The sequence below is a fragment of the Triticum dicoccoides genome, chromosome 1A (genome assembly GCF_002162155.2).
Source record: "Triticum dicoccoides isolate Atlit2015 ecotype Zavitan chromosome 1A, WEW_v2.0, whole genome shotgun sequence".
Lineage (NCBI taxonomy): Eukaryota > Viridiplantae > Streptophyta > Magnoliopsida > Poales > Poaceae > Triticum > Triticum dicoccoides.
In genome coordinates, this window is record NC_041380.1 from 302,731,963 (window position 1) to 302,804,051 (window position 72,089).

General features: G+C 43.9%; 2 protein-coding genes across 2 annotated transcripts; one reads left to right on the top strand and one right to left on the bottom strand.

Moving 5' to 3' along the window:
- Positions 1-28,442: 28,442 nt before the first annotated feature.
- Positions 28,443-29,845, top strand: LOC119283980. Its single transcript, XM_037563327.1, has 2 exons — positions 28,443-28,559; positions 28,665-29,845. Exons 1-2 carry the CDS (start codon positions 28,485-28,487, stop codon positions 29,634-29,636), a joined length of 1,047 nt encoding a protein of 348 aa, XP_037419224.1. The 5' UTR covers positions 28,443-28,484; the 3' UTR covers positions 29,637-29,845.
- Positions 29,846-37,346: 7,501 nt separating this feature from the next.
- Positions 37,347-40,812, bottom strand: LOC119284086 (zinc finger matrin-type protein 3-like). Its single transcript, XM_037563381.1, has 3 exons — positions 40,630-40,812; positions 40,331-40,501; positions 37,347-38,265 (listed from the first exon to the last, which is right to left on the bottom strand). Exons 1-3 carry the CDS (start codon positions 40,684-40,686, stop codon positions 37,555-37,557), a joined length of 939 nt encoding a protein of 312 aa, XP_037419278.1. The 5' UTR covers positions 40,687-40,812; the 3' UTR covers positions 37,347-37,554.
- Between the last annotated feature and the right edge of the window lie 31,277 nt (positions 40,813-72,089).

Genomic DNA, 72,089 nt, shown 5'->3' on the forward strand with positions numbered 1-72,089 from the left:
TGCGCCATTACTAGTTAGAACTAGTAATGGCGCATTGTCGACCTGATGCGCCATTAGTATGTATGGAAAAATGGAAAAAAAATTAATACTAGTGGCGCACCCTGTTTCTGGTGCGCCATTAGTGTCTTCCACACTAATGGCGCATCACCAACAGGTGCGCCATTAGTATATAGTAGTGGCGCACTACTTCCCTGGTGCGCCATTAGTATCAATCCTATCTATAGCCCTTTTCCTAGTAGTGAAGTCTTCATTGATTAAAGATATACTTTACTTCGTGTGTTGCACATCTATGTCATCAACATGCTTAAGTGTTAGGATGTGTGCCTGATCACAGGACATTTGATGATTCCAAGATATTTAGCTCACACCGTAACTTGCAAAACCTCTTCTCATCCAAGGGTTTGGTGAAGATATCTGCCAATTGCTCTTCAGTGTTGACGTATATGATATCAATATCTTCCTTCATAACATGATCTATGAGAAAGTGATGACGAATTTCAATGTGCTTTGTCTTCGAGTGCTGAACTGGGTTTGTTGGCAATCTTGATGGCGCTTTCATTGTCGCAGTAGAGTGGCACTTGCTTCAGATGAATGCCATAGTCTTTGAGTGTTTGCTTCATCCATAGAAGCTAAGCGCAGCAAGATCCAGCAGCAATGTATTCAGATTTAGCAGTGGAGAGAGATACACAGTTCTGTTTCTTTGAAGACCAACATACAAGTGATCGTCCCAGAAAATGACATGTGCCTGATGTAGACTTGCGATCCACCTTGTCACCAGCATAATCAGCATCCGAGAATCCAACTAGATCAAACTCTGAGCCCTTTGGATACCATAATCCTAGTGTTGGGGTGTGAGCCAAATATCTGAGAATTCGCTTCATAGCTAAGTGATGCGATTCCTTTGGTGCCGCTTGGAACCGGGCACACATGCAAACACTAAGCATGATATGTGGCCTAGATGCACATAAATAAAGCAAGGAACCAATCATGGAGCGGTATACCTTTTGATCGAACTCTTTACCATTGTCGTCGGGACCCAGATGATGTTTGGCTGGCATTGGCATCGTGAATCCTTTGCAATCTTGCATCCCAAATTTCTTCAGGCAATTTTTGAGGTATTTCTCTTGAGATATAAAGATGTCGTTGCGTTGCTGACATATTTGAAGACCAGGGAAGAACTTCAGCTCACCCATCATGGACATCTGATATTGCTCTTGCATCATATATCCAAACTCTTCACTATATTTCTGATTGGTGCAGCCGAAGATAATGTCATCCACATATATTTGGCACACAAACAGTTCACCATCATATGTCTTCGTGAAGAGAGTGGGGTCGAGGGAACCAGGTTTGAAGCCTTTTCTCTTCAGGAAGTCTTTGAGTGTGTCATACCAAGCCCGAGGGGCTTGTTTGAGGCCATACAGTGCCTTGTTGAGCTTGTACACCATGTCAGGATGTTTTGGATCTTCAAAGCCAGGCGGTTGTGCAACATACACTTCTTCTTCAATCTTGCCATTGAGAAAAGCGCTCTTCACATCCATTTGATATAGAAGAATGTTATGATGATTTGCATAGGCCAGTAGTATGCGTATGGCTTCAAGCCTAGCCATAGGAGAAAATGTTTCATCGAAGTCAATCCCTTCAACTTGAGTGTATCCTTGAGCAACGAGACGAGCTTTGTTTCTGACAACTTGACCATGCTCATCTTGCTTGTTGCGATATATCCATTTAGTGCGTATTATATTGTGCTTACGAGGATCGGGACGCTTAACCAGTTCCCATACATTATTCAGCTCAAACTGTTGAAGCTCTTCTTGCATAGCTTGAATCCATTCAGGTTCCATGAAGGCTTCATCAACTTTCTTGGGTTCAGATATTGAGACGAATGCGAAGTGCCCACAGAAATTTGCTAGCTGTGTTGCCCTTGAACGAGTGAGTGGACCTGGTGCATTGATGCTATCAATTATTCTCTCGATCTGTACTTCATTTGCAACACGGGGATGTACAGGATGAAGATTTTGCTCTTGCTGATCATTGTCATTGTTAGAAGGATTGTCTTCAGGATGAGCATTGTCTTCAGGTTGATCAGGTGCGGAGATGATAAGTTCCTCTTCAGGCAGAGCTTCAGATGGTATGATTTCTCCAGTTCCCATAAGTTTGATTGATTCACATGATGGAACTTCATGTAGCACATTTGGCAGGTGCTCTCTTTGCGAGCCATTAGTCTCATCGAACCGCACATCCACAGTTTCAACCACTTTATAGTGAAAGAGGTTGAAGACTCTGTAGGAGTGCGAATCCTTTCTATATTCAAGCATAAAACCTTCATGTGCTTTCGGTGCAAATTTTGAAGTGTGATGTGGATCCTTGATCCAGCACCTGGCACCAAATACTCTGAAGTAACTGACATTTGGCTTCTTGCCAGTAAGAAGATCATAGGATGTCTTGTTGAGAAGCTTGTGAAGATAAACACGGTTGATGATATGGCATGTAGTATCAATGGCTTCAGGCCAGAATTTTCTTGGAGTCTTGTATTCATCAAGCATCGTCCGGGCCATCTCAATAAGTGTTCTGTTCTTGCGTTCCACGACGCCATTCTGCTGCAGCGTGTACGGAGCTGAGAATTCATGTGTGATGCCCAAAGTATCAAGATACGTATCTAGGCCAGTGTTCTTGAATTCAGTGTCATTGCCACTTCTGATGTGCTTTATCTTGACGCCATAGTTGTTCATGGCTCGATTGGCGAAGCGTCTGAAGACATCCTGCACTTCAGTCTTGTAGAGGACTATATGCACCCATGTGTATCTTGAATAATCATCAACAATGACAAAGCCATAGAGACAAGCAGTAGTAGTAAGAGTTGAGTAATGAGTGGGACCGAAAAGGTCCATGTGGAGCAGTTCGAAGGGTTGAGTCGTTGTCATGATTGTCTTCGAGGGATGCTTGGCCCTTGTCATCTTTCCTGCTTCACAGGCACCGCATAAGTGACCCTTCTTGAATTTGACGCCCTCGATGCCTATGGCATGCTTCTTTCTTGCAAGAGTGTGCAAGTTCCTCATGCCAGCATGCCCTAGCCTCTGATGCCAGAGCCAGCATTCTGAAGCTTTTGCTAGAAGACATACGGCAAGTTGTGGTCCTGCTGAGAAATCTACCACGTACAAATCATCTTTCCGATACCCTTCAAAAACTAAAGACTTGTCAGATTCCATTAGAACAAGGCAATGATATTTTCCAAACATCACAATCATGTTTAAATCGCAAAGCATTGAGACAGACATTAAGTTGAAACCAAGGGATTCAACAAGCATGACTTTATCCATGTGTTGATCCCTTGAGATTGCAACTCTACCTAGACCCAATACCTTGCTTTTACCAGTGTCAGCAAATGTGATGTGACTTTTGTCAGATGGACGTAAGGTTGAGTCCATAAGAAGACTTCGCTTGCCAGTCATGTGATTAGTACACCCACTATCAATAATCCATTCTGAAGCAGCTGGTGTCGTACCCTACAGTGCAGTTAGGGGGATAGGCTTCACGAAGAGAATTGTGAAGCATAAACATTTGATGAGCAAGTGGATTATGAAAGCTTAGATCAAGGTTAGGACTGATCGGGCAAGTAGCAAGCGACTCAGGAACAAAATACATAATAAGACCATTTGGGCATTTGATCTTGCGCCCTACAAGATGTTTAAGGTCCCCAGCAATAGCTTCAGACGATTTTGGTTTTCGGCTGGAGACCTTTCCCTGCAAAAGAGAGTTAAGCTTTCTTAGCCACCCACATCTTCAAGGGTGTCTTCGAAGCAATGAGTCTAAGTGCAGCATCTGAGAACTTTGGCTTTGGAGCCCTAGCAAAAAGTTTTGCGGGTGGACAATAGTACTCATAAGAATAAGCAGAGTAGTTCTTGGTCTTATGAACATGGCGGTTTGATGAAACGCGCTCATATTCATAGGCCTGAGTATGGCTTCCCTGCAAAACATTTGCATTAGTGCGACTCAGGTGAGTCCTTTGTCTGTATGAAGCCTTTGGACCATATGAAGCCTGTGGTCTGGGGTTTGTCTTCTTCACTTGTGGTGTCATGATGACATTCACAGGAAGATTCTCCAAACACCTTTTTGGCACCCAGACTTTATTCATAGGCGGCCCATTCCTGCAGTTAGTACCAACATACTTGGCAAACACTTCACCATTCTGATTCTTAAACAGTTTATAGTTTGCATCAAAGGATTCATCAATAACAATGGGATTAGCACAAGTGAAGCCAGATAGGGTGGATGGATCCACTGAAGGTTCCTTTGCAGCAACCCATGTGGTTTTGGGGTACTGCTCAGGTTTTCAGTAAGAGCCATCAGCATTCATTTTCCTTTCGAACCCAACACCCTCTTTCCTAGGGTTTCGGTTCAGGATCTGCCTTTTGAGAACATCACATAGTGTCTGATGCCCTTTGAGACTTTTGAACATCCTTGTTTCAAGCAATGTCTTCAACCTAGCATTCTCATCAGCAATAGCAGTGGCATCCTCAGCAGAGGGGTTAGTTACCACATCAGCAGTTGAAGATATTGAAACAGAAGAAGCAGTAGAACATTCAGCAACAGAAGTAGCGTTATCACGCTCAATGCATTTAAGACATGGTGGTTCAAATCCTTCCTAAGCGGAACTGATATGTTTGGCGCGAAGTGACTCATTTTCCTTTTGAAGATCTTCATGAGCCGCTCTCAATTTCTCAAGATCTTGCTTCCTTTGAAGATAATCATAGGAAAGCTTTTCATGAGTTGTTGAGAGCGTTTCATGACGACTTTCAAGTTCCTCATACTTAACATGAAGATTTTTTATGTCTTCAATTAAGGACTGAGACCGAGTCATTTCAGCGTCTAACAGGTCATCGTTTTTGTCTAATAGTTTTTGAATATGATCCATAGCTTTCTGTTGTTCAGTTGCAATTTTAGCAAGTGTTTTGTAGCTGGGTTTGGAACCACAATCAGAGTCATCTCCACTTGATGTTTGATAGTGAGTGGCGCGTGAGTTTACCTTGGCACCGTGTGCCATGAAGCAGTAGGTGGGAGTGGAGTTGTCCTTGTCATTAGCATCGACGTTGGTGATGAAGTCATTGTCTTCAGTGTTGAAGATGGACTTGGCAACGTAGGCTGTAGCCAGACTTGCAACGCCAGAATCGGACTCCTCAAACTCCACCTCTGCCTCCTTAGAAGCAGACTCCTCCTCTGAATCCATTTCCTTGACGACAAACGTGCGGGCTTTGCCAGATGAGCTCTTCTTGTGTGATGAAGACTTTGAGGAAGACTTGGAAGAAGACTTTGAGTATTTCTTCTTCTTCTCATCGTCAGAATCATACTCCTTGCTCTTCTTCTTCTTGTTGTTCTCATTGTCCCACTGCGGACACTCAGAGATGTAGTGACCAGATTTCTTGCACTTGTGGCATGTTCTCTTCTTGTAGTCATGAGCAGAAGCTTCATCATTTCTTAAGCTGGATCATGATGACTTTCTGAAGTCTTTCTTCTTGGTGAATCTCTGGAACTTCTTCACAAGCATAGCAAGCTCCCTTCCAATGTCTTCAGGATCATCAGAACTGCAGTCAGATTCTTCATTAGATGAGGAAACAGCTTTGGCCTTCAAGGCGCGAGTTCTCCCATAGTTGGGACCGTAGATGTCTCTTTTCTTAGAAAGCTGAAACTCATGTGTGTTGAGCCTTTCAAGTATGTCAGACGGATCGAGTGTCTTGAAGTCAGGACGTTCTTGAATCATCAGGGCTAGGGTGTCAAACGAGGTGTCAAGTGATCTCAGGAGTGTCTTGACGATTTCATGCTTGGTGATCTCAGTAGCGCCGAGAGCTCGAAGCTCATTTGTGATGTTAGTGAGGCGGTCAAACGTTAGCTGGACATTCTCATTGTCGTTTCTCTTGAAGCGGTTGAAGAGGTTGCGAAGGACACTAATTCTTTGATCTCTCTGGGTTGAGACGCCTTCATTGACCTTGGAGAGCCAGTCCCAGTATTGCTTGGATGTTTCCAGAGCACTCACACGGCCATACTGTCCTTTGGTCAGATGACCACAGATGATGTTCTTGGCAGTGGAATCCAGTTGAACGAACTTCTTGACATCAGCAGCGGTGACACCTTCACCGGCCTTGGGAACGCCATTCTTGACGACATACCAGAGGTCGACATCAATGGCTACAAGATGCATGCACATCTTATTCTTCCAGTAGGGATATTCAGTTCCATCGAAGACGGGGCACGCGGCGGAGACTTTAATTATCCATGCAGTCGACATAGCTAAAACTCCAGGTGGTTAAACCGAATCACACAGAACAAGGGAGTACCTTGCTCTGATACCAATTGAAAGTGCTAGTGATCGACTAGAGGGGGGTGAATAGGCGATTTTTATGAAAGTCTTCAAAACATGCAAGTTTCGAAGACAAACGATAGAAATAAACATATTACCATGCAGCGGAAGGTAGACTACACTAAGCAAGCCATAGTCAAGTATTCAATGAAGTGAAAGCACAATGACTAATAGCAGCTAGGCAGTATAGATCAGGTAGGAAGATAGTGTGAAGCCAATCAGAACAATCAGTTACACAGTGAAGACAAAAGATAATGCAATCATACAATGACTTCATGAGGGCCAACAGTAAGTAAAGGAATGGGAAGGACGAAACCAGTGACTCGTTGAAGACAATGATTTGTTGGACCAGTTCCAGTTGCTGTGACAACTGTACGTCTGGTTAGGGAGGCTGAGATTCAACTCAGAAGACCGCGCCTTCACCTTATTCCCCTTGAGATAAGGACACCCAGTCCTCGCCCAATCACTCTGGTAAGTCTTCAAGGTAGACTCCCAAACCTTCACAGACTTCGTTCACCAGCGTTCCACAATGACTCTTGGATGCTCAGAACGCGACGCCTAACCGGCTGGAGGATTCACAGTCCTCAAGTGTAATATGTATTCAGATCACACAGACAGGAAGACTTCAGTGATGCCTAACACTCTTTGGCTCTGGGTGGTTATGGCTTTATCCTCGCAAGGAATTCTCTCTCAAAGGCTTCGAGGTGGGTTGCTCTCAAACGACAAAAGCCGTACACTAACTCTGAGCAGCCAATCGTTTATGGTTGTAGGGGATGGGCTATTTATAGCCACTAGGCAACCCGACCTGATTTGTCCGAAATGACCCTGGGTCACTAAGGAACTGACACGTGTTCCAACGGTCAGATTTCAAACACACGCGGCAACTTTACTTGGGCTACAAGCAAAGCTGACTCATCCAGCTCTGGGTAAGATTTGCTCTCATTGTCTTTGCTCGAAGACATAGGATTTTGGTTGAGTATCACTTCAGTCACTCTGACTTTGTTCACTTGGACCCCACTTAACAGTACGATGGTTCCTATGACTCAACAAAGAAGAAAAGGAGACAACGAAACAACTAAGTCTTCGCGCCCCATAGTCTTCATGCAATGTCTTCTCTTGTCATAGTCTTCAATGTGAATATCTTCACATACCACCATTGTCCTCAATGTCTTCATACATTTTTAGGGGTCATCTCCGGTAGATAAACCGAATCAATGAGGGACTACTACCTGTGTTATCCTGCAATTCTCACAAACACATTAGTCCCTCAACCAGGTTTGTCGTCAATACTCCAAAACCAACTAGGGGTGGCACTAGATGCACTTACAGGATGAACAAGTACAAGGGAAGGACATCCTCCTGAGGAGAGGTGTTGTTGGGCTCGATGAGCTTTTGTGGTTGAGGATGGAATGGATCCGATCCAAGATCAGTTGCCTCCTACTGTGTTGGCTAGTCCTATTTATAGAGGCCCTGGTCCTCTTCCCAAATGTAGGCGGGAAGGGATCCAACAACGGACAAATTTGAAGGGAGACAACTAGTACAAGTTATCCTGACAAAAGGTGGTCTTCGCCTGCCAAAGGCTCTGGTGGTGATGCCGTCCTGGGCTCCACGGTGACCTCCGTCCTGCCATCCTGCTGGTCTTGGTCTTGTTACACCGATATGGAAACCTTTGCCTGATGCCTCGGAACTCCTCGCCTGCGCCTGCTCCTTTAGCACCAAAGAGGAAACGAGGACACTGTGCGCGCTGATGCCCGCCTGGCCTTGGTCATCATGGCTTGCGTCACAGGAACCTCACGAGGTTCCCCTCGCCTTGATCTCTCCACCCCTCGTGAGCGAGCCTAGTGAGGCCTCCCCCGAGGAGGTCTTGTGTCATCCACCTCGTGAGGCTTGGCCCCTCGTGAGGGTCTTGAGTGTTTGCTGGTGAAGATGGGCCGTACAGGCCCGCTGGTGGAGGCACGCCATGGGCCGCGGGCAATCAAGTCCGGGGACCCCTGTTCCCAGGACACCGACACGCTAGCTGGGGGCAACGACCCGATGGGAGGCGACGTGGACCGTGTGCCGCGACGTGACTACCCTAAGGGGTGACGCAAAGGTGGTGGCGGCTACGGGGGTAGCCGACGGGAGGATCTCGGGGCGACGACATGGACTGCGAGCGGCAATGCGACAGCCTGAAGGGTCGTCGGCGGGAGTGGTGCGCGGGTCGAGGCAGTCATCGGGGAGACCTCGGGGCAGCGACACAGCGATCGGAAGGGACGACGTGACGACAACATGTGGCTCGATCGACGGTAGACGCATGCTCGGGAATGGGCTTGGCGAAGATAGGCGCATGATTAGTTGATCATACCGATGGCGGCGTTGTACACGCCATGGAGGGGACAACGCACATATTGGAGTCGATGGTGACATGGTCGGTGATGTCCCGGACGATGACGACGAAGATGAACCAGCGATGGAGACCGCGTGGATGAGCGGCCGGCAGCGACGATGAAGGTGTCCCTTGGGTGGCGCATCTAACCTTGCCACGTGGTTGATGATGAAGTGGCCAGTGTAGTCGACACCGATGTTGGAGTAGAGGCACGGGGGTCGACGGCTGCGGCGGACGATGCTAACCGATCTTAGATTGGAAAACTAAAATGAAAATGTCGATGAAGATGACTGACAGGAGAGAGAGAAAACTAGAAGCAAGGGCTCGGGAAAAAGACTCTCTAGGATAGCCGGTCAACACGACCGGCGGACGAACCCTAGGTACCGGCGGCGCGTCCCCCGTCGGCGGTCAAGGAGGTCGACAGCCCCGGGGGTTGCACGATGCAGAAGCGGCTGGCGACGACTAGGGTTTGATCAGTTAGGCTGATACCATGTTAGAAGGGATAAAGAGGGATTGGTGGAATAGTTGATGTATTGCTTGAGCCTCAAGGGCATATATATATATAGGAGTGCATGGTCATCTTGGAGTACAAACCAAGGAAGAATAAATCCTATGCTATCCTATGTTTCCTAAATAAACATTATATTCAATAGTGGGGAGTAACATATGTGTGGTGTCATGCAACACTTCATTTATTAGGTTGTAGACTAATCTTGTCTTGGTATGTGTGATGTTACTCACAATGTGAGCAAATAGCTATGTTACTCAATTTGTCTCTCCCCTCATTAATTAGCTGTCACAATACCTTTTTTGCTTAGGTATCATCTATGTTACTCCCACTATGGATAGTCTAAAAGATGAGATATAACACTCATATCATGATTAAAATTCAGTGAAAATCACAGGACTTGTCCTTACAATTCACTCTGGTCAATATAATCAAGAATACCCAATTTATGGTCACCTTTTTTGCAAGCACCAGATTTACGGTGACCAAACTCACTTCAATGTACAATGAGGGTCACTCGACACGTTTGCACATTGTATTTCCACTGGCGTGGCATCTACTTTGACTTGTTGACCGCCTCCGAGGTGACAACGTGGCAAATAGAGGTTTTTTTACTAAAGGTCCAACTCAGTTTTTTAAGTCAATAGGGCGAGCACTCCCTGTTGGGGAACGTAGTAATTCAATAATTTTCCTACGATCATGCAAGATCTAACTAGGAGATGCATAGCAACGAGAGGGGGAGTATGTCCATGTACCCTTGAAGACCGAAAGAGGAAGCGTTTAGTAACATGGTTGATGTAGTCAAACGTCTTCACGGTCCAACCGATCCAAATACCGAACGTACGACACCTCCGTGTTTAGCACACGTTCAGCAGGATGATGTCCCTCGAGCTCTTGATCCAGTTGAGGACGAGGTAGAGTTCCGTCAGCACAACGGCATAGTGACGGTGTTGATGATGTGATCCGCGCAGGGCTTCGCCTAAGCACTATGACAATATGACCGAGGTGGTAAACTGTGGAGGGGGCACCGCACACGGCTAAGACAACTGATCTTGTTGTGTTCTAGGGTTCCCCCTACCTCCATATGTAAAGGAGGAGAGGGGGAGGCCGTCCGGCCCCTGTAGGGCGCGCCAAGAGAGAGGAGTCCTACTAGGACTCCAAGTCGTAGTAGGATTCCACTTGGTGGAAGGGGGAACAAGGAAGGGAGAGGGAAAGGGGGGCCGAGCCCCCTCCCCTAGTCCTATTCCGTCTCCCCATGGGGGGCGTGCGCAACCTCCTCGTGGCCTGCCCTATCTCTCCCCTAAGGCCCATGTTGGCCCATTACTTCCCCGAGGGGTTCCGGTAACCCCTCTGGCACTCCATTTTTACCCGGTACCTCCCGGAATAATTCCCGTGTCTGAATAACATCATCCAATATATCATTCTTTATGTCTCGACCATTTCGAGACTCCTCGTCATGTCCATGATCTCCTCTGGGACTCCGAACAAACTTTAGTCATCAAAAACACATAAGTCATAATACAAATCATCATCAAACGTTAAGCGTGCGGACCCTGCGGGTTCGAGAACTATGTAGACATGACCGAGACACATCTCCGTTCAATAACCAATAGTGAAACCTAGATGCTCATATTGGCTCCTACATATTCTACGCAGATCTTTATCGGTCAAACCGCATAACAACATACGTTATTCTCTTTGTCATCGGTATGTTACTTCCCCGAGATTCGATCGTCTGTATCATCATAACTAGTTCAATCTCATTACTGGCAAGTCTCTTTACTCGTTCCATAATGCATCATCCCGTAACTAACTCATTAGTCACGTTGCTTGCAAGGCTCATTGTGATGTGCATTATCGAGAGGGCCCAGAGATACCTCTCTGATACACGGAGTGACAAATCCTAATCTCAATCCATGCCAACTCAACAAACACCATCGGAGACACCTGTAGAGCATCTTTATAATCACCCAGTTACGTCGTGACGTTTGATAGCACACAAGGAGTCCTCCGATATTTGGAAGTTGCATAATCTTATAGTTAGAGGAACATGTATAAGTCATGAAGAAAGCAATAGCAATAAACTAAACGATCATTATGGTAAGCTAACGGATGGGTGTTGTCCATCACATCATTCTTTAATGATGTGATCCCGTTCATCAAATGACAACACATGTCTATGGTCAGGAAACTTAACCATCTTTGATTAACGAGCTAGTCTAGCAGAGGCACACAAGGGACACTCTGTTTGTCTATGTATTCACACATGTACTAAGTTTCTGGTTAATACAATTCTAGCATGAATAATAAACATTTATCATGATATAAGGAAATATAAATAACAATTTTATTATTGCCTCTAGGGCATATTTCCTTCAGTCTCCCACTTGCACTAGAGTCAATAATCTAGATTACATAGTAAAGATTTTAACACCCATGGAGTCTTGGTGCTGATCATGTTTTGCTGGTGAGAGAGGCTTAGTCAACGGGTCTGCAACATTTAGATCCATATGTATCTTGCAAATCTGTCTCCCTCCTTGACTTGATCACGGATGGAATTGAAGGGTCTCTTGATGTGTTTGGTTCTCTTGTGAAATCTGGATTCCTTCGCCAAGGCAATTGCTCCAGTATTGTCACAAAATATTTTTATTGGACCCGATGCACCAGGTATTACACCTAGATCGGATATGAACTCCTTCATCCAGACTCCTTCATTTGCTACTTCCAAAGCAGCTATGTACTCCGCTTCACACGTAGATCCCGCCACAACGCTCCGTTTGGAACTGCACCAACTGACAGCTCCATCATTCAATATAAATACATATCCGGTTTGTGACTTAGAGTCATATGGATCAGTGTCAAAGCTTGCATCGACGTAACCATTTACTACGAGCTCTTCGTCACCTCCATAAACGAGAAACATATCCTTAGTCCTTTTCAGGTACTTCAGGATGTTCTTGACCGCTGTCAAGTGATCCACTCCTAGGTTACTATGGTACCTCCTGCTAAACTTATAGCAAGGCACACATCAGGTTTGGTACACAGCATTGCATACATGATAGAACCTATGGCTGAGGCATAGGGAATGCCTTTCATTTTCTCTATATCTTCTGCAGTGGTCGGGCATTGAGTCTGACTCAACTTCACACCTTGTAACATAGGCAAGAACCCTTTCTTCGACTGATCCATTTTGAACTTCTTCAAAACTTTATCAAGGTATGTGCTTTGTGAAAGTCCAATTAAGCATCTTGATCTATCTCTATAGATCTTGATGCCCAATATATAAGCAGCTTCACTAAGGTCTTTCATTAAAAATTCTTATTCAAGTATCCCTTTATGCTATCCAGAAATTATTTATTATTTCCAATCAACAATATGTCATCCACATATAATATTAGAAATGCTACACAGCTCCCACTCACTTTCTTGTAAATACAGGCTTCTCCAAAAGTCTGTATAAAACCATATGCTTTGATCACACTATCAAAGCGTATATTCCAACTCCGGCTTGCACCAGTTCATAAATGGATCACTGGAGCTTGCACACTTTGTTAGCACCTTTTGGATCGACAAAACCTTCTCGTTGCATCATATACAACTCTTCTTTAAGATATCCATTAAGGAATGCAGTTTTAACATTCATTTGCCAAATTTCATAATCATAAAATGCGGCAATTGCTAACATGATTCGGACGGACTTAAGCATCGCTACGGGTGAGAAGGTCTCATCGTAGTCAACTCCTTGAACTTGTCGAAAACCTTGCGCAACAAGTCGAGCTTTGTAGACAGTAACATTACCGTCAGCGTGAGTCTTCTTCTTGAAGATCCATTTATTTTCTATGGCTTGTGGATCATCGGGCAAGTCAACCAAAGTCCACACTTTGTTCTCATACATGGATCCCATCTCAGATTTCATGGCCTCAAGCCATTTCGCGGAATCTGGGCTCATCATCGCTTCCTCATTAGTTCGTAGGTTCATTGTAACACCCTGGATTTTGCCCTTTTCTTTTTGCTTTGATTTTCTTGGATTTCTTGATTTGATTTGCTTTTCAGTGGCTATGTGGTTCTGAAAGTTGGGAAGATCATGTCTTCCTAGGTTTTGTAGTGGCTTGGCATCCCCAAAACCATCCCTAGATCATGTCATTTCCATCCTAGCCCAAATCCCAATATTCTTTTGTTGGGAATATTCCTTTTCTGATAAAGGAATTATCCTATTTGCCCTAGGTTGTGAAGCAACCCATCTTTCCGTCACTCCCCAAATTCCCAAATAATTATCATAAATTGTTTGGGTCCTACCTTTCTCAAATATGGCAAAACTTTTCATTGCCATGTTAAAAAATAATCCTCCAATAATTATTTTCCTATTCTGCCCAGAATGACACTTTGCAAAGCAAGTGCTATTTATCTTTGCTTGATTGACTCCAAACTTTTTGGACATATTTTCCTGTCCATATAATTTCCCTATGCCAAAATTCAACACAATTTGCTTAGTAAATATTCTTGAGCAATTTTTCAAAGTTCCTGTCTAAGGGAAGACATTGTGAAGGAAGTACTAGTTTGGCATATCCAAATGAGTTGAAAATTTTCAAGGTCCTTCATATGATCAAATCATCACTCTCCACCAAATTTGAGCTCATGTAACTCATTTATTTGAGCCCAGCTCCAAATCTTGGTTTATGGTCAGATTTTCAGTTTGTGAAGCAACTATATTTTATATTGCTTCATTTAAGCTGAAACTTTTTCAGAGCATTCTCCTATCCATATAAACTCCCTCCACTGAGTTGTGGCCGATTTCATCTATCCAATTACCCTGTGCATTTTTTCCAAGTTTCTGGTCAGGATAAAGCATTGTGAAGCAAGTGCTAGTTTGGTTCATCCAAATGGCCTGAAACGTTTTGAGCATCTTCATATAATCAAATAATTGGGCCATAACCATTTTCACATCAGGACAATAATTTATGTGAGTGCCACTTCATCATCTCTAATTCTGACTAGTGGGGTCATTTCTACAGCAACCCCCTTCTAGACTCCTCCATTTGGGCTGATACTTGGTCATCACAGTGTTCTTTGCGTGTGATCAAGCCATGCCAAAGCTTAGCCTCTGCCTCCTCCTGTGTTGGTCTCCCCGTAGCACAAACACCTTGCTGCCAGATTGTTTTGGATCAACCTGCAAATCACTTCTTTGCCCCTGGACCGAGTTGTTACCTCCTTTGAACTCAGGGTAGCATGGTCCATCCAGTAGACATAATGTGGCCGGTCATCTGGCACCGCATATGCCAGTTCATGCGGTGACCACAGGGTGAATCAGCCCAACTCATGCTCTGGCACGTTCTTGCCACTATTCCCGTCGTCTCCCTTGTCGTATCGACCTCCATTAATGTCCTACAACTAGCCTGTGCTTGACTGCATCGGCCTGAGTCGCCGCCCCGCCTTATCTCGCCGTGGTTTAGTCGTAGTCGACGTGCCCGTGCCACACACCGGCTCTGTCCTCCATTGTTTGCAAGTTGGAGCTCGCCCGTGAGCTCGAGAAGCCTCCCCTCGGCCTATAAATAGGACCCCAAGCCACTCCCGCAGCTCATTCATCCCTCCCTCGCCTCATTTGCCCACCGGAGTCCTTGGCCCCCTCCTCTTTTCACCGGAGATCGCCATGGCCGCCTCGGTTCCTCCTTGGTCTCGGCGAGCCTAGTCCCTCTCCACTCCTCCCGAGATGTCCACTGCATTCCCCTCGTCTCCACGGTTCGCCCCAACCCCTTTCCCCTTGCCGGAGAGCCCCATGGTCGCGTCTCCCAAGTCCTCCCGCCGCCTTTGCCGTTCGGCCACCGCATCGTCCGGCCGTCCTGAGCTCTCCCACTCCCACCTAACCACCTTCTCCACTCTCTGGAGAGCCTCCTCGCACCCGCCACCTCGCCTCCCTGTCGTCGGAGTGCTCCTCCTCCAAGAAAATGGCCGCCAGAGCCCGCCTCTGTCCACCTCCGCTCTCGAATCCTCCTCCCCTCCCTGGCGCCCGCTAGCCCTCTAGATGGGTGCGGTGTGACCTCCCGCGTCTGTCGGTGCCCTCACCTCGGCAAACGGTGGCCGGAGCCGGCCGGGCCACCACCGGCATCACCCTGCCTCGCCTCTCCTCCTCTGGCTCGGGGGAGACCGAGCAGAGGAAGAAGACGAGCGCCTGGACCCCCTGCCATGTGGACCCCACTAGTAAGTGACTCCGCGTTGACCCTGCCCCTGGCCACGTGGCAAGTGGAAGTGTATTCCAGAGTATGGTTTCCCTTGTCCGAAAATGGATTTTTCTGATGCTATAGACCGAAATGCGCTTTCCCTTCTCTAAAAGCGTATTTCTCTCTACTACGGCCAAGAGTGCGCTTTCTCTATTCCGAAAGCATATTTTCTGAATTCCGTTTCTGCCTTATCCACTCAGGGACCCGTTGGTGATGAAATATTTGCAGATTAGTCCCTCAACTTCATCACCTCATAACTCTGCAACCGTAACTCCGATCAAGGTGAAACCAACGCTCACGTCTTCGTCTCGTCGAGCTCTTTCTGTTGGTAACATTTTCACTAGGTGGTCCCATAGTGAAAATGACCATTTTGCCCTTGCCTCTAATCCGCCCCCTCCGAGAGAGAACCGTCCGACGTTTCGTTCCGCGAGTTCACCACACTTTTTCCCGAAGTCTACGTCACCCCAGGCAAGCCACAACCACCATTTGCATGATAGCCATGCAGTAGCATTGGTTTTCAACATGAATCTTAAATAATTGTCTATTTGTTTTGCTACTGCTATCATTGTTTTGGTTATGCTATGGATCTATGTTTACTTTCATGCTATGTTCATATGCACCTAGTTATCATGTTCTACTTGCTAGTATTACTTTCATATTGCCATGCTTGGTAGTAGTACATGTTGGGTTGGTCATGTTCTTCGGTGCATGACTCTCGTCAGTTACCGAATACCGTTGAGTTGCATGTTTCTTTGTTGTTAGTTGGTTAAGTGTTTGCTCGGTAATGTTACTGATGTGTTCTTGCATGGTATTTATTCATGGTGCTAGTGGTCATGCGATGCTTATGGTAGAGTTATGCTTGTGTTATTCATGCTCGTCCGTATGTCATGCTCATTCGGATATTTGATATATGATTATTGATATGCTTAAGGATTATGTTGCACATCCATGCTCATGTTGGTATCCTGCATTGTAGATGCATCATGTTATTTTTAATATGGCTCAACTTATTGCATTCAAGTTTAACTGGATAATAATGAACTTGAACATCTGTTGGCTGAGTCATGGTGCCACCAAATCGAGCCGACCAGTGCAACCACACTTGCCTTTTATGGGGAGGTCCTAACTAGGTCTATTGTCATGCCTCTCGCCGGTGCCTCCAACGAGGGAAGGTTATGCGCGGGTGCTACCTTGGCCGGGTAGGATGGCATAAGCCTTGTGTGCCCATGTTTGGTTTTGAGCTCATGTCCCAGTTTGGGACCGTTTATTTTGCCATGATGGTGGCCGTTGATGCCTTTGGTAGGAACGGGGCCACCCATGACTTAGCCCAAAGGGGAGTTGGTCAGAGTGGCCAGGAGAGTGTCATGGCAGTAGATTGGTTTTGTCGGAATGCCGTTGGTCCACACGTATGGGAGTGTGAGGCCATGGGTTCCGTGGTTTGGGTAAAGTGTGCTACCTCTGTAGAGTGTGTGTGTGTGTTAAATCTATCGATAGCCACGCCCGCGGATATGGGCTCAGTTCGTAGTTAGTCACACTATGAGCCAAAAATAATAATAACTTGATTAATAACAACCCCGGTTCAATGATGAGAAAGAGTTTGGTTGTGATCGAGACAGGATCATGAAGGTATCATGGAGACCGATGTTGGTAAGTTGATGCATGAGATGGTTACGAGGTAACCCGAGCAGAGTAAGTTGGTGCATGATAATGTTAACCTGTTGCATGCTAGTATCATCATGTTCTTATGCTCATGCCATGCTAATGTTATTCTAGTCGTATCATGTTCAGTTGTGTATGCCATGTATCATGTTCATGATTGCTTTAACCTGCTAATGTCATGCTATTGTTTGTCTTGACTGCTTTTGGTTATTGTGAGCTTGCAAGTACATTCAATGTACTGACCTGGTGTGTCATGCCAGTTTGTAGGTCGTGCCTGGTTTGCTTGCTTGTTTGGTGTGGTTCCTGTGTTCGCGAGCTAGGATAAACGTTCCAGCCAGAGTCCCTGCGGATTGGAGTCCATCATTGTCGTTCGTTGTTCCACTGCCAGTAGGGGTTCCGTTGCCTCGAGTTGTTATGCTGCTTGCATAGAGAAACTGTGGTTGGCGTAGCGTCGCCGTGCCAGTGTTATTCATTGTAATATCAGAGACCTTGTATTCATATTAGTGTTATAATAGAGAGCTGGTTTGTTCTATGCTAAGTAGTGCCGTATTCCATAAGACTTCACCTTGATCTCTGGGATGGAATATGGGACGTTCGGTTTCTCTGAGCCGGGGTGCCACATTCGTCATGGTCAAGTAACATGACCTCCAGAATAGGATTACCGTACAACTCTGGTGCGGATCGTACTCTGGTTGACCTACGAGGTTCGGTAGTAAGTTGATCAAAAGTTTCATGATCATCAGCATTAGCTTCCTCACTGATTGGTGTAGGAATCACTGGAACTGATTTCTATGGTGAACTACTTTCCAATAAGGGAGAAGGTACAATTACCTCATCAAGTTCTACTTTCCTCCCACTCACTTCTTTCGAGAGAAACTCCTTCTCTAGAAAGGATCCATTATTAGCAACGAATATCTTGCCTTCGGATCTGTGATAGAAGGTGTACCCAACAGTCTCCTTTGGGTATCCTATGAAGACACATTTCTCTGATTTGGGTTCGAGCTTATCAGGTTGAAGCTTTTTCACATAAGCATCGCAACCCCAAACTTTAAGAAATGACAGCTTAGGTTTCTTGCCAAACCACAGTTCATATGGTGTCGTCTCAACAGATGTAGATGGTGCCCTATTTAACGTGAATGCAGCCGTCTCTAAAGCATAATCCCAAAACGATAGCGATAAATCAGTAAGAGACATCATAGATCGCACCATATCTAATAAAGTACGGTTACGACATTCGGACACACCATTACGCTGTGGTGTTCCAGGTGGCGTGAGTTGCGAAACTATTCCACATTGTTTCAAATGAAGACCAAACTCATAACTCAAATATTCACCTCCACGATCAGATCATACAAACTTAATTTTCTTGTTATGATGATTTTCCACTTCACTCTGAAATTCTTTGAACTTTTCAAATGTTTCAGACTTATGTTTCATCAATTAGATATACCCATATCTGCTCAAATCATCTGTGAAGGTTAGAAAATAACGATACCCACCGTGAGCCTCAACACTCATTGGACCGCATACATCTGTATGTATTATTTCCAATAAGTCAGTTGCTCGCTCCATTGTTCCGGAGAACGGAGTCTTAGTTATCTTGCCCATGAGGCAAGGTTCGCAAGCATCAAGTGATTCCAAAAGCCCATCAGCATGGAGTTTCTTCATGCGCTTTACACCAATGACATAAACGGCAATGCCACAAATAAGTTGCACTATCATTATTAACCTTGCATCTTTTGGCTTCAATATTATGAATATGTGTATCACTAGATTCAACAAAAATAGACCACTGATCAAGGGTGCATGACCATAAAAGATATTACTCATATAAATAGAACAACCATTATTCTCTAATTTAAATGATCCAGATATAATGTTCATGCTCAACGCTGGCACCAAATAACAATTATTTAGGTCTAAAACTAATCCCGATGGTAGATGTAGAGGTAGCGTGCAGACGGCGATCACATAGACTTTGGAACCATTTCCCACCCGCATCGTCACCTCCTCCTTAGCCAATCTTTGTTTAATCCATAGCCCCTGTTTCGAGTTGCAAATATGAGCAACAGAAATCAAATACTCAGGTGCTACTACGAGCATTAGTAAGGTACACATCAATAACATGTATATCAAATATACATTTCACTTTGCCATCCTTCTTATCCGCCAAATATTTGGGGCAGTTCCGCTTCTAGTGACCAGTCCCTTTGCAGTAGAAGCACTCAGTCTCAGGCTTAGGTCCAAACTTGGGCTTCTTCACTTGACCAGCAACTTGCTTGCCGTTCTTCTTGAAGTTCCCCTTCTTCCCTTTGCCCTTTTTCTTGAAACTAGTGGTCTTGTTAACCATCAACACTTGATGCTCCTTCTTGATTTCTCCCTCCGCAGCCTTTAGCGTCGCGAAGAGCTCGGGAATTGTCTTACCATCCCTTGCATATTATAGTTCATCACAAAGCTTTTGTAGCTTGGTGGCAGCGATTGAAGAACTTTGTCAATGACACTATCATCAGGAAGATTAACTCCCAGCTGAGTCAAGTGGTTGTGGTACCCAGACATTCTGAGTATATGTTCACTGATAGAACTATCCTCCTCCATTTTGCAACTATAGAACTTATTGGAGACTTCATATCTCTCAATTCGGGCATTTGCTTGAAATATTAACTTCTACTCCTAGAACATCTCATATGCTCCATGACGTTCAAAACGTCTTCAAAGTCCCAATTCTAAGCCATAAAGCATGGCACACTAAACTATCGAGTAGTCATCAGCTTTGCTTTGCCAGACGTTCACAACGTCTAGAGTTGCTCCTGAAGCGGGTCTTGCACCTAGCAGTGCTTCCAGGACATAATTCTTCTGTGCAGCAATGAGGATAATCCTCAGGTTATGGACCCAGTCCGTGTAGTTGCTACCATCATCTTTCAACTTGGCTTTCTCTAGGAACGCTTTAAAATTCAAGGGAACGGTAGCACGGGCCATTGATCTACAACAACATAGACATGCAAATACAATCAGGTACTAAGTTCATGATAAATTAAAGTTCAATTAATCATATTACTTAAGAACTCCCACTTAGACATCCTTCTAGTCATCTAAATGATCACGTGATCCATATCAACTAAACCATGTCCGATCATCACGTGAGATGGAGTAGTTTTCAATGGTGAACATCACTATGTTGATCATATCTACTATATGATTCACGTTCGACCTTTCGTTCTCGGTGTTCTGAGGCCATATCTGCATATGCTAGGCTCATCAAGTTTAACCTGAGCATTCTGCATGTGCAAAACTGGCTTGCACCCATTGTATGTAAACATAGAGCTTATCACACCCGATCATCACGTGGTGTCTCGGCACGACGAACTATAGCAACGGTGCATACTCAAGGAGAACACTTGTACCTTGAAATTTAGTGAGGGATCATCTTATAATGCTACCGCTGTACTAAGCAAAATAAGATGCATAAAGGATAAACATCACATGCAATCAAAATATGTGACATGATATGGCCATCATCATCTTGTGCCTTTGATCTCCATATCCAAAGCACCGTCATGATCTCCATCGTCACCGGCTTGACACCTTGATCTCCATCATAGCATCGTTGTCGTCTCGCCAACTATTGCTTCTACGACTATCGCTACCGCTTAGTGATAAAGTAAAGCAATTACATGGCGATTGCATTTCATACAATAAAGCGACAACCATAAGGCTCCTGCCAGTTGCCGATAACTTCTACAAAACATGATCATCTCATACAACAATTTATATCTCGTCACGTCTTGACCATATCACATCACAGCATGCCCTGTAAAAACAAGTTAGACGTCCTCTACTTTGTTGCTGCAAGTTTTACGTGGCTGCTACAGGCTTCTAGCAAGAACTGTTCTTTCCTACGCATCAAAACCACAACGATTTTTTGTCAAGTGTGTTGTTTTAACCTTCAACAAGGACCGGCCTTAGTCAAACTCGATTCAACTAAAGTTGGAGAAACAGACACCCGCCAGCCACCTGTGTGCGAAGCACGTCAGTAGAACCAGTCTCATGAACGTGGTCATGTAATGTCGGTCTGGGCTGCTTCATCCAACAATACTGCCGAATCAAAGTAAGACGTTGGTGGTAAGCAGTATGACTATTATCGCCCACAACTCTTTGTGTTCTACTCGTGCATATAACATCTATGCATAAACCTGGCTCGGATGCCACTGTTGGGGAATGTAGTAATTCAAAATATTTCCTACGATCATGCAAGATCTAACTAGGAGATGCATAGAAATGAGAGGGGAGAGTATGTCCACGTACCCTCATAGACCGAAAGCGGAAGCGTTTAGTAACGCGGTTGATGTAGTCGAACGTCTTCATGATCCAACTGATCCAAGTACCGAACGTACGGCACCTCCGTGTTCAGCACATGTTCAGCATGATGACGTCCCTCAAGCTCTTGATCCATTTGAGGACGAGGGAGAGTTCCATCAGCACGACTGTGTAGTGATGGTGTTGATGATGTGATCCGCACAAGGCTTCGCCTAAGCACGACGATAATATGACCGAGGTGGTAAACTGTGGAGGGGCACCGCACACGGATAAGACAATTGATCTTGTTGTGTTCTAGGGTGCCACCCTGCCTCCGTATATAAAGGAGGCGAGGGGAGGCCTGCCGGTCCCTGTAGGGCGCGCCAAGAGAGAGGAGTCCTACTAGGACTCCAAGTCCTAGTAGGATTCCACTTGGTGGAAGGGGGAAGAAGGAAGGGAGAGGGAGAGGGAAAGGGGGGTCGCGCCCCCTCCCCTAGTCCTATTCTGACTCCCCATGGGGGGCGTGTGCGACCTCCTCGTGGCCTGCCCTCTCTCTCCCCTAAGGCCCATGTTGGCCCATTACTTCCCCGGGGGTTTTCGATAACCCCTCCGGCACTCCGTTTTTACCCAGTACCTCTCAGAACTCTTCCGGTGTCTGAATAACATCGTCCAGTATATCATTCTTTATGTCTCGACCATTTCGAGACTCCTCATCGTGTACATGATCTCATCTGGGACTCCGAACAAAATTTGGTCATCAAAAACACATAACTCATAAAACAAATCGTCATCGAACGTTAAGCATGCAGACCCTACGGGTTTGAGAACTATGTAGACATGATCGAGACACATCTCTGGTCAATAACCAATAGTGGAACCTGGATGCTCATATTGGCTCCTACATAATCTACAAAGATCTTTATTGGTCAAACCGCATAACAACATACGTTATTCCCTTTGTCATCGGTATGTTACTTTCCCGAGACTCGATCGTCAGTATCATCATACCTAGTTCAATCTCGTTACCGGCAAGTCTCTTTACTCGTTCCATAATGCATCATCCCGTAACTAACTCATTAGTCACATTTCTTGCAAGGCTCATAGTGATGTGCATTACCGAGAGGGCCCAGAGATACCTCTCCGATACACGGAGTGACAAATCCTAATCTCGATCTATGCCAACTCAACAAACACCATCGGAGACACATGTAGAGCATCCTTATAATCACCTAGTTATGTTCTGACGTTTGATAGCACACAAGGTGTTCCTCCCGTATTCGGGAGTTGCATAATCTCATAGTGAGAGGAACATGTATAAGTCATGAAGAAAGCAATAGCAATAAAACTAAACGATCATTATGCTAAGCTAAAGGATGGGTCTTATCCATCACATCATTCTCTAATGATATGATCCCATTCATCAAGTGACAACACATGTCTATGGTCAGGAAACTTAACCATCTTTGATTAACTAGCTAGTCTAGTAGAGGCATACTAGGGACACTCTGTTTGTCTATGTATTCACACATGTACTAAGTTTCCGGTTAATACAATTCTAGCATGAATAATAAACATTTATCATGATATAAGGAAATATAAATAACAACTTTATTACTGCCTCTAGGGAATATTTCCTTCACTCCCTGGCTCCATACATCTGAAGCCCACTAGCTAGGCCAAACTAGTTCATAACCTAGGCTTATTACATTCCAAACTCTTTTTGAAATCTACTCCCTCAGTAAAGAAATATAAGAGCGTTTAGATCCCTCTTATATTTCTTTACAAAGGGGGTACAAGATAATTGCGACATCTAGGTATACATTAGCTTCTTTTTAAAGACTACTGGGGAAACAACACTAAACAAGCTTAAGCCAGCGGCTGCAATGTCAAAGAGATCGGAAATCATATGAAGTCCAAGGTGGAAGTTCAGCTCAAGATGCCTTGCCGCCATACTTGTCCAGGTGTGGATGGGCTTCTCCAATGGCTCCACTCTATGTCATCCCAATGCTAGTTTTGTTGGTTTTCCAAGCAGGTGTTGAAGATGCAGACATAATTGGTTTATTGAACCAGCATATGCTCCTTGAGGATTAAGCATCATTTCTGATGGTCCTTAAAACCAGCAACCAGATTTGATTCAAAGACATCCAAATGCCACCATTAAATATAGGGATTTCTATTTTTGTGCCTGCCATTGCTTAGTTCTCCTTGGTTTTGCCCATGCTCTATGGCAGTCCTTACTTTTCCCTTCCACTATGCGACCCATCCTTGCAAAAGCCCAAGTGAGGGTTTGTCGTCGCGTCAAAGTGTTTGACCGTTACTGGGCGTGGTTACTGATGCGTGGGACACCCATGTCAGCGGATGCCCGCTCATAGATGGTGGGTGCATATACTGACTTGTGGGACACCTCTGTCGGTGGCTGCACAGTCGTAGATGGTGGGCGCATATTCCGACTTGTGGGACCTCTGCCAGCGGCTGCACAATCGTAGATGGTGTGTGCATATTCTAACTTGTGGGACACCTCTGTCAGCGGTTGCGCGGTCGTAGGTGGTTGTCGCGGTTACTGGCGCATGGGACACCTTTGTCAGTGGCTTCACGGTCATAGGTGGTGGGCGCAGTTACTAGCTTGTGGGACACCTTTGTCAGCGGCGACGCCCACCAAAAAAAGAGGTGGCTTATTAAGCCAGGAAGAGTACTCGAACCCGAGACCACACGCTCAAAGAGAGGCACAAGAGCCAATCGATCAAGTATGTGTACGTGACTTTTGAAACTGTCCTCAACGTTTTATGCACTAAACAAAGTGAACGATAAACTAACCGCTCAGTCACTATATATAGTATACAATCTAGGTGTTAATAGTTTTTTTCAAACCATTTGGTGTGGCGGATGCACTTGAGTCAACCAAATTAGTTTAGTCCTGAATATTGGTTTGGTGAATGAACTTGGGACAAGCAAAGTAACAAGCGTGATGTAGATTGGTCCTTAAAATTCCCAAAAATCATTTTATGCTACAATATTGGTGGTGGATGAACTTGGCAAAAATATTGAACTTGCAATAAAACAAGTCTGAAAAAAAAACCTTCACAAAATGGCCTATCCATGATGGACTTGTGTGGATTTCAAGGCATATGCACATGAAAATGGCCACACACACACACACGGCAAACTCCATCATAACATGCCAAAATTTGGCACAACTATTGGTGTTACCATTGTGGACAATGTTTGATACGAATTTGTAATTGTTTTGTAATAAAAATATTTTTTCCATTTTCCAAGCCCTAGAAATGACTTTTCTTTGTGAAGGAAGTGATTCAAATAATTTTGAAATTTGTTCCATTTCATTTTTCATCAAAATAAGGCCACATGGATGGCCACTAACCAGGTTTCAGCAATTTTAGAGTAATATTGCTATATTCCATGCATTTAGTTGAGTTCTAATTAATTATCAAAAAGGACCAAATTCGCACTACAATTGTGATATAGATTGGTCCTGAAAATTTTCAAAAATCATTTTATGCTACAATATTGGTGGTGGATGAACTTGGGACAAGGCAAGTAGGAATTCCAAACCATTTTATATGAATGGTCAACACTTCAAGTTTGATCCAATTTTTAAAAACAAAGAAGATGAAAAAAGGCTAAAAAATTCTAATGCCTTTGCACTGAACCATCCTATGTGTACTAGTTTGTGGGAAAAATACTAAACTTGCAATACAACAAGTCTGGAAAAAATCCCTTCACAAAATGACCAATCTAGAATTGACTTGTGTGGATTGCAAGACATATGCACATGGAAATGGCCACATACATGGCAAACTCCATGATAACATGGCCAAATTTGGCACAACTATTGCTGTTACCATTGTGGACAATGTTTCATAGGAACTTGCAATTATTTTGTAATAAAAATAAAATTTCCATTTTCCAAGCCCTAGAAATGACTTTTCTTTGTGAAGGAAGTGCCTCAAATAATTTTGAACTTTGTTCCATTTCATTATTCATTAAAAGAAGGCCACATTTGATGCCACTGACCAGGTTTCAGCAATTTCAGAGTAATATTGCTATATTCCATGCATTTAGTTGAGTTTTAGTGAATTACTAGAAAATGACCAAATTTGCACTACAAGTGTGATGTAGATTGGTCCTGAAAATTTCCAAAAATCATTTTATGCTACAATATTGGTGGTGGATGAACTTGTGACAAGGCAAGCAGGAATTCCAAACCATTTTGTATGAATGGTCAACATTGCAGGTTTGACCACAATTTAAAAAAACAAAGAAAATGAAAAAGGCTAAAAAAATTCAAATGCCTTTGCACCAAACCATCTTATGTGCACTAGTTTATGGGAAAAATACTAAACTTGCAATGCAATAAGTCTGAAAAAAAACCTTCACAAAATGGCCTATATCTAGAATGGACTTGTGTGGATTTCAAGGCATATGCACATGGAAGTGGCCACATATATGGCAAACTCCATGATAACATGCCCACATTTGGCCCAACTATTGGTGTTACCATTGTGGAGAATGTTTCACCGAAACTTGCAATTATTTTGTAATAAAAATAAAATTTCCATTTTCCAAGCCTTAGAAATGACTTTTCTTTGTGAAGGAAGTGCCTCAAATAATTTTGAAATTTGTTCCATTTCATTATTCATTAAAAGAAGGCCACATTTGATGGCCACTCATCGGGTTTCAGCAATTTCAGAGTAATATTGCTATATTCCATATATTTAGTTCAGTTTTAGTGAATTATCAGAAAAGGACCAAATTTGCACTACAAGTGTTATGTAGATTGGTCCTGAAAAAGTCCAAAAATCATTTTATGCTACAATATTGGTAATGGATGAACTTGGGACAAGGCAGCAGGAATTTTAAACCATTTTGTATGAATGGTCAACACTGCAAGTTTGACCCCGATTTGAAAAAAACAAAGAAAATGAAAAAAGTCTAAAATATTCAAATGCCTTTGCACTAAACCATCTTATGTCCACTACTTTGTGGAAATATTACTAAACTTGCAATACAAAAAATCTAAACAAAACTTCACAAAATGGTCTATCTAGAATGGACTTGTATGGATTTCAAGGCATATGCACATGGAAATGACCATATACATGGCAAACTCCATGATAACACGCCCAAATTTGGCGCAACTATTGGTGTTATCATTGTGGACAATGTTTACCCCCCCTGGGCACTCCCAAGTGGCTTGTGGCCCACTCCTTCACCTTCTGGTCTCCTCCCGACGCTTCTAGTGTCTCTAATCTCTAGAAAAAACCATCAAAAAGTTTCGTGGCATTTAGACTTCGTTTGGTAATAAATTCCTGGAAAACAAAAAACAAGAAAAAAATAGCAACTTTCACTTGGCACTAAGGTAATAGGTTAAATGATATATGATTGCATATAATTACATATAAAATATCCAAGATTGATACTATAATAGCATGGAACAATAAAAAAATTATAGATACTTTGGATCCATTTCTGTTCCAAAAATGATAGATACTGAGTTAATAGGTTATGATTGCATATATATACATATAAAACATCCAAGATTGATACTATAATTTGATAGACGTATCAGATGCCCATTTTCCACCCGGCGAATCAATGCATCCATTTCTGTTCATCTGTATCTCCCCACCAAAGACCTGTCATTGCATCTATGGTATCATTGCATACCTTCTTTGGTAGCTTAAAAATATACATGGCAAAATATTGAATGAATTGCATGATAGCCTTCAACGAAATCTCCTTTGCCCCCATAGATACTATTTTCCTTCCATCCTTCTAGTTGCTTAATATTTCTTTCTAGTAGATGGACAAAGTTGTTACTTCTATCAACACCAACAATAGCTGGGAGACCGAGATATATGTCAGAGACTACCTTTCTATCATAATTATAGTTTGAACATACTTGGGTTTTCACACCAAGATTTACATTAGGACTAAAATAAATAATGCACTTCGTTTCACTCACTATTTGCCTTGAACTTGCACAATAACGACATAGTACCTATCTCGATGAGGTTACATAATTCATATGTTCCATCATAAGTATTAGAAAATCATCGAAAAATGATAAACGGGAAAATGATTGTGCATTTTTGCACACCCCTAACACCATTAGTGCCACAGACCTACTCTCTACAAGTCAGAGCAGTTGATTAAACCTAAGCACATATATGAAATAAATAAGTTGGTGATTGGTCACCCAGCCGGATCCCCATATATGGAAGGAAACCATCCATTTCTTGACCATCTAATTTTCACCATATATTTCATAGATGCTACACATGTCACAAGGAGATCAACAAACTCTGGGTGAAACCCCAACTCTATCTCCATTCTCTCTAAAATAAGCATCATTCCACATGATCGCATGCTATATGCATGTCAAGTTTCATAGCATGGTACCATGACTTGTATTTCTTATTATTTTTAATTGTGCCTAAACTCTCATACGTAAATAGAATGTTATATGTAACCAACTTGCCAAGAAGAAAAGGTCACTGCATGATAATATATCTATCTTTAGGTCACGTCGCATTAACGTTGCGTTTACACTATCACTTTTTTGGATATTCAATTAACCTTGGGTATAAGCACAAGAATTATTGGTTAGATTTATTTTTTACAATTTAAACAAGCAATATATCACTGACCAAGGACATGCCAACACTTGTTAAAGAAAATAGCATGCAAGCCATCATACATGGAGCTTTCATATCTACAATTGACATCAATTATTATTTTGACATCTACAATTGTGTGAAGGGGTTCATTCATATCTTTCATTATTCACTGTGAAGGTAGATGGAGAGGGTTTTTTAGACATAGAGAGAGGTTTTGTTTTTTAGACATAGAAAGTATTTTTTATAAGATAGAAAGAGAAAGTAAATGAATAGGTAAGAAGAGAAGTCGTGTTGGTGCGTGAGTGAAACATGGCCCATCCATCTGGCCCAGTAACGCCTCCCTAACCCTATCCCTAGTAAATAAATAGGAAGCACTCGAAGGCAAGAAAGCTTCGCCACCGTTCGGATCCAATAATCCCCACCCCACCCAAATCCAAGGTAGGAAGGAGGTATGGGGGTTGCCTCTCCTTCGTCGCTGTCTCCGGCCGCCGCCGCCACTGATAGCCCGCACCCGACCTACACCAAGGTAAGCAAGATCCTTCTCTCCCCACCTCCCTCTCCATACACTTCCCCTTTTTCTTTTTGATCTCACTCCCCACTCATGGATGGTTGAATCTAATCTCCAACGCAGATGATTACAGAAGCGCTCACCAAGCTAGGAGGCACCTCTAGTCGTGACGCCATCGCCGGATTCATCCTCGGTCGCTTCACCGACCTCCCTGCTGCCCACGACGCGCTCCTATCTGCCCACCTCCGCCGCCTCGTCTCTGAGGGCGTCGTCTCCGAGGGCATCATCCGCAGCTTTGCATCCATCTACATCTTGCCAACCCAGGCCCGGCCCCGCAAGGACCCCCTCATCGTGTCGGCGACCAAGAATTCATTGGATCTCGATTTGGATCCATCTAAAGGCTTACATGCGAGCAACAATGATGACAACTCCTCAAGTGATGACGATGACGATGACGATGACTACACTTGTGATGACGACGATGATGAATACACTCCTGCGCGTGCAGCATACATGCTGGGAACAAAGCGTGGTCGTGGACGAGTATCAAGCGCGGCCCCGCCTGTGTCCACACTTGATTCCTCGATGACAAAGAGAGGGAGTGGGAGGCCAAGAAAGGAACCAGAAGCAATGTTAAGGAGCATCAAGCGTGGCCCTAGTCGCCCTCACAAGGACGCATCTCCATTCCCCGCGTCGGCGTCAGCGACCAAGCCCAAGAAATTGTTGGATCTCAATTTGGACCCATCTGAGGGATTACAGATTAGAAGTGATGATGATGAGGATGTCTACAGTGGTGATGGTGGTGATGATGACGATGATGTTGACTACACTCCTATGCTAGGAGAAAAGCGTGGTTGTGGACACCCACGAAAGAGGGGGTGTGGCTGGCCTTGTAAGGTTGTGTTGTCTGCCAATGGAGGAGGTGCTTCCTGCCCATTGACCAAGAGAGGGCGTGGAAGACCAAGGAAGAGACAAAATGCTTGTCGGTCAGAAGCTTCTTTTCAGAATGGAGGTGACACAATGCATATGCAAACCCCCGAAGGTGATTTCTTGATGCCAAAGAGAGGGCGTGGGAGGCCGACAAAGGAAACATAATAACTATAACAAGTATCCAGAGAGGGCGTGGGTGGCCGAGAAAGGATGAACAATCACAAGTAGAATCTTCTCCAACTGGGTCCAAAAAATTCAGAAATTATAGGTTATAAAGGCCCAAGTGAATAAGACCCCATTAGTTTGTGTTAGAGATATATTTGGGTTACATGTATTTGGTAGTCTAGGATTTGTAATCCTTCTCCTACCTTATCTCCAGGAGAGGCTTCTTGCCCTCTTAGTCTTGTACTCAATATATACTTGCCCTCGAGGCTCAATAATACATCCATTGATTCCACCAATCCCTCTCTATTCCCTTCTAACATGGTATCAGCCTAACCTATCCAACCCTAGCCGCCACCCGCCGCTTACGCACTGCACGCCACCCTCGGGGTAGTTGGCCTCCATGATTATCGCCGGGGGCCGCGCTGCCCGTACCTAGGGTTCGTCGCCGGTCGTGTTGACTGACTGCCCTAGAGTGTCTTTTTCCCGAGCCCTTGCTCCTGATTTTTTCTCTCTCACGTCGGTCGTCTTAATCGGTGCTTCTTCTTTGGTTTTCTGATCTACGATCAGTTTGCATCGCCCGCCTCGTCCATCGACCCCCCCCTCCCGCGCGCCTCTACTTCGACACCGGCGTGGCCAGTCGGCCTCTCCTCCGACATGGCGGCCAAGCGCGCCGAAGCAGCCTGTCAAGGCCAGCCACCGTCCGTGCTTAAGCCGCCCGTCGCCTTGCATCGTCCGTCATTGCTTTGCTCCGACTGGGACTCCTACATCGCACCGACCCGGCGGCCTCGCGCCATGAGGCGGCTCATCACAGCCGCCCCGCGCGCATCAGCCTGCCCGTCAATCTATGCAGGCCTCGTCTTCGGCTGCGTCGGGCTGGCTGCCTCGAGCTCGAGCGCCGCTGCTCCGTTGGTCGCTCGGGCCTCGCTACCTGGGCACCGGCGCTGCTTTGGCAGCCCGGGTGCTAGTGCTGATTGATACGTCTCAAATGTGTCTATAATTTATGAAGTATTCATGCCATGTTTATTATAGTTTTGTATGATTTTGGTGCACTTTTATATGGCTTTTATATGGTTTTTATGGACTAACATATTGACCTAGTGCCTAGTGCCAGTTGTTTTTTCTGCTTGTTTTTAGTTTTCCAGAAATCCATATCAAATGTAGTCCAAATGCAGCGGAACTTTTTGACAATTTTTTTGGAACAAAAGAGACCCTGGAAGCTTCGTGGGAGGGCCAGAAGAGCTACCCAGTGGCCACTACCCATCAGGGCGTGCCAGGGGCGAAAGTGGTGGGCACCTTGTGGCCCATCTTCGCATGATTCCAATGCCAAAATTTCTTATAAATACAGAAACCCCCAGAAATAACCCTAGAACTTGGACTCCGCCACCGTCAGCCTCTGTACCTCCATGATCCAATCTAGATCCCTTTTCTCGCACTCTACTAAAGGGGGAAATCAACATCAGAGGCCATCTTCATCATCCCGGCGGTCTCCATGATGAGGAGGGAGTAGTCCATCCTTGAGGCTGAGGGTTTGTACTAGAAGCTATGTGTTTGATCTCTCTCTCTCTCTCTCTCTTGTGTTCTTGATTTGGCATGATCTTGATGTATTACGAGCTTTGTTAATATAGTTTGATCATATGGTGTTTCTTCGTCTCTATCTTGTTACGATGAATTGATTTTTTACCTTTGAGGTTTCACTTTTATCGGATTGAATATTATGAATCTGATGTTGTTTGATGCATATCGTATAATCAACTCACGGATACTCATGGTGACATTGTTGTATCTAGGTGACATTAGAGTTGGTTGATGTGTATCATGTGGTGTTATTTTAGTATGAACTCTTGGGATGTTTGTGACACTTATAGGAATAGCTCGATAGGTTGGTCGGAAAGGATAACTTTGAGGTGGTTTCGTACCCTAAAAACAATTTTGTCTTATTTTCTCCACTAGATAAGAATTTTGGACTGATTCTTTATCGCACATTCAGGCATTGCCATATGATCTAACTATGTTAGCATTGTTGGGATATTTCACTAGTGAAAGTATGAACCCTAGGCCTTATTTTCAAGCATTGCAATACTGTTTGTTCTCACTTTTGTTACTTGCTTCCTTGTTGTTTATTTGTTCCTATCACAAAATTTAGTATCTACTATCATTATTACACTTGTATCACCATCTCTTCACCGAACTAGTGCACCTATACAATTTACCATTGTACTTGGCATGTTGGGGAAACAAGAGACTCTTTGTTATTTGGTTACACGGTTGTTTGGGAGAGACCATCTTCATCCTACGCCTCCCACAGATTGATAAACCTTAGGTCATCCACTTGAGGGAAATTTGCTACTGTCCTACAAAACTCTGCGCTTGGAGGCCCAACACGAGTCTACAAGAACAAGTTGTGTAGTAGACATCACTAACGCGCTCGTTCGCACGTCGTCCAATGCCGCCCGTCTTCACCATTTCATCTCGGACTCCACCGCCACCCTGCCTTCACCGAGTGGCGTCCCCGACCTCGCGCGCGATCATCTTGATCACCCCGCTCGCCACCGTGATCCACGCAATCTACGCCGCACGACCAACTTGGCCCGTCGGTTGCGTGCTCCTCCACATGTCCCGTGAAGACCGACCCCGAGTTCAGTGTGCCCCTCTACCGATCGAGCAACGGGCTGCCGCTGCCTACCCCCGTCTGGTCGCAGCCCTGTCGCCCCATGGTTCTCCTCGCGGCTGCATCGACTCGTGTGTCGCCCCTTCGGGCCGTAGTACATGATATGCGGTCCCACCGCCGCCCCGAGGTCGTCCCCGCGGTTGCACTGACCCGCGCTCCATCGTTGTGCCGCCCCTTCAGGTTGTAGCAATGTGCCCTGCAGTCCCCCGTGCTGCCCCGACCCGCCTATTGCCTCTGCATCGCCCGTTCGGCTATGGTGCCGCGGCCCATGGTCCACCGTCGTCCCCGCACATGGACTTCCCGTGGTATGCGTCGTGCCGCCTCCCTTCACGCGGGAACGCCATTGTCCACGTCGGTCTTCGTTACGCTATCGGGTTCCTCACCTACTTCGAGCATCACCACCACTCTTCTTCGGCCGCCTCCGCCGCTACCACCGTAGCCGTCGCCGCCCATCCACCTCCTTCATCTTCATCCAGCACCAGCCCATCGCTATCGTCGCCATCATCTTCCCCGACCACTTCATCTACTCCGACCACCGTTTGTGACATCGGCCCCTCGCCGATTGGTGCCACAACCGCTGTTGAGTCTACTTCTCTGCTAGCCCCTCTGACCCCTTGACATGGCGTACAACTCATGCATGTCCCTTGTCTATGTATGCCCGGTGCCAACAACACCGATGTGTGCCTTCGTCCACGACGTATCCCCAGGCCTGGCAAGCCCGATGCGGCACTTTGTCAATTTCGTCTTCGTCCGTCTACGCATGCCTGGTGCTGGCAACACCAATGTGTGCCTTCATCCACGATGTGTCCCCGGGCTTGGCAAACCCAGCGCGACGCGTCGTCAACAACGTCTTCTTCCCGGCGCACCACTACTTCGACACCACTGCGCCTATGACTAACTCGGCGCCTCCTTGCGCCCGCGGCTCCACGGAGACTTCCTCGACACCAGCTACCCCGGCTCGACATCGACCATGGCATTATTCGCATGGCCACCTCAACCACGGCTACACCACCTATGCTCTCGTCTACCTCGACAAACATCACAAAGGGCTATCATCCGCTTGTGCAACACGTCGGCTTCCTCTACAGTTAGTGCGTCCGCGACGTGACATTGTCCATGACGCTCCTGCTACGACTGCGGGGATTTGTCAGCCCGTCAGCTGCTATTCTCTCCAGTCTTACCGTCCGCGATGCTCCTACTAACTGCGATACTACCGCTACGACTGTGGAGGGATGTTAGAGATATATTTGGGTTACATGTATTTGGTAGTCTAGGATTTGTAATCCGTCTCCTACCTTGTCTCCAGGAGAGGCTTCATGCCCTCTAAGACTTGTACTCAATATATACTCGCCCTCGAGGCTCAATAATATATCCATTGATTCCACCAATCTCTCTCTATTCCCTTCTAACAGTTTGTATTCGCCTTTGAGCCTCAACATTTTGCAATTTACTTGACATTTGATTAAGCTTGGTGGTGAATATTTTCCTTTTGAGTGTTCCCCTTGAGTCCTCCTGCCTTTATTCTTCATATACATAGTGTTTCACCTCGGATCCAGCTCCAATCGTGAAGATCGGGGCACCCCTAGGGCTCCCCTGTACCATTTTCTTTGATGGGAATACGAGATGTCCATATTATATGTCCATGTAGAATTTCATCTAGAAGACCCATGTCTCATCATCACTCTTTAACCTCAAGATGATTTGACGATTCCATTCAATGTAATATATCGAGCGAAAGTGGAAAAGTACTTTGTTTTGTGCTAGGCAAACAAATCCTATCTCATATGATCATTCAGGGAGATTCTCAAAATTCTTTTTATGGTACAAAAACAAGAAACTACTAATAATTAAAGCTTCATCCCATTGTGCCAAAAATGGGTCAATGAGCTCATCGATTTTGTTCAAAAGAACATGCCCCTTCCTAGTTCATATCTTCGCGGTCGGACTATTTATGACCCAGTGAGCATCCCATATACCGATTCTTGTACCTGACCCAACTCTCGAAATATGGCCCATTTCAAATTTTGTAAACCAACAACTAATCTCTGCCAAGAATAAGATGAACCCTTCTTAGGTTCAGTTTTCAAGAGATCTCTATTTGGAAAATATTTTGGCATGTCATACCTTTGCACAAAAAGTTTCAGGTCAAGTAATTAATCTTTAGCTTTGTTTTGTCAGCATTGTTGGTAGGTTAAAAGCATGCAAATCCCTATCCTACAATCTCATTCTTTATTAGGATACCCATTTTCCACGAGGCGAATCAATGCATCCATTTATGTTCATATGTATCTTCCCACCAAATAACTGCCTTGGCTTCTATGATACATTTGCATACCTTCTTCCGTAACTTAAAATAGACATGGAAAAGGCTCGGATGACTTGGATGATAGCCATCAATGAAATATCCTTTGCCACCATAGATAACAATTTCCCTTCCATCCTCTTAGGCGATTAATAGCTCTTTACAATAGATGGACATTGTTGTACTTCTATCAATACCAACCATAGCTGGAAGACTAAGATATACGTCAAAGACTAGCTTCTGTCAGAATGATTAGTTTAAACATACTTGGGTTTTCACATCAACATTTCGCTTCACTCACTAATTAGCAATCTCGACTCTCCATTTACTTTCTCTCTTTAAGAAAAGCTCTCGGTTTACTTATTTTTTGTGTGTGCTTATACCCAAAAGGGATGGAATGACATGATTCTTGTCCTTATTCCAAAGGTTAATTCAAAATGCACAAAAGGTGAAGGTGTACAAGATAATAAGCTTACGTAATACTTTATGCAAGGTGAGCTACAAAATTGATAACTCATTGTCTCAAATATTTCCTTGATAATGATGTGGTCTCCCATCCGTGAAGTGCTTCTATTCCCGGTAGCCTGGTTACATATGATATTCTATTTGCGCACAAGAGTTTACACACAACTAATAATAAGAAGAAAGGGAAGACATGGTACTATGCAGTGAAACTTGGCATGCATAAAGCATGCGTTCATGTGGAATGATGCTTCTTTTAGAGAGAGTGGAAATACAATTGGGGTTTCACCTAAAATTTGTTGATCTCCTTATGACATGTGTAACATCTATGAAATATACGGTGAGATTTAATGGTCGAGAAATGGATTGCTTTATTCCATGTATGGGGCTCCAGCGGGGTGACCCCTCACCACCATATTTATTTCATATATGTGTTGAGTGTTTATCAAGTGCTCTGCTCATACAGAGGAAGTCCATGGCACTGAAGGTATTCGGGGTGTGCAGAAATGCACCACCATTTTCCCATTTATCATTTGTCGATGTTTCCTAATACTTATGAAGGCACATATGAATTATGCAACCTCATTGAGATGGGTACTAGATCATGGCAATTAGTGAGTGAAGCAAAGTGCACAATTTCATCGTGAAGCCTATGTATGTGCTTATGGATTCTGGTCCTATTTTTCGCATAGTACATATTTGGAAAACAGAGTTTCCTTACAAGATCAAAATTTCCATGTGGTTTTTGCACAGAGATCTAGTTCTTACCAAAGATAATGTTGCTAACTGTAACTGTCATGATAGAAAAAACAGTTTTGCTAAAGCACATCTAGATGTGCCATAAGTATTGCACATCTAAGTCCTATGTCATTGATCTTGCGTTGAGATTAGTGTGGATATTTTTCTTTTTCTTTTTTCTTTTCCTCTTTATACTTGATTCACTCACTTAGATGTGCAATAACTAAAGCACATCTAGATGTGCCCTAGACACACCCTAGAAAAAATGTGGGTATTTTTATCAGGAGGAGTGTTTCATCATTTATTTCGCGCATGTCCATTTACTACCTTGACCTGGCGCACGATTCATGTTACATGCAATTTAGCATTGCGAAGAATTATCCTCAATTTGTTTGGAAACTGGTTGGGTGTTATTCATCATAAGTTGTAGGACGAAATCGGTGTGTGATTTTGTGTCATTTCTCTAGGTAATATGGAATGTTGGAATGGGTCCATTTTTAACAGATCATCTACTCCTAATTTCTCGCAGGTTATCTACAAAGTTACGGCTTCAATCCATATGTGTCATTACTGTAGCATGTGGACACACGGATGCTTATGGCCTCTTGGTGCACCCTGATGTGGATGGCAAGCGGAGAGTTTGTTTAACCACTTTGGCCGACGAGTCACTCGTAGATTATGTGGATGAGCTATGTAATCTCGGTTCTGATCGATTGTGGTAGTGTTTTCTTTTTATTTATATTAGTGTCCTGTATCGATGACTTCAACTTGATTCACGTTTAATAATATATATTTTTAATCAGAGGTGAAAGATTTGCCTCGTCCATTAATTAAGGAGTTTAGAGTTGCTTTTACAAAAAAATTACAAAGCCTTTACTATCGCGGCATGATGTTTCCCATGTGCTTTGCCACGGGGGTAGCCCAAAGTGTAGCCTCGTTTTTTATGTTGGAGAGAATGATGGTTGGGAGCATGGATTTGTGTCGTAACACCCTAATATTTCGCTCACATCAAATTGTCCAACAAGTAAGCATGATGAGGGACGCTATCACCTACCGGTTTGTCGTATTCTTCTCGGACATGTTATCCACCAACCCTTGATGGTACACTTATCAATCCAACGAGAAGTATCAATGCCGTTGAGGTTGAGCCCATCCTTGATCATCCTGAAGCCCCATGGTGAACCGACACTTAAAGAAGAGGTGGTCCACCAATTCCTTGATTTGCTTAAATAAAGGACATAGCCCGCAATTTGGCCATCTACGCCTTTGAAGTCTGTCCGTAGTCCAAATCCGATTTTAAATTGCAAGCCAAGCAAAAAAAAACTTAGGAGGCGCCCAAACCTTCCAAACCGCCTAGTTCATGGGCAGGGAGATTGTGCCGAAGAATTGAGTTTTATATGCCAAAGTGGGGCCTAGTTCAAATGATGTTATCCACCAAATGAATTGCACAAGAACAAGCATATTGTCATGTAGAGGCCGGGTACTCCCCTTTTCAAAAAATAAATAAACAACTAAGAAAAATTAACAAGGCGAATCCAAATAAAACATAATCGCACACAATAAAAAGGTACAAATATAATCCGTTACAGTATTCAAATGACGAATTTAGCAGTCAGACTGACACTGTGAATGCAGTAATATATGCACACTTACAGGACAGTTTAATGTTAAAAAACCACTGGATAATCAAGTCGAAAGGAAAGTTGTTAGCTGGTACGTACTACCGTAGTACTAGCAGAATGGCCATGTCAGGTTGCTGGGTTGCCGGCGGTGCCACTGGCACCGGAGAGGAAGACCCGACGGAGATGGTGCTTGCCGGCGTAGTGCTCCTGGACGTTGAGCTCACCTGAGATGAGCACGTCGCACATCTCGCACCGCACGTTTATCTCACCGGCGGTGGCACTGGCACCGGAGGAGAAGACCCGATGGAGGTGTTGCTTGCCGGCGTAGTGCTCCTGGACGTTGAGCTTGCCTGAGAGGACCACATCGCACATCTCGCACCGCACGTTTGCCTCACCGGCGGCGTTGGCCACCTTGTTCCGGTGCTTCCTCCCCTCCTCGTGCTGCCTGAGGTTGAACGCCGTCATGCACCGCACGCCGCAGACGCGGCAAACGATGGAGGGCGTGTTGCCTGCCGCCAGGTTGGCTGGGGACCTTAGGTGAAGTGGCGGCTTGGAGCTGGTAGTCATCTGCGGAGGCGGCGTTCTGGCGGCCGCTGGCGTGGCGTGCGGCCGTGACCTCTGCTTCTGGAGTGTGAGCGCCTGCGCTGGCGGCGCTGCCACGTACTGCATCTGCGGTTGCCGCTCCTGGTATTGCTGCCTCGGCGGTGCCAGCGCCTGGAACTGGTTCTGCGGCGGCTGTCGAACGCCGGAGACACCAGGAGGCGGCCAGGTTGCTTGCCTCTTTGTCCCTGCGCGACGCGCAGGTGCATCTGAAGAAAGTGATGCTGGATTCTGTACCTGAAGAGGGAAAATGAAACAAGATTTTTATTTTTATTTTTCCGGGGGAAAATGAAACAAGATCAGTGGCATGGAACTGTAAAACCGATGCAGGTAAATAATAAGACCATTCATAGAAATCTTGAGAGCACAGACCAAGTGTAGCAGGAAATTTACTGGAGTAATTCTTCTGAAACTAAATTTATGTAGCAGGAAATGTGATGTACAAACAGGAGTTTATACATGCCCCCCAGAGGTCGTTGATTTTTGTCAGGAGGACTGTATGATGAGCCATGAGTAATACAAGTTTTCTACCCGCAAAAAAAAAAAGGAGTTTATACATGTTAAGTGTAGTAGCGGTGGACCGCGGGCCGCGGTACTATGGCCTGAAGGGGCGACGCAGCGGTGACGCGGGTCGGTGCAGCTGAGAGAAGAACCACGGGGCGGCGGTGGTGCGGCCCGACGGGGCGACGCAGCGGAAGCCCATTACTCGATTGGTAGAGGGGCGCGCTGAACTCGGAACGGTCTTCATGAAGCCTGCGGAGGCGCGCGCAACCGACGGGCCAGGTCGGTCGCACGGCGTAGATGAGGCGGATCGCGGCGGCGGGCGGGTGATCAATCCGATCGCGCGCGAGGTCGGGGACGCCGCTCGGTGGAGGCGCGGTGGCGACGGAGTCCGAGATGAAGCCGGCGGCTGCGGACGGCAGACCGGCTATGATTGGCCGTAGCATGGCGCGAGGCCGCCGAGTCGAGGTGATGCAGGAGTCCCGGTTGGAGCAGGGCGGTGACGGCCGGCGTAGATCGACGGACGGGCCATCGCGCGAACGGCGGTGGTGAAGGGTCGCCGCATGACGCGAGGCCGCCGGGTCGGGGCGACCGGCGGGCCGACGCGCGGACGCCGCGCGAGGCCACCGGATCGGGGCAACCGACGGGCAGACGCACGGACGACGCGCGAGGCCGCCGGGTTGCTGAAGAAGCCGGCCGGTCACGCCGGTGTTGGAGTAGAGGCGCGCGGGGTCAATGGCGGCGGTGGGCGACGCAAACCGGATCATATGGACCAGAAAACCAAAAAGGAGACTCCGATCAAAACGACCGGCGAGAGAGAGAAAACCCGGATCAAAGGATCAGGTAAAAAAGACTCTCTAGTACGGGCGGCGCGGCCTCCGGCGGCGGTCATGGAGGCTGACCGCCCCGGGGGCGCCGCGTGGGTGCGGAAGCGGCGGCGGCTAGGGTTTAGGATCGATTTGCGATAGATACCATGTTAGAAGGGAGAGAGAGGTTTAATGAAATAGTCGTTGTATTGCTTGAGCCTCGTGGACATATATATAAAAATACATGATCTATTTGGAGTATAAGGCAAGCCATAATATTTCTTAGTCTAACCTATGTTTCCTACAATCACGTTACTCAACACATGTGTTTTAATGATGAACATATGATTAAACGTCACTAGATTAAAGAAGAAATTAACAGGATCTCAACTAAAAACATCAATGGAATAGATGCAGTAGAATTACGAACTGTGGCTTTCTTTGAAATAAATAGAACTATCTTTCATACAGTGGTTGTTTCAATCAGAAAGCACCGATGCCTAGAGGTAGTTCTATCATCTCCTCTCAACTATGTCTCCGAAATGTGCAGAAGTATGCATTATTCAGAAATTTCTGTTCCAGTATTTCAAGGAACAAGTATAGCATTGTTGGGAAAACTTGTTTTCTTCATACTGTTTTTCAACACTTAATTGTGAGAAAAACATCATGCAAAGACTAGGCTAACATCCATATCAATTATCTCGCAAAAAAAATCCATATCAATTGTTGATTTTGGGGATGAAAAGACTAAGCTAAATTTTTGCCGAGACAAATACCATCCTAGAATGAGAGTCATTTTTCTATTTGACAAAGCAACAAACTATTTCTATGTGCCGCAGAGAAACAAGTAAGCAAAAAAGAACTTCTGAACAATCACCAAGCTGGCCTTCCTTACCGTTTGAAAACAATGTGCCAGTTTGAAAACATGCTAAAGCACCTCTGAAACAAAAAAAATGATAAAGCAGAAGAGAAAGTGACGACGATTTGTGACTCACTGGTAGAGGAGCCTGGTGAACTGCGCCGCCGGAAGCGCGGCGAGCCCTGATCCGAAGCTTTTGGCGCTCGATAGCGTTTTCCAGGGTGATGTCCGCGGCCGTGTAGCCTTCTTCTTGGTCGCTGTGGGCCTGGCATGGTCGAGCAACATCGACGTTGTGTGCTTTGACGACCTGACGGATCGGCATTGCAGGAAACGAAGCATTTCAGTTCAGGAACTCAAAAAGGACGTGGAGCTCTGGAGCAATGAGAAGGAGAGTTCGAAAGCAGAGAGGGATTGTGATTTGACACTGCCACTCACCGTAGGAGCTCTGATCTGAAGCCTGCTGCGCTGGGTAGCGTTCATCCGGATGTCCATGCAGTCTACTTGGTCGCCGTCAACCCGACGTGATGGAGCGACGTCGACGCCGCCCTTCGTCTTCCTCCTTGATGGCCTGATCGATCGGCAATGGAGGAACTAGCTATATCGGCGACTCAAAGTGGAAGTGGAGCTAGCAGTGATGGGAAGGTCAGTCCGAATGAATATGATTGAGTGGGAGCGAATGGATTGAAAATTTAATGGAGAAGAGAAAACGGAAGGGGGTCATCGTGGGTTGGTTGGTTCACCCGGCCTTAATTACAAGCTTCCCAAAATGGTTCACATGACTAAAAGTAATGAGACTAAAACTTGCTAACCTTACTCATGCTTGGATCCAAATACTAAAGAGACTAAAATTAAGTTAATGAGCATTTATTATCCTTCAAACCCTTCAATCCAGAACTCGCATGTGTTAAAGAAGAAGAGTTAAATGAGGAGAGAGAGGACTAATCCATATTTTAGTAGGGGTGCCCCTCACTAAAAAAATTTAGTCTGAAGACTAGTTTTAACCCCACTTTAGTCAGGGGTGCTTGAAACTTTATGCTCTTAAAGAGACTATTTTTAATCAGACTAAAATAAGTCCCTTGGATCCAAGTACCCTCCTAGTAAAAGATGAGATACAACACTCAGATCACGAGTACAACCCAGTGACGGTCACTCTGCTCAATATATTCAAAAATATCCGATTTATGGTCTTTTTTGGGGGGCAGGCACCCGATTAATGGTCACTAATTCTTTTTTTGTAATATGTGTCTCATTATATCATACAGATTATAAACTCACGTAAGTTAATATAGTGACGATCACTTGATACGTTTGTACATTGTATTCTGCTGATGTGGCATATACTTTGATTTGTTCCTCCGAGGTGACAGTGTGGCAAATAGAGGGGTTTTCTGTAATGGAAACACTAAAAATCTGATGTTGGAATTTTACACATGGTAAATCCAACGTTTTTCATAACAATATATATTGACGCATCGATGCCAAATTTAGTTTGCAAGTGCGGAAGTTCTCTAATAAAAAAATGAATTGAGGTGGATTTGACATACTCGCCAACTAAATTTTACATCCTCGGAGAACATTAATTTGCCATGGTCAAAAGTCTGGTGTTAGATTTGTAGTGGAGTACTATATTTGTGCTCACGATCATAATGATATTAATTTGTGCTCTAGAAAACAACCATTGTGATGTGCTTGCGAAGCGAAGATGTGTGGATGTGTCTGAAGTACATCTTGATCAGTGTGTGACCTGTATCAAGAGTCAATTATCCAACCGCAGGCCCTTACTTTCTTGCGGGGTATCTCGGTTATTAAGATTAAACATTCGGATAAAAATATTCGGATAATGAGTACACTTCATTTGTTCCCAAAGGAATTGCCTTCCCGTACCATACTAACCCCTTCTCTCACTTCTATTGGGGATAGTGTTTCATGTCCTCCTCGCTCCTTACCTCCTCCTAGATCGGTCTCTGGGATCCTAGGTACCCGCAGGGCCTTAGATTGAGAAGAAGACAAGCGACAACTTCGTTGGACACATACAAATAACGTTAAACATTCAAGGTCATCCCATCGACCCCTCGTACAAATACACCAGGTGGTAAGGCTATGCCTCAACTCACTGCCTTACCAAATTACTCAAACATGGCGATCGGATCGCAGGGTGAACTCAATGAAGAAGAAACATGGATGATTGATTGATTGATAATATGTCTTACAATAGCTGCCGGAGGCGATACACGATTACAAATATGACTGACTTTGGGAGGGATTGATGCGGTGATAATGGTGTCAGCAACTATGGAGATGAGATGGAAAATGCCGACGGCTAGGGTTCAAAGATGATTCTGGTGCTCTATTTCGTGAATGGTGCTTTCTCTATTGCGATTCTTATGTAAGCCCTTTTATAAAGGTTGGTCGGCTTAGACTTCTAGAGCCGTCAATAGTTGGTATTGCTGGTACGCTCGTATATATCAAACGCCGTCTTTGCACTCTGGTTGCTTTGTTGCACCTCCAGTTCCTTCATTTCTTCCCCCTTGTTTCATAATTGATGATTCATTTCCATGTTTAGGCCCTTTCCTGCGGAAACAGATCTCTCGCATTCATTAGTCATTAGTGGCAATATCAGAGTGATTTTCTTGGAAATTCTAGGAGTATCCAATTTAAACAACGGTCTGATGAGCGCAAAAATATCACTCATCAGCCTCCCCAAGCTTAAACCTTGATCATCCTTGAGCAATAAATAGAAGTCAACTGTAGGCAGTTGCTTAAACCAAAATAATGAGAAGGTTGATTCACTTATGATCAATATGCGTAGATAGCCCTCCGCTTCTTCACCTGAAAACTTAGTATAGTTGTAGCGGTGACATGGTTATTATGCAAGCATTAGTGAAGCAAAGACAATGAACACAAAGTTCTTGCTAGTCTAGACAAAATAACAAAGTAGATTTTGTTCTATTTACTCTAGCTAACACTCGCTTGTCAGGAACAGGGCAGAAGAGTTTTCTTTCTTTTGAAATGAAAACACATATAACATGAGTGAAAGGCATGTGAAGACAATGTGATACTAGAGTAACTCGCTAACACCCACTAGTGTCTCATCATCAAGGATCACAAAACACTTTTCAATCATTACTTGCTGAAACTTTCGTTGTCTAGTGACGAGATTATGCCAAAGAATTGATACATGCAAAGAGTTTTGTTGTGGCTTATGTTTTAATATCATATGATCATATGTTGTCTCTTGTGAGCTCTTGCGGTCAGTATTTGTTTATTTTCACATACATACACTCTTTAAGAAAAGCCGAAAAATATTCGTTGTAGTGTTGCCACTATGAATGTTAACCAACTCATCGCCGAAATCCGAACTGAAACTCCAATGGGTCGTTCATTGGACGGCAGAGTCCTCGGCATAACATCAAAAGAGGTGACGAAATCACATTTATGCACATAAAGGAACATATATTGACAAGGTCATGGAACTAGCAAGAAGTTGAAGCGCCATGTGAATGCAAAACAGATTTTTGCATAATCTCAATTACCTTTCAACTGGGTTTCTCTGGACAACTTTATCCACAAGTGTTATTGAGTCTATCAAATTTAACGCTACGGGGTTGAGTATCGCTAATATCACCTTCTTCACAAACTTTCTCAACACCCAAACCTTTCTAAAGACTTTGTCATATGCATGGTTATTCTTTGTTATCGTCACTTTCCTTTTTAAAACTAGTACCACGACAAGACTTGGTTATCTAGACTAGACAGAACAAAGGTGTATTTCATGGACTGGCGCCCTCAAGTGGAGGTGCTCTAGCGCCAAGGTTGGGTTCAAGAAGAAGATGGTGTGTATGTGAGACATAGGGTGAGTGGAGAGGTGGATGAGACTTCCCCGAGGAATGAAGTGAACGCCACCGCGACACTCACGGACGGCTGCACTAGCTCACAAAAATAGAAGCTGGACGTCCGGGAGGAAGCAACAAGAGAAAAGAAGGGAAATAGGAGTCGATGAGGAGTCGATGAGGAGAGGAATGGAAGAAGAAGAGAGGGGGTGAGAGGAGAGGTGGAGGAGACTTCCCGAGGGAAGGAAGTGAACTCCACCGCGGCACTCACCAGCAGCTCCACGAGATCACGAAGCACAAACAATAGAAGGAAAAAGGGGAATAAGAGTCAAAGGAGCAAAGGGGTGAATTAAGAGACGAGTCATCTCACAAATGGCGAGGAAGGCGATCACCATGGTGACAAAGTGGAGATGGAGAGACCAGGAGTGAATCGGTTTTAGTTTTCCTACCCTTTCATGGAATTGTACATTCAATTACTACGCCCAATTCCGAGACATTCAATGTGATGTTGTCGGAGTTCAAAAATGAATTTCGCCACATATGATAGCTGCCAAACAAGTGTTGGGGAACGTAGTAATTTCAAAAAAAATCCTATGCACACGCAAGATCATGGTGATGCATAGCAACGAGAGGAGAGAGCGTTGTCCACGTACGCTCATAGACCGTAAGCGGAAGCGTTATGAGAACGCGGTTGATGTAGTCGTATGTCTTCATGATCCGACCGATCCAAGTACCGAACGTACAACACCTTCGATTTTAGCACACGTTCAGCTCGATGACGTCTGCTACCTCTTGAGCACTGCATTGGTTTTCCCTTGAAGAGGAAAGGATGATGCAGCAAAGTAGCGTAAGTATTTCCCTCAGTTTTTGAGAACCAAGGTATCAATCCAGTAGGAGATCACGCTCAAGTCCCACGCACCTACACAAACAAATAAGAACCTTGCAACCAACGCGATAAAGGGGTTGTCAATCCCTTCACGGCCACTTACTAGAGTGAGATCTGATAGATATGATAAGATGATATTTTTGGTATTTTTATGATAAAGAGAAATAAAGATGCAAAGTAAAATAAACGGCAAAGAAAATAACTAAATGTTGGAAGATTAATATGATGGAAGATAGACCCGGGGGCCATAGGTTTCACTAGTGGCTTCTCTCAAGAGCATAAGTATTACAGTGGGTAAACGAATTACTGTCGAGCAATTGATAGAATTGAGCATAGTTATGAGAATATCTAGGTATGAACATGTATATAGGCATCACGTCCGTGACAAGTAGACCGAAACGGTTCTGCATCTACTACTATTACTCCACACATCGACCGCTACCAGCATGCATCTAGAGTATTAAGTTCATAAGAACAGAGTAATGCTTTAAGGAAGATGACATGATGTAGAGGGATAAACTCATACAATATGATATAAACCCCATCTTTTTTATCCTCGATGGCAACAATACAATACGTGTCATTTCCCTTTCTGTCACTGGGATCGAGCACCGCAAGATTGAACCCAAAGCTAAGCACTTCTCCCATTGCAAGAAAGATCAATCTAGTAGGCCAAACCAAACTGATAATTCGAAGAGACTTGCAAAGATAAACCAATCATACATAAAAGAATTCAGAGGAGATTCAAATATTGTTCATAGATAAACTTGATCATAAAGCCACAATTCATCGGATCTCGACAAACACACTGCAAAAGAAGATTACATCGAATAGATCTCCAAGAAGATCGAGGAGGAACTTTGTATTGAGATCCAAAGAGAGAGAAGAAGTCATATAGCTAATAACTATGGACTCGTAGGTCTGAAGTAAACTACTCACACATCACCGGAGAGGCCATGGAGTTGATGTAGAGGCCTCCGTGATCAATGCCCCCTCTGGCGGAGCTCCGGAAAAGGCCCCGAAATGGGATCTCTCGGGTACAGAAGGTTGCGGCGGTGGAATTAGGTTTTCGTGGTGCTCCTGGAAGTTTGGGGGTACATGGATATATATAGGAGAAAGAAATACGTCGGTGGAGCAACGAGGGTCCCACGAGGGTGGAGGGCGCGCCCAGGGGGTAGGCGCGCCCCCCTGCCTCGTGGCTTCCTCGTTTGTTTCTTGACGCCCACTCCAAGTCTCCTGGATCACGTTTGTTGAGAAAATCACGTTCCCGAAGGTTTCATTCCGTTTGGACTCCGTTTGATATGCCTTTTTGATGAAACCCTAAAATAGGCAAAAAAATGGCAATTTGGGCTGGGCTTCCGGTTAGTAGGTTAGTCCCAAAAATGATATAAAAGTGTAAAATAAAGTCCATTGACATACAAAATAGATAATATAATAGCATGGAGCAATTAAAAATTATAGATACGTTGGAGACGTATCAAGCATCCCCAAGCTTAATTCCTGCTCGTCCTCGAGTAGGTAAATGATAAAAGAAGAATTTTTGATGTGGAATGCTTTCTAACATATTTCTCAATGTAATTTTTCTTTATTGTGGTATGAATGTTCAGATCTGAAAGATTCAAGATAAAAGTTTAATATTGACATAAAAATAATAATACTTCAAGCATACTAACTAAGCAATTATGTCTTCTCAAAATAACATGGCCAAAGAAAATTATCCCTACAAAATCATATAGTCTAGCTATGCTCTATCTTCACCAGACAAAATATTTAAATCATGCACAACCCCGATCATTGTTATCCAGTTCATCATGACACATTCATCATTGTTATATTGCTTAGCATGATTATGTAGTTGACATAGTATTTGTGGCAAAGCCACCATTCATAATTCTTTCATACATGTCACTCATGAATCATTGCACATCCCGGTACACCACCGAAGGCATTAATATAGAGTCATCCTTGTTCTAGTATCAAGTTGTAATCATTGAGTTGTAAATAAATAAAAGTGTGATGATCATCATTCAATATAGCATTGTCCCAAAAAAGAGAAAGGCCAAAGAAAAAAAAAAGAAGGCCCAAAAAAAGAGAAAATAAATAAAAAGGGGCAATGCTACTATCCTTTTACCACACTTGTGCTTCAAAGTAGCACCATGATCTTCATAGTAGAGAGTCTCTCATGTTATCACTTTCATATACTAGTGGGAAATTTTCATTATAGAACTTGGCTTGTATATTCCAACAATGGGTCTCCTCAAGTGCCCTAGGTCTTGGTGAGCAAGCAAGTTGGATGCACACCCACTTAGTTTCTTCTGTTGAGCTTTCATACATTTATAGCTTCAGTGCATCCGTTGCATGGCAATCCCTACTCCTTGCATTAACATCAATCGGTGGGCATCTCCATAGCCCATTGATTAGCCTCGTTGATGTGAGACTTTCTCCTTTTTGTCTTCTCTAGATAACCCCCCTCATTATATTCTATTCCACCCATAGTGTTATATCCATGGCTCACACTCATGTATTGCGTGAAGGTTTATAAGTTTGAGATTACTAAAGTATGAAATAATTGCTTGGCTTGTCATCAGGGTTGTGCATGATGAGAGCATTCTTGTGTGACGAAAATGGAGCATGACTAAACTATATAATTTTGTAGGGATGAACTTTCTTTGGCCATGTTATTTTGAGAAGACATAATTGCTTAGTTAGTATGCTTGAAGTATTATTATTTTTATGTCAATATGAACTTTTGTCTTGAATCTTTCGGATCTGAATATTCATATCACAAGTAAGAAGAATTACATTGAAATTATGCCAACTAGCATTCCACATCAAAAATTATATTTTTTATCATTTACCTACTCGAGGACAAGCAGGAATTAAGCTTGAGGATGCTTGATACATCTCCAACGTATCTATAATTTTTGATTGCTCCATGCTATATTATCTACTATTTTGGGCAATATTGGGCTTTATTATCCACTTTTATGTTATTTTTGGGACTAACCTATTAACCGGAGGCCCAGCCTAGATTTGTTGTTTTATGCCTATTTCAGTGTTTTGAAGAACAGAAATATCAGACGGAGTCGAAACGAAAGGAAATCAACTAGAGAAGTTATTTTTGGAACGAAAGCCACCCGATGGACTTGGACCCCGCGTCAAGGAAGGAACGAGGAAGCCACGAGGGTGGGGGGCGCGCCCCCTACCTCGTGGGGCCCTCGTGGCTCCCCTGACGTACTTCTTCCGCCTATATAACTCCACGTACCCTAAAACTTCCAGAACGGAGATTAGATCGGGAGTTCCGCCGCTAGAAGCCTCCGTAGCCACCGAAAGCCAATCTAGACCCGTTCCGGCATCCTGCCGGAGCGGGGATCCCTCACCGGTGGCCATCTTCATCATCCCGACGCTCTCCATGACGAGGAGGGAGTAGTCCACCCTCGGGGCTGAGGGTATGTACCAGTAGCTATGTGTTTGATCTCTCTCTCTCGTGTTCTTGATTTGGCACGATCTTGATGTATCGCGAGCTTTGCTATTATAGTTGGATCCTATGTTTCTCCTCCCCCTCTTCTCTCTTGTAATGAATTGAGTTTCCCCTTTGAAGTTATCTTATCGGATTGAGTCTTTAAAAATTTGAGAACACTTGATGTATGTCTTGCCGTGGATATCTGTGGTGACAATGGGATATCACGTGATTCACTTGATGTATGTTTTGGTGATCAACTTGCGGGTTCCGCCCATGAACCTATGCATAGGGGTTGGCACACGTTTTCGTCGTCATTCTCCGGTAGAAACTTTGGGGCACACTTTGAGGTTCTATGTGTTGGTTGAATAGATGAATCTGAGATTGTGTGATGCATATCGTATAATCATACCCACGGATACTTGAGGTGACATTGGAGTATCTAGGTGACATTATGGTTTTGGTTGATTTGTGTCTTAAGGTGTTATTCTAGTACGAACTCTTGAATAGATCAATAAAAATGATATAAGTGAAGCACTAGAGCAAAAACTATATAGCTCAAAAGATATAAGTGAAGCACATAGAGTATTTTAATAAATTTTAAATCATGTGAGTCTCTCTCAAAAGGTGTGTACAGTAAGGATGATTGTGGTAAACTAAAAATCAAAGACTCAAATCATACAAGACACTCCAAGCAAAACACATATCATGTGGTGAATAAAAATATAGCTCCAAGTAAAGTTACCGATAGACGAAGACAAAAGAGGAGATGCCTTCCGGGGCATCCCCAAGCTTAGGATTTTTGGTGTCCTTGAATTTTACCTTGGGGTGCCATGGGCATCCCCAATCTTAGGCTCTTGCCACTCTTTGTTCCATAATCCATCAAATCTTTACCCAAAACTTGAAAACTTCACAACACAAAACTCAAAATAGAAAACCTCATGAGCTCCGTTAGCGAAAGAAAACAAAACACCACTTCAAGGTACTGTAATGAACTCATTATTTATTTATATTGGTGTTAACCTACTGTATTCCAACTTATCTATGGTTTATAAACTCTTTTAATAGCCATGGATTCATCAAAATAAGCAAACAACACAAGAAAAACATAATCTGTCAAAAACAGAATAGTCTGTAGTAATCTGTATCTAACGCAACTTCTGGAACTCCAAAAGTTCTAAAATAAATTTCTGGACGTGAGGAATTTATCTATTAATCATCTTCAAAAAGAATTAACTAAATAGCGCCTTCCAAATAAAAATGGCAGCAATTCTCGTGAGTGCTAAAGTTTCTGTTTTTTACAGCAAGATCAAAAAGACTTTCCCCAAGTCTTCCCAACGGTTCTACTTGGCACAAACACTAATTAAACACAAAAAAACACAACCAAAACAGAGGCTAGATAAATTATTTATAACTAAACAGGAGAAAAAATTAAGTAGTAAAAATAAAATTGGGTTGCCTCTCAACAAGCGCTATCGTTTAACGCCCCTAGCTAGGCATAAAAGTAAGGATAGATCTAGGTATTGCCATCTTTGGTATGCAATCCATAAGTGGCTCTCATAATAGATTCATATGGTAATTTAATTTTTTTTCTAGGAAAGTGTTCCATGCCCTTCCTTAATGGAAATTGGAATTTAATATTCCCTTCTTTCATATCAATAATTGCACCAATCGTTCTAAGGAAAGGTCTACCAAGAATAATAGGACATGAAGGATTGCAATCTATATCGAGAACAATGAAATCTACAGGCACATAGTTCCTATTTGCAACAATAAGAACATTATTAATTCTTCCCATAGGTTTTTTAATAGTGGAATCCGCAAGGTGCAAGTTTAAAGAACAATCATCAAAATCATGGAAACCTAGCAAATCACACGAAGTTTTTGGAATCGTGGAGACACTAGCACCCAAATCACACAAAGCATAGCACTCATGATTTTTAATTTTAATTTTTATTGTAGGTTCTCACTCATCATAAAGTTTTCTAGGGATAGAAACTTCGGACTCAAGTTTTTCTTCATAAGATTGCATCAAAGCATCAACGATATGTTCAGTAAAAGCTTTATTTTGACTATAAGTATGAGGAGAATTTAGCACGGATTGCAACAAGAAAATACAATCTATCAAAGAACAATTATCATAATTAAATCCCTTGAAATCCAAAATAGTGGGTTCATTGATATTTAAAGTTTTGACCTCTTCAATCCCACTTTTAACAATTTTTGCATCAAGATCTAAAAACTCCGAATTTTTGGAACGCCTTCTAGGTAAAGGTGGCTCATCTTCAGTCCCATCATTATCAAGATTCATATTGCAAAACAAATATTTAATAGGGGACACATCAATAACTTTTAGATCTTCATCTTTACTATCATGAAAACTAGAAGAACACCCTTTCACAAAGCAATCTTTTTAGCACGCATCCTAGCGGTTCTTTCTTTGCACTTATCAATGGAAATTCTCATGGCTTTGAGAGACTCATTAATATCATGCTTAGGTGGAATAGATCTAAGTTTCAAAGAATCAACATCAAGAGAAATTCTATCCACGTTCCTAGCCAACTCATCAATCTTAGACAATTTTTCTTCAATCAAGGTATTGAAACTATTTTGCAAACTAATAAATTATTTAATATTAGATTCAAAATCAGAGGGCATCTTATTAAAATTTCCATAAGAATTTTTGTAGGAATTACCATAATTATTAGAGGAATTACTAGGAAACGGCATAGAATTAAAATTACATCTATACGTGTTGTTACCAAAATTGTTCCTACCAACAAAATTCACATCCATAGATTCATTATTATTCTCAATCAAGGTAGACAAAGGCACATCATTAGGATCAAAGGAAACACTCTTATTAGCAAACAATTTCATAAGTCCATCCATCTTTCCACTCAAAACATTAATCTCTTCAATTGCATGCACTTTTTACTAGTAGATCTTTCTGTGTGCCATTGAGAATAATTAACCATAATATTATCTAGGAGTTTGGTAGCTTCTCCTAAAGTGATTTTCATAAAAGTGCCTCCCGCGGTCGAATCTAAAAGATTTCTAGAAGCAAAATTCAATCCGGCATAAAAGTTTTGTATAATCATCCAAAGATTCAAACCATGTGTAGGGAAATTACGTATCATTAATTTCATCCTCTCCCAAGATTGTGCAACATGTTCATGATCAAGTTGCTTAAAATTCATAATATCGTTTCTAAGAGAGATGATCTTAGCAGAAGGAAAATACATAGAGATAAAAGCATCTTTGCCCTTATTCCATGAATCAATACTATTTTTAGGCAAAGACGAAAACCAAGCTTTAGCACAATCTCTAAGCGAACATGGAAATAGCTTCAAGTTAACAATATCATTGTCCACATCTTTCTTCTTTTGCATATCACATAAATCAACAAAGTTGTTTAGATGGGTAGCAACATCTTCACTAGGGAGGCCGGCGAATTGATCTTTCATGACAAGATTCAACAAAGCAGCATTAATTTCACAAGATTCATCATTGATAAGAGGAGCCATCAAAGTGCTAAGAAAATCATTGTTGTTGGTATTGGCAAAGTCACAATTTAGTATTATCTTGAGCTATCGTGACAAGCAAGCAATCCAACACATGAGCAAACAAGAAGCAAGCGAAAAAAGAGGCGAATAGGGAAAGAGAAGGGGAACGGAGAGAGATGGCAAATAAAACGGCAAGGGTGAAGTGGGGGAGAGGAAAACGAGAGGCAAATGGCAAATAATGTAATGTAAGGGATAAGAGTTTGTGATGGGTACTTGGTATGTCTTGACTTGGCAATAGCACCTGAAATGGCTTGTTGTCGGGAGTCAAATCTTGAATTGACTTGGCGCGAATCTCCCCGGCAACGGCGCCAGAAATCCTTCTTCCTAACTCTTGAGCACTGTATTGGTTTTCCTTTGAAGAGGAAAGGGTGATGCAGCAAAGTAGCGTAAGTATTTCCCTCAGTTTTTGAGAACCAAGGTATCAATCCAGTAGGAGATCACGCTCAAGTCCCACGCACCTACACAAACAAATAAGAACCTCGCAACCAACGCGATAAAGGGGTGTCAATCCCTTCACGGTCACTTACGAGAGTGAGATCTGATAGATATGATAAGATAATATTTTTGGTATTTTTATGATAAAGAGAAATAAAGATGCAAAGTAAAATAAACGGCAAAGGAAATAACTAAATGTTGGAAGATTAATATGATGGAAGATAGACCCGGGGGCCATAGGTTTCACTAGTGGCTTCTCTCAAGAGCATAAGTATTATGGTGGGTAAACGAATTACTGTCGAGCAATTGATAGAATTGAGCATAGTTATGAGAATATCTAGGTATGATCATGTATATAGGCATCACGTCCGTGACAAGTAGACCGAAACGATTCTACATCTACTACTATTACTCCACACATCGACCGCTATCCAGCATGCATCTAGAGTATTAAGTTCATAAGAACAGAGTAATGCTTTGAGGAAGATGACATGATGTAGAGGGATAAACTCATGCAATATGATATAAACCCCATCTTTTTTATCTTCGATGGCAACAATACAATACGTGTCATTTCCCTTTCTGTCACTGGGATCGAGCACCGCAAGATTGAACCCAAAGCTAAGCACTTCTCCCATTGCAAGAAAGATCAATCTAGTAGGCCAAACCAAACTGATAATTCGAAGAGACTTGCAAAGATAAACCAATCATATATAAAAGAATTCAAATGAGATTCAAATATTGTTAATAGATAAACTTGATAAATAAACCCACAATTCATCGGATCTCAACAAACACACCGCAAAAGAAAAATACATCAAACAGATCTCCAAGAAGATCGAGGAGAACTTTGTATTGAGATCCAAAGAGAGAGAAGAAGGCATCTAGCTAATAACTATGGACCCGTAGGTATGAAGTAAACTACTCACACATCACTGGAGAGGCCATGGAGTTGATGTAGAGGCCCTCCATGATCAATGCCCCCTCCGTCGGAGCTTCGGAAAAGGCCCCGAGATGGGATCTCTCGGGTACAGAAGGTTGCGGCGGTGGAATTAGGTTTTCGTGGTGCTCCTGGATGTTTGGGGGGGGTACTTTGATATATATATATATATATATAGGAGGAAGAAGTACGTCGGTGGAGCAACAAGGGGCCCACGAGGGTGGAGGGCGCGCCCAGGGGGGTAGGCATGCCTCCCTGCCTCGTGGCTTCCTCATTTGTTTCTTGACGCCCACGCCAAGTCTCCTGGATCATGTTTGTTGAGAACATCACGTTCCCGAAGGTTTCATTACGTTTGGACTCCGTTTGATATTCCTTTTCGATGAAACCCTAAAATAGGCAAAAAACAACAATTTGGGCTGGGCCTCCGGTTAATAGGTTAGTCCCAAATATCAACGTCCCACGAACTCCGATCCAGCAGAGCTTCGAGGGAGAGTTCCGTCAGCACAACGGTGTGATGACGATGATGATGATGCTACCGACGCAGGGCTTCGCCTAAGCACCACTACGATATGACCGAGGTGGATTATGGTGGAGGGGGACACCGCACACGGCTAAAAAATCAATGATCAACTTGTGTGTCTCCATGGGGTGCCTCCCTCCCCCGTATATAAAGGAGTGGAGGAGGGGGAGGGCCGTCCCTCTACTATGGCGCGCCCTGGGGAGTCCTACTCCCACAGGGAGTAGGATCCCCCCTTCCATGTAGTAGGAGTAGGAGGGAAGGAAAGGGACAAGAGAAGAGAAGGAAGGAGGGGGCGCCGCCCCTCCCCCTAGTCCAATTCAGACTAGGCCTTGGGGGAGGCGCAACCTCTCCTCTCTCTTTCTCATAAAGCCCAATAAGGCCCATATACTCTCCGGTACTCCGAAAAATACCCGAATCACTCGGAACCTTATCGATGTCCGAATATAGTCGTCCAATATATCGATCTTTACGTCTCGACTATTTTGAGACTCCTCGTCATGTCCCCGATCTCATCCGAGATTCCAAACTAGCTTCGGTATATCAAAACACATAAACTCATAATATCGATCGTCATAGAACTTTAAGCGTGCGGACCCTACGTGTTCGAGAACTATGTAGACATGACCGAGACATGTCTTCGGTCAATAACCAATAGCGGAACCTGGATGCTCATATTGGTTCCTACATATTCTACGAAGATCTTTATCGGTCAAACGACATAACAACATAAGTTGTTCCCTTTGTCATCGGTATGTTACTTGCCCGAGATTCTATCGTCGGTATCTCAATACCTAGCTCAATCTCGTTACCGGCAAGTCTCTTTACTCGTTCTGTAACGCACCATCCCGCAACTAACTCATTAGTTGCATTGCTTGTAAGACTTATAGTGATGTGCATTACCGAGAGGGCCTAGAGATACCTCTCCGATAATCGGAGTGAGAAATCCTAATCTCGATCTATGCCAACTCAACAAGTACCATCGGAGACATCTGTAGAGCACCTTTATAATTACCCGGTTACGTTGTGACGTTTGGTAGCATACAAAGTGTTCCTCTGGTAATCGGGAGTTGCATAATCTCATAGTCACAGGAACATGTATAAGTCATGAACAAAGCAATAGCAGTAAACTAAAAGGATCAAGAGCTAAGCTAACGAAATGGGTCAAGTCAATCACATTATTCTCTAATGATGTGACCCCGTTAATCAAATGACAACTCATGTATATGGCTAGGAAACTTAATCATCTTTGATTCAACGAGCTAGTCAAGTAGAGGCATACTAGTGACACTCTGTTTGTCTATGTATTCACACATGTACTAAGTTTCCGGTTAATACAATTCTAGCATGAATAATAAACATTTATCATGATATAAGAAAATAAATAATAACTTTATTATTGCCTTTAGGGCATATTTCCTTCAACAAGTTGTAAGTGAATTTATCAAGATTATATATTTCCATGTTATTGAAAAGTACAAATTTACATTTTCATCCAGAGCTGCCTTGAAGCCCTCACTAGCAGACATAAACATCATCGGCTTGCGGATAACTACACTAGTTATTCTACGAATCCAAAACCAACTAGGCCGCTAGCGGCATGTGATCAGATATATACCTAATAATAAAGGGGCTATTGCTTCTGGCGGTACGTTACAAAAATTGCCCCTAAAGTTGCAAAATATTATCCACCAGTGTCATCTATAAGTGATAAAAAAACATTTCACACAGAGAAATCCCTCTTGGGTCGACCCATGCAATAGAGACCTCATATACTGTATTCTGCGCGCTGGGAGAAGAGGCAGCGTGCTCGTTTGGGCCGATCCATGTCCGGGCGTCCTATTTCCTAAATATCGCTATTTATTTACTTATTTTCCATTTTCTTTTTATCTACTTTAAATAATTTGGGACTTTAACATGTTTTGAAAATTGAAAAAAAATGAGAATTTTGAAGTAAAATGTTTAATAAATCATAAATGTTTGTCAATTCAAAAAATATTTGTGATTTCGTCATAAAATGTTTGCTTATATTCAAAAAATGTTCACAATTTTGAAAACAAATGTTTGGGAAATCATAAAATGTTCATGATTTTTTAAAACCTTTGTGTATTAGAAAATGTTAATGAAATTGAACAAAATTTCGCCAATTGAAAAGAAATTCATGAATGGAAAAATATCCTAAAATTTTAAAAATTGTTCATGACTTACAAAATAATTTGTTCATTCATAAAATGTTCGCCGATTCAAAAAAAAGATCATGCATTTCAAAAAATGTTCGTTAAATCAAAAAGATATTTGTTAAATAGAAAAATGTTTGTGAATTTCAAAAATGGTTCCATCAATTTCCAGAAAAATGTTCGTGGATTCTAGAAATGTTCGCCCATTCAAAAAAATTGTTCAAACAATGTTCACAATTTAAAAAAATGTTTGCAAATAGCATAACATGCTCATGAATTCAAAATATGTTCTTGATTTTAGAAAATGTTCAATTTTTTTTAAAAAAGTGTTCATGAATTTGAAAATGCTCACGATTTCAAATATGTGCACGAGTTTAAAACAATGTTCATGATTTCAAAAATTCTTCACAATTTCATGAAGTTGAAAGTGATAGTGTATCGGTAATGAAACAAAATGTGGTCATGGTCATTGGAGATTAAGATTTTTTTTTTTCTTCCGTTGCAACGTACAGGCCCTTTTTGCTAGTAGCCTTTGAATTCCAGCAGGATCCTCGTTCGTTGAAAGCCCTTTTTTGGGCCTTTCTTTCCACTTAAAATTAGGTGATATTCTTTTTTATGGGACACCTTTCCACACACTAATTCTTCATTGAGAGCAACTCCAACGAGGCGACCAATTTCGTTCGCTGCCGTCCGTTTGGGTCGGCGCGGACACAAAAGGCGGCTCAACGCGTCGATCCAAACGAACGCGCGTCCGCTTGGCGTCCGCATGCCGACTCATACCCGGTCTATTTTTGAGACGGATTTGCGTCGGCGCGGACACGAGACGGACGCGCGCGCCTACTCCTCCCCTCGGGCCCGCTGGTTGGTGGCAATCTTCACCATTTCCCCCCAAAACCCTCCCGCCCACGCGCGCTCCCGCTCCACCCCCACCATGGACGACGACCTCGACCTCGACGCCGGCGGCGGCCTCGCCTCCCTCGCCTCGTCCGGCATGACGACCGCCCCCTCCGGCAAAGGCAAGCCTCGCGCCTCGCGCAAGACCACCGCCGCGCCCAAGCCAAAGAAGGCGTTGCCGTCCGAACAACTGGCAAGGGAGTCGGCCAAGAGGAAGGGCTGGAGGCACGCCGCGAACGCGAGGGATGAAGCCGTCGCGGCTGCCGCCGTCGCCACCGCCGCGTAGCAGGAGGTCACCAGCGCCCGCGTCGCGGCAGCAACGAGGGAGGCACTCTATATGTTAGGTTTAAACCCTAGCCAACACGGCCTCATCAACGCCAATGCGGCCAGCACCAGCTCATCTGCATTCCCTCGGATGGTGCTGCCCGACTCGCCCCGCACGTCGGCTTGCACCCCGATGCCCGGCTTCGACGTGTACCCAGAGGCCTCCCACCTCTCCGGGAAGTGCTCGCCCGATGTGAGCGTGGTGGCGCCTTCCACACCCGTGCCCATCGACCTCAACGCCACACCGGTGGCCGGTGGCTCGTCATCCGGAGGCGCGAGGAAACACGCGCGTTAGATGCTGGCCGACGTGCTGCCGGACGCCTGCAACCTGTTCAACGGAATGTCGGCCGTCGGCGACGAGGACTACATGCAGAACCTCATCTTCGAGGGCGGTGCGCCGGCCGCTGGCTATGATCCCGACGAGACACAAAGCCAGGACGGCCGCGGGGCGTTCACGCCGACCGCTGGCTATGATCCCGATCAGGCAGCCTTCATGCGTAATCAGGTCGGCATGGACCTGGACGGCTTCCCACTTGACCACGAGTTTTCGGACGACTAGGGGCAATAGGAAGAGGACAAGTGCAACATCGAAGTGGAGTCTTTTTTCAAGTACGAGCTTGCCAACCAAGCCGCCGGGCCGAAGCCGGAGCACAAGAGCAAGCGAACGAAGGCATACACGGCGGCCAAGGATAAGCTTCTTTGTGAGTGTTGGCGAGACATTGGACAAGACCCCAAGACGAGTGCCAAACAAAAGCATTCAACTTTTTTGATTTGTGCCCATTGGGAGTTTCATGAGCGCAAAAAGTTTCCGCCTTACCAAATAGTGAGCACGCGCGGGTGGGTGTCCATTTCGAAGCGATGAAGGGTGATCGGACAAGAGTGCAACAAGTTTTGCGCCACTCTTGAGAGCGTCAAGGCCCGCCCCATGGGCAGCATCAACATGCAAGACATGGTATGCTAGCAAGCCGCCCTCTTTTGTGTTGCTTTAGGGTCATCAAAGACGAGAAGAAGTTCAAGGCGCAATATGTCATCCTCAAGTCGCGTGGGGGGAAGCAAGCCGTGGAGGAGGCTGGGGACGGCGAGCCGGCACGGCCGCAGGGGAAGACCAACTCCAAGAAGGAGGACAAGCGGGATGCGTCATCGAATGCCTTGATCGCAAGCGTGGAGGGCATGATGAACAAGAAGGACTCGAGAAAGGAGGAGCGCCGGCGTTTTAAAGAAAAGCAAATGAATGCCTTCATGGAGATCCAAAGGAGGAGACTTGAGATGGATGCTGAGAAGCAAGCCAAGATGCTTGAGATGGAGGCGGAGAAGCAAAGCCAAGATGTTAGAGATCGAGGCCGCCAACGCCAAGACCAAGCGAAAGAAGTGGCTCTCGCAAGCATGATGACCGGGCTGGAGATCATGAAGGTGGATCTCAACACCGTGTCACCAAGGAAGAGGCCGTGGTTCGAGAAGATGCAGGCCGACATGCTCAAGTTCACCGACGAGTGATCTCGTGGCGGCGAGCACCTTTCTTTTTTGTATGTCGGCTTGTGTGCTGGCATAACCACGAGGCCGCGATGGCATGGTCGAACTCAAGTCCCACCCTTTTTTGTGTGCTGGCATGTGTACCAGCCGCTGGCGAGTGCGCCAGCATGAACTGTGTGATGATATTTTTTGAAGCCGGCAATGCATGTTGTCGCTGGTATGGTACCGGCATGAGACATGGCCTGGCATGATATAGAGTATACATGGAGGGTAACCGACAGGCCAGTCAATTATAATGCGGACATCGTCCTTAGTATAAAACGCAGTGGTTTTCCATCTTTTTTCTTGTTTTGGCCGGGTTTTCCTCTATTTTTTTCTTTTCTCTCTTTTTCCATTCTATTTTTCTTTTTAAAATTCGTGAACTTTTCTTCAATTCATGAAAAAAATCAAATCCATGAATTTTTTTTTGAATCCTTAAGCTTTTTAAAAAAATCCATAAATTTTTTTCAAATGCCTGAAGTTTTTTTAAATGCGTGAACTTTTTTTTAAAACACCTTAACCTTTTTCAAAATTGATAAACTTTTTTTCACATATGATGAATGTTTTTCAAAATTGATGAATACTTTTTAAAAAACCGGATGGCAAGCTGAGGTTCCCAAACCGGGATTTATTTTTTGCAACTTATTTTAGTGAACTTTTTTTTCGAAAATCTGCGAAATATTTCAAATCCGTGAACATTTTTTTTAAAATCGACGCACTTTTCTCAAATCCGCTAGAGCTTGGGCCGGCCTAACAGGCGCCTGACAGGAGCGATTTCTGTAGCCTAGTTGGGCAGGCATTTCCTATTTGGCGCTGCAGGCGCCCGTTAATGTGTATTCTGCTAACGGGCGCGTGCAGCCACATTTACTGGGCTCGGCCCATTTTCTGATTTCAAACACGTAAAAAATGCGCGGGCAGATGGAATCGCACCCGCGACCCTTCGCTGCGATGGTTACACGCGAACCATCGGGCCACCGCCCCGTTGATGCCTATACACTTCCCTTCCTTCATTTATTTAGTTTTTAAGTTTCTTTTGTTTTTTATCCTTTTCTGTTCATTTTTTTTGTTTTCTTTAATGCGTGATTTTTTCTCACTTTTCGTGAACCTTTTTTTTTCTAAATTGATGAAAATTTTAAATTAAATTGTTTTTTAAAGTTGATGAACTTTTTTTACAAACTTGATGATTTTTTTTCCAAATATGATGAACTTTTTTTAAATTTGATGATTTTTTTTCAAAATTGATGAACTCTTTTTCAAATTTGATGAACTTTTTTTTAAATTTGATGAACTTTTTCCAAATTCAATGAACTTTTTTCAAAATCAATGAACTACTTTCAAATTTGATGAACTTTTTTCTATTCGATGAACTTTTTTCAAAATTTTATGAACTTTTTTCATTAACTAATCGACTGTTCCAAAAAAAAACGAATAGTTTAAAAATACGTAATAAATAGCGCGGCTTTTATGGTTCTTATCTGTTCGCATTTGCTGTAAAACACTAGAGTTCCGGTGGTGTAGTCGCTAGCTGAATAATGCAGCAGACTACAGGCGTGGGTTCGAGTCCTCGGTCCTGTGTATCATTTTGCAGTTTTTGATGTGAGACTTTTTCTGCTTTCTTTCGTCCGTGGGCCGGCCCACTAGCGATGCCTGTAAGCATTTTTTATTTTCTATTATTTTCTTCTTTTTTCTGTTACTTCATTTTTCTCCTTTTTGAACTTTATTTAACTTGTTTACAAATTGAAAAAATTACTGGAATACCAAAATAACAGTTTTAATTAACTGATTTAAACTATTATTTTATATTCTTTTTCCTGTCAAATATTTATGTCCCTTCGTATTTATTAGTTGTGTCAAGAACTTAAAGTATCAGTTTTACGTATCTTCTTAAATTATGATTTTAAATATATTTTTCCTTCAACTTGGCATGGATGCCTACCATTGGCATGTCCACATGCCTACAAAAGTTGGGGTCATTTCAAGAATGTCCCAAAAAAATACCATGTTTAACATAGGATGTCCGGGTGGGCCAGAAAGCTCCGTTGAGAGCTCGTCATTCCTCGACATCCGTCAAATGACCACAATTTTTTTTCATTGGCTTGTATGACCAATAGGAACCATGACAAATTGTTTTGATTTCTACAAATTTTGCATTCTCTGGAGTTTTCTCTATCAAAAAGGGCGATAAATGGTCAGACGTATCACAACTTGCATACGATGTCAAATATCGTTCAAACATGGCATGGATGCCTGCCATGGACATGCCGACTTACTTGAAAAAATTGGGGTCATATCAATAATCTCTAAAAATAGACCTTGTTCAAGGAAGGGTGTCCAGGTAGGCCAGAAGACTCTGTCTGGGAGCACGTTGTTTCTCGATATCCTTGAAAGAGCCCCAATTTTTTCATGACCTTGGATGATCAATTCAAGGAACCATGCGAAGTTGTTTGTGTTTTCGATAAGTTTTACATTTTTATGAAGTTTTCTTGATGAAAAAGGCCGATGAATGGTCAGGCGTGTCGGAACAAGCATACGGTGTCGGAAGTCGTTCAACCTGGCATGGATTCCAACCATGGGCATGCCCACGTGGTGGAAAAACTTTGGGCATTTCAAGGATGTCCAAGAAACACAATGTGCAACGAGGGTGTCCTGGTAGGTCAGAAGGCTCCTTTCGAGAGCACGTTTTTTTACATCCGTTAAATGACCTCAATTTTTTCCATGGCCTTGTATGACCTATTCTGGGAGAATATCTGGTACTCCCACCACGAGGATGCTCCCAGTGCTCCAAACTCGGTAGCACATTTTAAATGTTCAAAAAATTCTAGAAAAAACTCCAGCACATTGACACAACATCAATGTATGTTATCAAAAAACTTCAAATCAAAAATTCGAAACATTGCTTGAGATACAAAAATGACAAAATTGAGATCAATGTGATAATGGGCCAAATCTAAAGCCCAACTTATGTTGTGTACTATTTACTGTCAAATTTGTTATTTTTTGTATCTCGAGCAATGTTTTGAATTTTGATTTCAAATTTTGTAACAATATACATTGATATTGTGTCAATGTGCTGGATTTTTTTCCAGAATTTTTCGAATATTTTAAAATGTGCTACCGAGTTTGGAGTACCGGGAGCACCTTAGGGGTGGGAGTACCAGATATTCTTTCGACCTATTCAAGGCACCATGTTAAAGTTATTTGGGTTTTTCACAAGTTTTGCAATTTTTGGAGTTTCTTTTTATCAAATAACTAAATTCAAATTAGTCGATTCGCTAGGAAACCAAACAACCGAAAGAAAAGCCAAAGCACTGGGTCTTTTCACAGTTCGAAGCTGTAGCGGGTGGAAGTAATCCAAGAGCTTCATAGTTCGAATCCTACTTCACGCACCTATTTTTTGGAAGTTAAAAAATAAATAAATGGGCCAAGCCTAGGATGGAGGGGGTGCGTGCATCGGTTTGTGTGACGCTACTCCCTATATAGCGCGAGCTCCTGGTCAATGCTTATTGCGCTAGTCAGCGGACACAGTGCTCACACGCCACCTTTCATGGGTCCCCCAACTACACGAGCGATCAGTTGTCGCTCGTCAAGAGCATATGCCCGATCACTTCTTCGTGGTTTGACAAAAAAAACCTTCTTCATGGTTGACCTAGACGACAAGTTGACCATGGAAATGTTTGACCGTTGACAGTTGACTTTCGAAAATGGTTCCGCTTTTTGGTAAATTTCATGGACTTCAAAAAATATTCGTGGATTTGCAAAATGTTCAAAACTAAAAAAATACCATGAATTGAGAAAAAATTCAAGGATTTGGGGGGGAAAAGGTTCAAGGATTTGAAAAAAGTTCATCGCTTTTGGAATAAGTTTATCATTTTTTAAAGAAGTCCATCATTTTAAAAAAAATGTGCATCGAATTGAAAAAATGCATTCATAAATTTTAAAAAAAGTTCATTAATATTAAAAAAACTTTATGAATTTGAAAAAATATTCAAATTTGAGAAAAGTTCTCCATGTTTGAAAAACCATTTAAAATTTTGAAAAAAAAGTTCATTCAATTTTTTAAGAAGATGAAATTGATAAAATTTTGCACGTTGGAAAAGCAAAAGGAAAAGAAAAAAGGAACTGTAAAAAGAAAGGAAAACAAAAAACCTAACAAAACCGTTTGAAAAAATCACTAAAAAGAAACATAGAAATGGGAAAAACAGAAAAAAGAAAAGAGGAAAGAAGAAAAGAATGAGAAAGAATGAATCTCATAAATTGATTGTGGCTGGTTGGTTATCACGATCAAACTCTGAACTGGTTGCAATTCTGCCAAGCTAGTATAACTGTGTTTAAGATAGAGATAAGAGTTGGAGATAAAATATGTTCAAACATGTACAACTTGCCCTCTGCTTCAAGTCTCTCTCCCTCACATGTACTTTCATATATACCCTACACAAGAGTCAGAACAACACAATATTCAACCATTATGTAATTTCTATATGATGCAGTTTGTCTAACGATGCTAATCCTAGGACCTTCCATGACTTTCGTAGCGCGCCGTCTTCGAAGAGATTAATCTTCTCTCCCAGGGACACGGCACCCGATCAATCAAAGATTAGATTGGTTCTCTAGTTTAGATGAGATCAATTTCAAAATTCCATCTACTAGATAGTTTTTTTAGCCACCAAATAATCCAGCAAAATTCTGATTTTTTGTGTATATATATGTATATGCGTCCTTTTGGCAATTTTGTTTTTTCATTGCAACACACGGACATGTTTGCTAGTGTTTTTTTTAAGAAAAAGGGTAAAAGCAATGTTTAGAGATCTTTGCCGTGTTGTGTTCGTACCTATACTGTTACTTTATGTCTGTATAACATACAGTACTACATACATGGATCGGCATCGATTCGATCAGCAACCACCAGGCGATCGAACGATGGAACAGAGCTCTCGTCGTCGTCGTCGTCGTCGAGTTCCAGGTCGACGAGCTATGGACCAGACGCCAACTTCTTCATCTCCTTCCAGCAGTCATGATGCCACCAACCCGAGGTATTTTCGCAACCCCTCTCCCCTTCTCTCTTCTTGTTTTGACGATACAATCCCCTGTCAAGTCAACTTGATTTTCTCCTAACAATTAGCTATCCGATGCCGTCGGTACAATCCTCCATGCATTCTAGCTTGGGAAGTGAGAGGCTGCTGTTCTTTTTTTCCTTTCATTCATCGTTCCTGGATCTTTGTGTGGCAAAGTGATTGCCGTTCTCCTTTCTTTTGTTCGAACATGGGCTCGTGGAAAAGACCACGGAAGGAAGTTTAACTTGAGCTGTGAGGTGAACAGGGTATGAATTGACATTCTAGTTCTAGAACTGCTTTTTTTTAGGGGAACTACACAATTGTCCGTGTGTTTGCAACAGGTATAAATATTCAAGCACGTTAGTGATAGGAAATTTAGGGTTTGCGGTCTACCCCTAATTCCTTCGCGCTTATCCGTGGTGCCGCTTACAATTCGCATATCTGAGACTAGTGGGTAGGGACCTTCTTATACTGTCTTTCCAAAGAGTCCATCTCTTATACAGATAAGATTCCTAGTATTTTCAACTACTTTTACAGGATAGACTCCAGACCAAATTACCAACCACGATCATATTTGTCTGTTTAATGGATTCTATCCGTTTTGTCCCTGGAGCACGCGCTTGTGAGCAACGTGCCATAATAGAGTGTAAATTCCTCTAATTATGTAGATCAACATTAGGGCTGTAATCTAGCTATACGATCTAGCTCCTTCCAATCATCAGTGTACCCGGGTAGTCTTTCCAATATAAATAGTATATTGTATTCCACTGATAATCGACCAGCTTCCTTAAGCATATGTTACTTAAGTACATTCCAACAAGTGATAATTTTCTACGATAAACATGAATACAATTCCATGTACAAATACATGTATAATTTCATAATGAGGTATTCCGAATATTTAACAATTCCAAGTAATTAATTTGAATATAGTTGCAGGACACATAATTCCAACATCTCCCAATTGTCCAAACCGGTAATTCAAATATTCGTAAACCCATAGCCTTAACATGCTTGCCAAATACCTCCTGACTAAGAGGCTTAGTCAAGGGATCAACAATCATATTAATACTATGTTGAAAACCCACAAATATATATACGGTGATACTTCCCTTCAATATGTTTCCTTGCCCTGAAACTTAAGATCACTAGAGACTTTTAGTTTCCGCCTAATTATTCCAGCATAGCTGTCCTTGGCACCTCGAGTATTATTTCCTCGAGTGTAATTCCACCTTTATAGGCACCTTGAGTATTTTGTTTCCTCAAGTGAAATTCCGCATCAATTATTTCCATTCACATATATCAATAATATGATTAGTTCCACATTGAGTCAATTAGATGATAACCATGTTGAATAAAGTTTCAAAACCACATAAATATCAAATCCAATCAGTAAATGAAGTTCCATAATTAACCATATGTTGAAAGAAATTCCTGACTTTGGTCAGTGAACGTGCACCATATTAGTACTACAAAAAATTGAATATGCATATCTAGACTTATTTCTCATCTTGTAGATAAAGTGATAGTTTCCTCAATGTGTTTACCTTTAATATAAATTTTAGAACAAGTGACAGTGAAAGGATCGATATGGTTGACTAGAGGGGTGGGGGTAAATAGGCAACTAACAATTTTTAGTTTTTCTTTAACAATTTAAACTTTACATCAAAGTAGGTTGTCTAGATATGCAACTAGGTGAGAAACCTATATGATGCAACAAGGATAGGAACACAGGCAAGCAAGATATATGAAACAAATAAGCTTGCACAAGTAAAGGCGCGAGATAACCAAGAATGGAGACGGTGGATACGAGGATGTGTTGCCGAAGTTCCTTCCCTTTGAGAGGAAGTACGTCTCCTTTGGAGCGGTGTGGAGGCACAATTGAAAGGATCGGTATGGTTGACTAGAGGAAGGGGGTGAATAGGCAACTACCAATTTTTAGCTTTTCTTTACCAAATTAAACTTTGCATCAAATTAGGTTGTCTAGATGTGCAACTAGGTGAGCAACCTATATGATGCAATAACAACAAGCATACAAGCAAGCAAGGGTAGAAACACTAAAGAGCTTGCACAAGTAAAGGTAAGAGATAACCAAGAGTGGATCCGGTGAAGACGAGGATGTGTTGCGGAAGTTCCTTCCTTTTGAGGGGAAGTACGTCTCCGTTGGAGCGGTGTGGAGGCACAATGCTCTCCAAGAAGCCACTAGGGCCACCGTATTCTCCTCACGCCCTCACACAATGCGAGATGCCATGATTCCACTATTGGTGCCCTTGAAGGCGGCGACCGAACCTTTACAAACAAGGTTGGGGCAATCTCCACAACTTAATCGGAGGATCCCAACAAGACCACGAAGTTTCACCACAATGGAATATGGCTCCGAGGTGACCTCAACCTTCTAGGGTGCTCACACACCCAAGAGTAACAAGATCCGCTAGGGATGAGTGGGGGAATCGAAAATCCCTTGGTGGAAGTGTAGATCGGAGCCTTCTCAACCACTCCCGAGCAAATCAACAAGTTTGATTGGCTAGAGAGATAGATCGGGCGAAAATGAAGCTTGGAGTATTTAATGGAGCTTGAGCAATAAATGAAGCTTGAGGGAAGAAGAGGTGGGTGAGAAGGAAGAAGGGGACTCCCTTTTATAGTGGGTGCAACAATCCCGTTGCCCCCCACCAACCAGCCCCGCACAGGGCGGTACTACCGCTGAGAGGGGGCGGTACTACCGCCAGGACAACGGTACTGCCGCGCCAGCCAGCGATACTGCCGCGCTGAGGAGACTAGTAGGAAACGGACCCAAATGCGGTACTACCGCGGTGGTAGGGCGGTACTACCGCTCCTGGAACGGTACTACCGCCACTACAACCGTGACTAGTGCCGCAAAACCCGACACAAGAAAAAGACCTCTCGAATCGAGGCGGTAGGAACCAGACTGCCCAGCAGTACTACGACAGTGGGGTCAAGTGCGGTAGTACCGCTGTGGAGCGGTACTGCCGCTTGTGACCCTTCGGCCGTAGTACCGCAGGCAGTGCGGTACTACCGCTGGGGCGCAAGAGAGAGAGAGGAAATCTCTCAAAGAAGCTGAGGACAAGGTGGAGGTGCCAGGCCCCCAGCGGTACTACTGCTGTGGAGCCACGGGCGGTACTACCGCTGTGGAGCGGTACTGCCGCTTGTGGCTTCTCAGCGGTACTACCGCTGGGTGCGCGATACTACCGCTTTGACCTAGACAGGACAAGGAAGAGAGAGGAGAGATCTCTTCAATGGAAAGAAAATGCTCGGAGGGTGAGAAGCTGATGTGTACGTGATGATTCCACCCATGCAAAACCCCAGCGGACCCCCTCTTGATAGTACGGTGCCCTCTATGCAACTAGTCCACCGAGAAAGAAACGAAAGAGCTACACCGTCTTGAAATACACTCCGAGGGGAAGAAGGCGTCTCGTGCTAGGGGAGGATCTGTGAATAATTCAAAGCACAAGATTAGTCCGCAAGCATGTTGTCATCAATCACCAAAACTACCTTGAGAGAGATATGCCGTAACAATCTCCCCCTTTTTGGTGGATTGATGACAACTAGGGATTTGCGCAAGGAAAAGAAATAAAACGAAGAAAACTAAGAACTACAAAATATAGACGGGCTCCCCCAGAATGTGTCCACCTAGATATGGCAAGACACACGCATTTGGATCAACACTCCCCCTATATTTTATAGTCCAACAATACTAAGCACAAGATATATGAGAGAAGAGAATAAACAGGACAAGCATGCATCTCACACTAAACTACAGTACTCTGAAATGACATAAGTAAAAAGGTAGCGATAGGGAGCATATGTCTCACACCATATGACTAGAACTTAGGTCTCACACCAAACCAGACCAAAGAAGGAACACACAAGAAAACACAAGATGACTCAAAGCACGACACAAGAAGTAAATCCCTACACTCTCTCCCCCTTTGGCAGCGAGACACCAAAAAGGGCATAGAGTGACACTACGACTCCAGGTGATGGGAGGAAGAAGATCTTGAACATCACATCTCTGCATCTTCGCCGTGGGTCGAAAACTGCTCGGCATCAGAGTCGGTCCAGTGGCAATTCTGATGAATCCAGTCCTCCTCTTCAGTGATCTGACCCTCAGACCCACTGGCAACTGTTGCTCCCATCTGACGCATGAGCTCCTTGTGGCGCGTCCTGGCATGCTTCTCCGCCACATGAGTCATGTACTGACCATGGGACTCCATGAAGAAGAGCTTCTTCATCTTGCGCTTAAGCTTCTGTGCCCATGACGGTTCTGCACTAGAGGGGCCAAAGTCCTCCTCATGAGCATTAGTAGTAGCCTCACCCTCGGTCCCCATGGCAGCAGCAGCAACAGACGGGCCCCCTATGGCAGCAGTAGCAGATGGACCCCCTGTGTGAGGCACTGTCTAGTTGTCCTTCTTCCTCAGACGCTTGATCTCATGAGAAACCAAGTCTCCAGTCTCTAGCAGCACTCTGGGATAAGTCTGTGCCCAGGCCCTCTCAATGAGCCTCATGATGAATGGACCATAGATAGGACACTTGCGCTCAGACACGGCAGATAGAAGTTCAGACCACATGACATGAGAGATATCCAGGCTCTCTCCAGTGCTTGCTTCCTTCTCATGCTGACAGAAAAGGAGCATGTCCACGAGGTAAGAGTGGACCATATCCAGATTCCCGATCCGAGGGAAGAGAGTCTCACGGAATATGCGATGAAGAATGTCCACATACGGAGACAGCTCATAGGTCTTCTTCTGAGTTACTGGGTGAAATTTCACAGTGCAGTAGGGCCAAAGGGCTTGCTTGTGGGTGGACGTAGCATTGCGGTGAGGGCGGAAACCGACAGAAGTCTCAAGCCCGGTATCCACCACATCAAGTAACTCCATGAAAGCCTTCCACTTGACAGAAAGCAGCTTGCCATTGGTCATCCATGTCAGAGTCTTGTCGACATCCGTCCCAAGATGGACGGTGGCATAGAATTGAGCCACCAAATCCGCATCGAAATCCTTGTTGAATTGCATGATCCTGAGAATGTTCAGCTGAGTGCACATCTGAAGAGCTTCGCCAAAGTACTCCGGGTCCTTCTCCATAGCATCAGTGTCAATGGAGGGAACATCAACAAAAGATTCTTCTTGGCCTTGATCACATCAAAGTAGATGGCAAACTGAAAACGGTTCCAGAACGGGCGGTTGACCAAAGTGGGTTCTTGGTCCACCGCATAGGGGTTGCGGCAACGCTTCTCCCAAAACTCCTTGTTGGTCATCTCAGTCACAATCTTCCCTTTTTGGCTTGTTGGCGGCTCGCTTCGATTGCTGAGGAGGTGGAGGAACACTTGCAGATGCACTTGCTGAAGGCGGTTGGGTGCTCGAGGAACCATCGGCTGGCTCTGAGGTGCGGTAGCATTTTGATGTGGCACGCCCGGGGTTGATACGGCAACCTTGCTTCTCGGAAAGGTCATCACCTGGAGCCAAACACAAGAACACGCAAAACAACCAGAAAGAACGAGCATAAGCCAACAAACTCAACAACAAATCAAGGTAAGGCAGGAAAATGATGAAAATTCGCATTCAGCGGTAGTACCGTGACCTACTCGCGGTAGTACCGCCCCAAGCGGTAGTACCGCCCCAAAGGGAGCGGTAGTACCGCTCTAGGTCAAGCGGTAGTACCGCTCCAAGAGGAGCGGTAGTATGGCTTGAGGTGGAGAAACATCAGTTTCATATAGCACGAGGCGGTGAAACAGCGGGTTCTTACTACCGCAGTCAAATCCGGCACTACCGGCCTACCAAATTCAAAAATAATCCTATCAAACTCTAATCGAGATAGTCTAGTTGCCTTCTCCAACCAACTCAAGCCTAGATTTAGCCAAAAATCTAGAGATGCAACCACCATTGCCCCTAAGAAACAAGAACTGAAAAAGAGACAAAACGAAAGAAAGAACGGGGGCAATACCGGCATCCATGGCAAGAGGACGAGGTGGGGATCGATGTGACGCCCCCGATTCAATCGTACACTAATCATGCACGCAAATGTGTACGATCAAGATCAGGGACTCACGGGAAGATATCACAACACAACTCTACAAATAAAATAAGTCATACAAGCATCATAATACAAGCCAGGGGCCTCGAGGGCTCGAATACAAGTGCTCGATCATAGACGAGTCAGCGGAAGCAACAATATCTGAGTACAGACATAAGTTAAACAAGTTTGCCTTAAGAAGGCTAGCACAAACTGGGATACAGATCGAAAGAGGCGCAGGCCTCCTGCCTGGGATCCTCCTAAACTACTCCAGGTCGTCGTCAGCGGGCAGCACGTAGTAGTAGGCACCTCCGGTGTAGTAGGGGTCGTCGTCGACGGTGGCGTCTGGCTCCTGGACTCCAGCCTCTGGATGCGACAACCAGAAGGAAAGGAAAGGGGAAAAAAGGGGGGAGAAAGCAACCGTGAGTACTCATCCAAAGTACTCGCAAGCAAGGAACTACACTAAATATGCATGGGTATATGTGTAAGGAGGCCATATCAGTGGGCTGAACTGCAGAATGCCAGAATAAGAGGGGGATAGCTAATCCTGTCGAAGACTACGCTTCTCGCAGCCACCGTCTTGCATCAAGTAGAAGAGAGTAGATTGAAGTCCTCCAAGTAGCATCTCCAAGTAGCATCTCCAAATAACATCTCCAGTAGCATAATCCTACCCGGCGATCCCCTCCTCGTATCCCTGAGAGAGAGCGACCACCGGTTGTATCTGGCACTTGGAAGGGTGTGTTTTATTAAGTATCCGGTTCTAGTTGTCATAAGGTCAAGGTACAACTCCAAGTCGTCCTGTTACCGAAGATCACGGCTATTCGAATAGATTAACTTCCCTGCAGGGGTGCATCACATAGCCCAACACGCTCGATCCCATTTGGCCGGACACACTTTCCTGGGTCATGCCCGGCCGCGGAAGATCAACACGTCGCAGCCCCACCTAGGCTCAACAGAGAGGCCAGCACGCCGGTCTAAACCTAAGCGCACAGGGGTCTGGGCCCATCGCCCATAGCACACCTGCACGTTGCGTACGCGGCCGAAAGCAGACCTAGCCTAGTGGCGTTCTAGTCCAATTCGGCGCGCGCCGCTCCGTCGCTGACGTCTGAAGTGCTTCGGCTAATACCACGACGTCGGGATACCCATAACTACTCCCACGTAGATGGTTAGTGCGTATAGGCTCGTAGCCAGACTCAGATCAAATACCAAGATCTCGTTAAGCGTGTTATTATGAAGCAACCGCGGACGCCGACCAGGGCCAGGCCCACCTCTCTCCTAGGCGGTCTCAACCTGCCCTGTCGCTCCGCCACAAAGATCCACACAGAGGGCCGTCGGGACAAAGGTCCTTTCAACCCCCAATCCGTGAATCACTCGCGGGTACTCCTCGAGCGGACCCGACTTTAGTCACCATCTGTATAGTATGTATGTATGTATAGTATATACCCGTGATCACCTCCCAAGTGATCACGGCCCGATAGTATAGCAAGGCAGACTGACAAGAATGTAGGGCCAATGATGATAAACTAGCATCCTATACTAAGCATTTAGGATTGCAGGTAAGGTATCAACAGATGTAGCAACAATGTCAGGCTATGCATCAGAATAGGATCAACGGAAAGCAGTAGCAGGCTACACTACTCTAATGCAAGCAGTATAGAGGAGAATAGGCGATATCTGGTGATCAAGGGGGGGGGGCTTGCCTGGTTGCTCTGGCAAGAGAGAGGGGTCGTCAACTCCGTAGTCGAACTGGGCAGCAGCAACGTCGGTCTCGTAGTCTACCGAAGAGAAGAGGGGGAAGAAACAATAAATACAGTGCAAACATAAGCAAGACGACGCAAGACATGACAAAGAGCGGTGCTAGGTGTGTCCTAATGCAGTATGAGGTGATGTCGGTGAAGGGGGAAAACATCCGGGAAAATATCCCCGGTGTTTCGTGTTTTCGGGCAGAGGAGCCGGAGGGGGAAAGTTGCGAGTTCGATAGGTTAGGGGTGTGTGGCGGACGAACGGACTGCGTATCCGGATTCGTCTCGTCGTTCTGAGCAACTTTCATGTTGAAAATATTTTCATCTGAGCTACAGTTTATTTTATATTAATTTTAAAAGATTTAAATCATTTTTAGCATTTATCTAATTATTTTAATGCAAAATGGGATTTATGACATCAGCAGTCAATAGGGTTGACTGGTCAACCTGACATGTGGGTCCTGCATGCCATAGGCACAATAACCTAATTGACCTATTAAATATTTTAATTTAGTTAAGCAGGTAACTAATGTTTAA

Bases quoted from the DNA above. Each gene is read 5' to 3' on its own strand.
- LOC119283980 (XM_037563327.1), top strand. From the start codon at position 28,485: ATGGGGGTTGCCTCTCCTTCGTCGCTGTCTCCGGCCGCCGCCGCCACT. The intron at 28,560-28,664 runs GTAAGCAAGATC...TCTCCAACGCAG, and splicing joins CGCACCCGACCTACACCAAG to ATGATTACAGAAGCGCTCAC.
- LOC119284086 (XM_037563381.1), bottom strand. From the start codon at position 40,686: ATGGACATCCGGATGAACGCTACCCAGCGCAGCAGGCTTCAGATCAGA. The intron at 40,502-40,629 runs GTGAGTGGCAGT...CCGATCCGTCAG, and splicing joins TTCAGATCAGAGCTCCTACG to GTCGTCAAAGCACACAACGT. The intron at 38,266-40,330 runs GTGAGTCACAAA...TTCCCTCTTCAG, and splicing joins TTCACCAGGCTCCTCTACCA to GTACAGAATCCAGCATCACT.